The sequence below is a fragment of the Polyodon spathula genome, chromosome 3 (genome assembly GCF_017654505.1).
Source record: "Polyodon spathula isolate WHYD16114869_AA chromosome 3, ASM1765450v1, whole genome shotgun sequence".
NCBI lineage: Eukaryota > Metazoa > Chordata > Actinopteri > Acipenseriformes > Polyodontidae > Polyodon > Polyodon spathula.
In genome coordinates this window covers 11576782-11648870 of record NC_054536.1, presented here as the reverse complement: position 1 = coordinate 11648870, position 72089 = coordinate 11576782, and the positions used below count along the sequence as shown (strand labels likewise).

The 72089-nt window shown below is 36.9% G+C and overlaps 1 protein-coding gene and 1 pseudogene across 2 annotated transcripts in view; one reads left to right on the top strand and one right to left on the bottom strand.

Annotated features, from left to right (window-relative positions):
* Positions 1-20927, bottom strand: part of LOC121312722 (docking protein 6-like) — a 106955-nt gene extending 86028 nt beyond the window's left edge. For both annotated transcript variants that reach the window (XM_041244432.1, XM_041244433.1), the window contains exon 1: positions 20738-20927. In XM_041244432.1, the coding sequence (XP_041100366.1) occupies positions 20738-20803 (66 nt within the window). In that variant the 5' untranslated portion in view covers positions 20804-20927. The remainder of the gene's footprint in view (positions 1-20737) is intronic.
* A 44910-nt stretch (positions 20928-65837) lies between these two features.
* Positions 65838-67086, top strand: LOC121307772 (annotated as a pseudogene).
* Positions 67087-72089: the final 5003 nt, after the last annotated feature.

The window sequence follows — 72089 nt, the reverse complement described above, 5'->3', positions numbered from 1 at the left end:
GTTGCATTATACCACTCATACACATTAGCCTATAAGCCAAATGTATACTGTCAGTTTTTATTTAAGTTAGCCAGTGGTGCAGCTAATCGTGCACAATTACAAACCACCTGTACATTAATAGAATAGGTGTTTCCTATTGCTATACAGATGCTTGGAATGAGCTGGAGGGGTTAGCGACACATGTGTGCAGTAGATTGCTCCCAATGCATTGGGGAAACCAGAAATGTCATAGAAATTTGTTTTCAAGGCTTGTAAGTACACGTTCTTTGAAGGAAAAATAGTATTTGGGTGTTTGCCTTAAATGCATTGAGCACAAGTGCAACGCAGGAGAAAAAGCTGACTGGGAAATGCCAGCAACAGCTGCCACATTCCCCTGACAAGACACATAGGCAAAATACTGCAGGGTGGACAAAAATGTGATCATTGCAGGGATAGCATGGCTTCTCTGGGTGACAGGATCCAGGTCATCTTTTAAATCAGACAGCAGCTCAAGAATTATGTGGTTGCCAAGTCTGTACCTGCCCTTAATTTGATCATCATTAAAGTTGAAGAGGGTAATGTGGGTACGAAATACTCTTTCTCTTCTAATCCTACAAATCACTTGTTCACAGCGGCCATGGTTAGAGGACAGTGTTTTTCATACTGCCTCAATCCTAACATTCTAGGTGATGCAAAGCCTCTGGCCATATAGTAGCTGGGCAATTTTCAGTAGATAACGAGGAATTAATGAGTGTATTTAGTGTAAAGACATACAGTATTCTGATTCCAGTAGTTAATCACAAATGGTCAATGGATAGATATACAATATATTTTATAGTATGTGAATACACACGTGACATTGCTTGAAGAGAATTCTTCAAGTTTGCTCAAGTAGATATTCCCTTATACATTGCCTTCTAGTACTACCTGGCATGAGGCCCATCCATGTATAAAGTCTGCTTTCCTTGAACCACCTCAATATTTCAGAGCATAGGAACATTTTTGTTCCTGCCTACAATCTTTGTCCTGGCGCTATACATTCGCGTAGTGTACTGCAACACATAAAAGGTGTCTCAATCTATTTTTTTCAAAAGATTCTAATTCCTGCAATGGTATTCACCGTCTTCCATGTCAAATTTTAATTGACTCAGCTCATTTTCATTAGCACTGAGAACTCCCTGCTGACATTTTACATTTTGTTCAATTTATGGAATTCATAATGTCATCATGAAACCGCAGGCAGGTGCTTGTGGGATGATTCACATTGCCAGGGCATTTGTCAAAGTGCCTTTGTCCAAGTGAAATTCTACTGGGGACTCTCTTGAGAAATAATGCAATTACAGAACACTGAGTGATTTCAACATGCTTATCGCTGCAAAAGACCTGTGGCATGATGTAATTAAGAAAGCATTTAGATACTTTAAAGAAGATAAACAAGCAATGTGGCTTGGAAAATAAGAACAGAGTGGCTTCAAATGTATTTCAATTGAATGAGAGCTCAAGCAGAGACACAGATAGCTGGCAGAGACGTTATCAATGAAGGTCAGGGATGTGTAATGTTTGCTACTAATTCTATCAAGGGTGGCTGTCATAAACAACTGACAGCAAGCAAATGTGGCTATGTGACGGGTGGCTTTGTGGATGACGTCAGACCAGGAAATGAATGAAAATCAACAGCAGACTGGGGTATGAATGCGCTGCTTGTGCAGTTTAATTAATGTATAAAACATTTAAACAAAACAGAACAAAACACTTATACAAAACAAAAGACAAAACACAAAATAAAGCAAACACTAAATAAAACAAGTATTGTGCTGGTTGAAAGCCAGCACGAGTAGCAATTGCTTATGTTTTTATTTTTTACTGTCTTGCTTTCTCATTCTGAACACTCTACCCCTTTCTCACCCATGATCACCCCATTTATACACCTATGGCTGGAGCCTTAATTAATCATATAATCATTTATTCAATTCACGGCTCCAGCCAAATTCCCACGTTTTTGCAGGGAGGATTTTAACTGCTTCCCTGTCAACAATATTCCATACACACACAAACCCACATCCATGTGCTCACATACCAATATACATGAACTCCCCTGTGATACATAACCCAAACTTATACAAAATAAACCATAAATATACTCAGGGGTGGGGGTAACCCATCACAGGCTACCAGATAAGGTAGAGATGAAAAATGTGTAGTTGGTTGGTGCAAAAGGGTCATTTGAACACCCTGAATAAAATACATAGAACTCGCACCGAAGCTGTTCTGTTGAGTGGACAAGAAAGTTTGATGTTTTGCATTAAAAATATGCTTTAAAAAAAAAAAATCTTTTTAAAAAAATAAAAGACCCATAGATCTCCCAGAATCATGTCTGAAATATGTACTCTATGCCAGGTATACCATGGTGTGACACTTGGATTGCATTATTTTGACCGTATTTCAAAACCTATTAGACTAAAGCCCGTCTTCATCTGTGTAGAGATTAAGCATCCCGAAAATAAATGATTCATACCTTTTGTGTACATCCAAAAAACTTTTCATTTATTTTCATTTTTGCACACTGCAGTTATACCTCCTTTCAAACCTACAACTCCCAGAATTTGCTCCGATCATGTTTGTTTGTTTCATGTTGTCCTAATTAAACAAGCGATTGGTAAGACTGAATGAAAATAAGAATTTGCCCTTGTGTTTGTATTTGCATTTTGACATATTTTTCTGTTGTTTTGGTATAATTTTGTTTGTTTTCATATATTTGCTTAGATAGATATATTTTATAGATTTGCTAACACAATTGAACTGGAAGCTTTATTTTGGCAGATAAAACCACTTAAATGCTCATTATTTATTCATTTAGAGCCGCAGAAAATAGGTGGATATTTTTAAATGGATTAACAGGTGGAAAAATTATGCAGATTTTGCCATTTACACCGAAAATGAAACCCTTTTCGAAAATCAGGCCCTTAATATTTCCCCATGCCCTATTGATTCTAAGAACTACTGGATTACTTTTGCTCTAAAGTCTCTAATACAAAACCTGTTTTTAACAAAAAATGCCTGCTTCTGTCCAAGCAGTAACGCAGTGTTTCCCTGCTTCTATGTTTTCCTTCTTGATATTGGGCACAGATACAAACAGATGTATAACTTTTGTAAAAACACATATTAGTTCTGACTTTTGCTCAAGATGTGCTTGTTTTCTTGTTATACAAAAAAAGAAACTGAAGGTTTAATTGTAAACTTTGTTCTAAACTTTCGCAGCCAAATGACAAAGTGTACTCCCATAATGCCTCACGAATGACCTGTCAAAGTCTTGACAAGCTGTGAGACTGATATAAAGAACAATCATTTTGCTTTAATGACGAACTTAATATAAATGCTATACTGTACCAGCAGCTTAAAATGTAACCTACAAGAAAATGCCTGTCAGCTAAATTTAAATTAATATAGCAAAGTACAAAAAGGACATAAATTATTCATCCAATATGCATTATCGACCAGCAGTTTCAATCCCCCCCAAGACAAAACATGTTTTTTTTGTTGTTATTATTATTATTATTATTATTATTATTATTATTATTATTATTATTATTATTATTATTATTATTATTATTTCCCTTCCTCATGGAATGACATACCCAACAAATAATGGCAACCATCACAATAACACATCAAGCTGTGTTGCTAGCATAAATGAATCAGAAAAAAGGAAGAAGTCTGACTGATTTCGTTCAATTTAGCCCCAACATACAGCACTGTTTAATAAATTGACAGCACACATATTGCTAGCAAAATCAAGATTCTGAAAGAACACAGTAAGATAACTGAATAAAACACCAGATAAAAGGAAAATTAAAAAAACATCTTTAATGTGTTTTTACATGTTCTCAAAATTCACGTTATTTATACACATAAGTATAACATACACTAACAATACACTGAAAACTGTGGGGCAGTAGTAAGATTTAATCTATTCATGTCTTTGATTTTGGTCAGACCAATTTCTAAAACTACTTGATATTTCCACTTCCAAAATCCTAAAAGCTTCTAATCTGGATTTGATTCATTTTGCTCTGATGTCGTGGTTGTATAATCTTGCAGGGAGGAGGTATTATTCAGTTAATGCCTTGCTTTGCTTCAAATCCATTATTAAATGAACATTTCATAAACAGCATTACAGTCAGTATTTTTTTTTCTAATTATTCCTCTGAATCCTTTAAAAAAAAAAAAGAAACAGTATCTTAATTGAATGGAGGCTCCAAGTGACACTATTTAATTAATTTTAATACATTAGACTCCCTTTATAATGTCACCTGATGGGGTTAATATTAAACAGATAAAAAGGAGACGATGGCTTGGTTTACATGCACGTGAAAATCGACTCTACAGTCATGACTGTGTGAAGTTGTCACGCGAATACATCGTGAAACAGCAAAAGAACATCCTTTTGGCAGTGCGACTTTAATGGCAGGGTCAATCATTTTCTCACTGGAGCAGGAATCGTGCTTGTGACTCACAGGATTTCAGCAGTCAAGATCCCGTTCTTCTGACTTAATCTCACGTAATCTCCAGCAAAAAGGCTGTACAAAACATAGACATCCCCCATCACACACACACACAAAATGTACATTTATGGACTACTTCAACACTAACCGCTGAGGTTATACTCATACCTACAACCGCCGACAGCTGTCATTATCACAGTACATTTTAAACATCATCAATATAAAAATTGAAAGACAAGGATTTATTCAAAAGTTTTATTCAAGCACATCATATCAAACATCTGCACAGTCGAAACACCATTTTTAAATGAACAATTAAACATAAAGGGTTTATTTTCTAACTTACATATAAAGCACTACTTCAAAAAATGAAAAAAAATATAATAAAATAAACATTTCAAAAGAAACTAGTGTGGAAACAGGTTTATATACATAGAAAACTTTACAAACAAAAGTAGTTTTTAATCTAAAATGAAAGCAACATATGATTTCTCTTACGTGTGTGACACTGACGTGCAGCACAGAATCCGGGTTGAGCTGTAGCTTTGCAGTTTTCTGATCGAAATGTTTCTGCTGTGGCTAGTTTCAAGAAGAAATCTCCAATGATATTTTCCCCAGTCAATTCCTTATACAAAACGAAGGAACTGATGGCTGCCAGGTCCAGTAAAGATAACAACAGACTTGCATATATATAAAAAATAAAATATTGTAGGTCATATTCAAAATAAAAACATGTATTGTAAAAAGCAACTTAGTGTTGATGAAATTTAATACACACACACACACACACACACACACACACACACACACACACATAAATTCTAAGCAGTAAAACTGGTACTTGGTAGAAATTAGATTTTATATAATTGTGTGTGTGTGTGTGTGTATGTGTGCGCGTAATTCAGAATGTGTGAGAAATTTCTCTTGTTAAATGTTTTTATCTTCATGGCAACGTATGAAGCTCTCCTCACGATATTCACAGTCATTCTTTTCCTACTTAGTAAGCAGACACGGAAACACTCCCCTCCCCTAAATGACTATGAACTGAGTAATCTGCATTGGTATGGCCGATTTCTTTTCCTAAATCCGAACTGCATAGCAACACATTTCCTTAAAAATACAGCAAACATGTCGTGAGGAAAACTGTCATGACTTGTGTAAGTAAACACCTCCATTGATAGCTTTGTAAGAATTTATGAGAATTAAATTATGGCATTAGGCTCTTAGCAACCAAAGCACGAATCCAGGGAAATCAAACTAGAAACCATTTTTTAATTATTCAGTTTCAATGCTTTAAATGTTCTTGGGAAGAATATTGGATAAGTAATAGTATATATATATATATATATATATATATATATATATATATATATATATATATATATATATATATATATATATATATATATGATCATCAAAAGAAACGTATCACTATTATAATACATTTATTTTCGCAAAAAAAAAAAGGTATATAAATTATGGACATTGACAAAATGTTTTTGGTTTCTTTTTAATCAATCGATCATTCATCCTTGACCATGATATGCTTGAGTGACTATGTCTGAAGCATATGCACTTAATCACCTAATTAGTTAGACAGTTGATTGGACACTGGATATGGAGTGATTTCAGCTGTCGAATTGTAAGCTTGAATAAAAGCAATAAAGAAAATCACAGAAAAAAAGAACACTATGCCACGTCTGTCAAGAGAGCAGTACCTTCGTGCAATCTGCATTTTGGAGGCTGGACTAGGGCAGCATACTGTGGCTCACTGTCTTGTGTGCTCACAGCCATCAATTTCAAACCTGGTGAGATGGAATAACCAGACTCACTCTGTCGATGACAGGCCATGAACTGGAAGACCAAGAGTCACAACACCTGCCCAAGATCGACAGATCATTTTGCAGCATCTTCACGATGTCAATTGTTAATCAGTACAATAAAAGTCACTGCACCTGCTCTAAAACAGAGTTTGTCATTTTTAATCACATCCAGTGAATTCTATCTAAATATAAGCTATATGTTTCTTTTGATGCTCAAATATAAGTGATAAGTTGCTAGGCATCACTGAATTACATCACTGTGGAAATCTGGACAGTGTGAGAAACTGAAGATCTGACAGAAATTTGGTCACGCACCAAAATCCAAACTGAACTAGACAAAACTACCAAAAATTAAATGACTTTGTTTAATGCAGACATTAGGAGAACCATGAGGAATTGCATAAATGTTATTATCTCCTACTGTAGGCATTCATCCTGTATTAATTAAATTAAAGAAGTGCTCCCCCAATGCTTTCTTTCACAGCAATATGTAAGAATCTAAAACATGTTATATTAAAAACCAGAGCAATACATCAATAGCTGCCATCTTCCAATATGCCTGCAGGATATTGTAAATATCCGGTTCACACACCTTATAAACAAACCGAATTTGCTTGAAAACTGCACTGTGAACACAAACGAACTCGGTCCTGAAAAACATGGAAAAGACCAAAAAAAACAACAACTTTAGTTCGCATCCAAATGAACTCGGTCCCTTTGCTCGCAGGTACGTGTGAACAGCAAACATACTGATACATTGTTTCAAATGAAACGAACCAGACCAAGTCTGTTTGAAACAGATCCACATTATACAACACATTCCAGCATTTGTTTTCATTATTCGTTGCTCCATTATTTATTACGGGGTTATGTATCCAGTATACTTTTTAAAAAATGCATGTGTAACAAACGTTACAGTCAACTTCACAATTTCTTAAATTATTTATAACAGTGATAAACACTTAGTATTCTATACCTGATCATTCCAGTCCTCTGTAGACTAATTTGTATGCTGTGTTTCCTCTGAAAACTCCTTGTCTTGGTGTCAACCATTAAAAAGCAATTCAAGCTGCTAAATAGACAGAGACTTAAGACACTTCTTAACAGTAGAAATGTATTTCAGTAATTCTTTATGCATTCAACTGCTGAGTTTTAGAGTTGTCAGTCCGCTGTCATAGAAATTGAATATTTTTATTGCAGTGTGTTTTACATTGTGAGCATGTAACTGGTACATGTATGAAAACACACTGGTTTTCCATAATTAATAAGAAAAAATCTGAAAGATCTAGCCATTCCATACATATGTATAAGTATACAAGGTTTTTACAGCAACAGTACCAAAGTCTGACAACAGTGAAAACTATATAATAGTACTAAATGAAAGTAAATCATTTCAGTTCTTGCCACACAGTTCTATACGAAATTGAGGTTTTCACACATCACTGCATTGATATTTCAACACAAACCAAATGAATAATTTGTAACATGTTACGTGGATGAGTAGCCATTACAACTAAGCAAACTGAATGAACTATCTGATAGTGCCTATTTAACAGCCATTTGTTTTTAAAATAGTTACACAAACATTGAATAATATATTTACAATTACACATAGCTGCCACTATGGTATCAATAACTTTTAAACACAAAATCATGATTTCCGTTAGAGTAGGTGTTAAAACTTCATGCTGATATTGGACTCAGCTCTCGCCAAGATAAGCATCAACTAAGACATAGCTTCTTTTACTGTAAACTAATGTGATCCATCTGCATTTCCTTCCACCTGATGATGTACACATCCTTCTGCCTGGTATTGATGGTTCCAGGGATCAACCTATTTTGTCTCACTGGTGCATCACCACACACTGGCTACAATGCTGGTTCCACGGATCAACCACAGTGTGGCCTCCCTAGCGAATCAGCATGGGTCTTCAAATGGGCACCCTGGTGTTTCATCAACTATCCCACGACACCTTAAGAGGGCTCAACAGTGATTCTGGCATGCCAGCATCACCCCCCTGCACCCCCCACTCAGCTAAGCCCTACTTACTTACCTTCCTTTACATCTACGTTTTTCTACAGTGCTTGAGGTCCCCAACCAGAATCTTTTCATCTCAACCAGAGCCAGTTGCTGCTCCTCTATGCTGCTTCAGATAAAATTTTCACTATGCATCGCAACTCTTGAACACTGAGTCCGATGTCTCTAAAAAACCGGGTTGAGGAGTGTGCCAAAAAACCTCGACAACCCACCACCATTGGGTAAACCTGGACTCTCCATCCTTGCTGTTCCGCTTCAGCAGCTAGTTGAGCGTACCTAAGTTTCTTCCATTCTTCAAGGTAAATTCAAGGAATTTACCTTGCATTACAGAGATGCTCGTTGACTTAGTGGGCTTGAATTGTATTCATGCCCATTCAATGTTACCGATTAGTTTGCCCGATTAGTGCAGGCTGCTGTTTTAGTTATGATTGTCATGTCATCCATGTATGCTCTAATTGGAGGCAGTCGCATTCCAGAAGCCATAGTGGAAGCCAGTGGAGAAATGCTGCATCCTGACATTATTCCAACTTCTAGGCATTGCCATGTAGTGGTGAATTCTGAAGTTGAAAAACAAAATTGCAAATATGATTGTTTGTTTCTAAAATTATGTATAGCCCCTACAAGTTTACAGGTACAAAATACCATGGTAGAAGTAAGTGTACAGGTACATTTTCAACGGTGATTAAAGTGAGGATTGTATAGGAGGCAGTGTGGTCCAGTGGTTAAAATCGAGGGCTTGTAACCACAAGGTTACCAGTTCAAATCCCACCGCTGCCACTAACTCACTCACTGTGTGATCCTGAGCAAGTTACTTAATCTCCTTGTGCTCCATCCTGCGGATGAGATGTTAAATCAATGTCCTATTGTAATTGACTCTGCATGCATTTATAAAGTGCCTTTCATGGTGGTCCACTATGAAAGGTGCTATATAAAGATTTTATTATTTGCTATCATGTAAGACAAGCCAGTGACTTATCGCAAAATAAAACAGTTTCATGAATACATAAACCTTTTGGCTTTAGTAACAAATTAGGCTTATCAAGAACCTTTCCTTTGGAGGAATATGTCAGATCTGGGCTACATTCAGTGGACCTTATTCTGAATTATTCTGAGGCTGTCCTAATAATAAGGTATATAATTACATACAAAGAATTGCAGAGTAGAACTGCAAGTTACAAACTGTTCTTCGAGGGTCAATATCAGAAAGGTAGTATCTTCTGAATCAAGAAATAACAGTCTTGTTTCAGAAGTTTAAAAAGACAAAAAAAAACAAAAACAATTAGAACTGTGTTTTGAAGAGATTTTGAATTTGGTTACTGCCCAAGTGCTATTCTGGTTGAAAAGCTCTGGATTAAGCAATCAAAACACTTCTCAAAAAGCAATAAATCACAAAGCTTCCCAGCTTTTACATGAAGATTATTGAACTCTGCTGTTCTTTTAAGCAATCTTTTAATCATGGAACCACGTTATTTTAAACTGCAATCCTGCACCTTTGCTACAGAACTGAAACATGGACAAAAAAGAGAAGCTAGCAAAAATTAGTACCAGCGCATACCATTTAACTTTTTGAACCCCAGTGCCTTTCTTCTGATTCTGTTTCACTCCAATCAATCTTTACCTTCCTGACAAAGATAATAGTTAATGGTTGCATTTGTCCCTCTCCAAGATAAAAGGTTTTTTGATAATTAAGCCTGATGGGAATCAAAGATGTGAAATGTCCAACAACAGCCTCAAGAGATATATTTCTGGAACACCTTGCATCACCTGTTTTTGTATGACATTTTTCAGTATAAAATCAGAATCAGTATAGTAAATGCAATTCATTAGTATAAAAAGGCAAATATATCAATGCCAAAAAGAGAAATACTTCATTAACCCTTTGTGGTCCATTTAGTCAGTGTCTGTCAGGTGCGTCAGGTCCAATTTATTTTCACACGTGCTGTTTTTTTTTTACGTGTGCTGTTTAAAAGTTTTTTTTTCTTCAATAATGTGCTCCAAGTCATTATTTTATTACTATAACATCTCAAAAAGCTCTGCAAATGTCTGTGGTATTCTGTGAGTGCTGGATGCGGAAGCAGCTATCATGTCTGTTTATGTCCATTTTATCTCTATTGTGATGCACTGTGTGTATTGCTCAAATCTGGCCTTTTTTTGGCTTCTCTCAGCTCCTATTGGTCTCAGTTTTTCCAAAGAAAAAAACACTAGAGACCTGGTCTTGACTTCTTTTTGATGATATCGGACAGGATCCGACACTGGACCGTAAAGGAAACAATTGTAATGTATATATACAGCTCTGGAAAAAATTAAGAGACCACTGCAAATTTTTCTTAAATCAGCATCTCTACATGTATGGCAGCCATTCCATTCCAGTGTCTGTTGAATTCCAACACAGGCACACCTCATTCTGCTGAATGAGGTACTGATTAGGGGATCACCTGAACCAAATCTTATTTAATGAGGAAAAGTATAAAAACCACTCCTGTTAAAACCTACTATCCTCTTGCAACAGGACCAGCTGGATGGCAAAACAGTGCTAGTAGTACCTCAAAAGTAACTGGAATCAAAAAAGAACTATTGACCATGCCCAAAGAGTTGAAAAGGAAAGTTTTGAGTGAGGAAAAGAAGGGTTCAATTCTGGCTTTACTGGCGGAGGGATACAGTGAGCGTCAGGTTGCTTCCATCCTTAAAATTTCAAAGACTGCGGTTCATAAGAACAAGGTCAAGCAGTACACATTGGGGACAACAAAGCTACAGACCGGCAGAAGGCGAAAAGACTCTCCATTGACCGGGATGACCGCCAACTCATTTGAATGTCACTCAGCAACCGTAGGATGACATCAAGTGACCTACAAAAAGAATGGCAAACGGCAGCTGGGGTGAAGTGCACGGCGAGGACGGTTCGAAACAGGCTCCTAGGGGCAGGGCTGAAGTCGTGCAAAGCTAGAAAAAAGCCCTTCATCAATGAGAAGCAAAGAAGAGCGCGGCTGAGGTTTGCAAAAGACCATAAGGATTGGACCGTAGAGGACTGGAGTAAGGTTGTCTTCTTTGATGAGTCCAATTTTCAGCTTTGCCCAACACCTGGTCATCTAATGGTTAGACGGAGACCTGAAGTGGCCTACAAGCCACAGTGTCTCACACCCACTGTGAAATGTGGTGGAGGATCGGTGATGATCTGGGGGTGCTTCAGCAAGGCTGGAATCGGGCAGATTTGTCTTTGTGAAGGACGCATGAATCAAGCCAAGTACAAGGTTGTCCTGGAAGAAAACTTGCTTCCTTCTGCTCTGACAATGTTCCCCAACTCTGAGGATTGGTTTTTCCAGCAGGACAATGCTCCATGCCACACAGCCAGGTCAATCAAAGTGTGGATGGAGGACCACCAGATCGACCCTGTCATGGCCAGCCCAATCTCCAGACCTGAACCCCATTGAAAACCTCTGGAATGTGATCAAGAGGAAGATGGATGGTCACAAGCCATCAAACAAAGCCGAGCTGCTTGAATTTTTGCACCAGGAGTGGCATAAAGTCACCCAACATCAATGTGAAAGACTGGTGGAGAGCATGCCAAGACGCATGAAAGCTGTGATTGAAAATCAGGGTTATTCCACCAAATATTGATTTCTGAACTCTTCCTAAGTTAAAACATTAGTATTGTGTTGTTTAAAAATGAATATGAACTTATTTTCTTTGCATTATTCGAGGTCTGACAACACTGCATCTTTTTTGTTATTTTGACCAGTTGTCATTTTCTGCAAATAAATGCTCTAAATGACAATATTTTTATTTGGAATTTGGGAGAAATGTTGTCAGTAGTTTATAGAATAAAACAAAAATGTTCATTTTACCCAAACACATACCTATAAATAGTAAAACCAGAGAAACTGATAATTTTGCAGTGGTCTCTTAATTTTTTCCAGAGCTGTGTGTGTATATATATATATATATATATATATATATATATATATATATATATATATATATATATATAATGTGTGTGTGTGTGTGTGTGTGTATATATATATATATATATATATATATATATATATATATATATATATATATATATATATATATTATACATACACACAGTTGTAATCAAAAGTTTTCATAGCCCTATGGAAATGTATAATTTGTAAAAAATTCTCAAACAAATAATTATAGGAAAAATCTTTTGTAGCAGAAGTTTTGCTTTTATGAGGAAAAAGTTACAAGAAATATAAAATTAACCTGGGTTGAATTAAACTATGCAAACATTTGCAAATCTTCCTGAAAGTTTGTGATCTTTTTTCTTTTGTTGGTCTTGTAACAGGCCATTTCCTTACCAACCAGCTGAATGACTTATTTTCCATTGACAGTAAACACATCAACAACAGATAACTTGTAATAAAGGGATCAGACATATAAGAAGGAAGCAATTTTCTATTCCGGTTTTATTTTGTCAAAACTTCATAGTGACTCGTTTTGCCACTCCGTAATCCCTTAATTTTTATGGTGGTAATTAAACCGTTATTTAAAAAAACATAACAAAACAGTTTCTCAATCCCAACAAGCATGCAATTTTATGAAGACCTGCGGTTTTTCTAATAAAGGGCCTATAGTGTTCCCGTAAATGTCTGTATTGAGAGTTACAGCAGAGGCTCCTCCTACTCTGACTTGGCAGGAATAACTACTGTGAGGGAGGCGAAAGTTCACTTAGCAAAATGATTTTTTCTTTTTTGTGGCCACATTAAAATAAGACACAATCAAAGAAATGGATTTGCCATCATATTTGTGACCTTTATACTGTAGAAGCATGTGAAATCAATACAGTGGAAAGGGAGCAATATCGCATAATTTCTCAAGACAAGGTTGTAAAAAAAATACAGGAAAACCAAAAATGGCAAAGGCCATAAAAAAATATGTTGGGTAAAGAAAGAGACAAAGTCAATTTACAGTCCAAGTGTAGCTATATGTATGTCAGTATCCCTTGAATTTAAGAGAGGTACAGGAAGGATGTTTAAACATACTAATTATCTCAAAAAAACCTTGCCATGGACAACTATCTCATAAAACATCACCTTCACAAGTAACCTGGAGGTAGATAACATCTAAATCCTCTGCACAGCCTTAGCCAAGGCGGGATAAATGTTGTTATTAAAACAAAAATCAATGCGCTGCACAAGGTGAAATTTGTGGCTTCTCTAAGGGAGCCCCTTGTAGGGGCATGGAATTTTAAAGTGGTATAAGAACACATTCCTTTAAGAGTTGTTGAACCCACATTACGTAACACGGGTTATTTTTTAAAAGACTGCTTCAGAGTTTATCTATACAGCACGTTTGAAGATTTGCGTTCAAAAAACAATCAAAAAACACGTAAGTGGACTATAAAGTAGGCATTATACCATACTAAAGTACACCAGATACAACTGTAGATTATATAAGTGTAAACTACACAAAACACGTTTAAGAAAATACATTGATGTTTGCACTTTTATTGTGTTTTTATGATTTAAAGAGACAGTGTCTAATCCTGCCCCTCAACATACAAGCATTACCTATCAGCAAATTTGGGGGTCTCAACCAAATCCCTATTGGAAGTAATGGTGAGATACCTTCTACAATCCAAAGCCTGGCAATTATGGAATCCGGCATGCTTTGTAAGTCTTGTCTATAAAACCAGTGTAAACCTTTCTGTGCAGAAGAAACGTTTACAACGTAAAGTTGCCGAGCATCATCATTGTAGGGAAAAAGTTTCAAACATCAAATTTACTTACTGATGTGCATAAAACACGTAGGTAAGCAGCTTTATTCTTATATTTTTGTAGTTTTAGTTTACAGAAAAAAAAACAATGCATACAAGTTGCAGTATAAAAATATATAAACACGTAAATACATTTGCATATCTACAAAAATAAATTAATTCAGCAGTAATCATTTCATCAAGCCCTTTGTAGTCTCTGCACTGAATACAATTTAAAAAAGTGTGTGTGTGTAAAAATATATATTATGATATATATATAATAATATATTATAGATATATATAATATATATACATATATAGTACTATAATATATACATAATTAACAAAATAATTTTAGAAACACAATAACAAAACTACAGGGTGTGCAGTAGGTATAAAATTACCACACTTCCTGGGTGGTTGAAGGCTCTTGGCTTCGCCTCATGGCCCACAACACACCCAGGGTGTGCAGTCGTTTTCAGCTTCTGCATACCCTGTTGTATCCTTGCTTACATACTGCAAATCACATCCAGAATGAGACAAACACATTTAAATTGTGCCACCACAAAGAGGACTGACAGAACAGAATCAACAATGGTCCAAAAAGAAATGAACATTCCAGATTTCAGATCTTGACCTAACCCTCTAGTTATTGAAATAAAAACAAATACTGGTTCTATACCACATTACTTGTAATACATTTCATATGATATATTCAGTAATCACTATAGTACTACATATATATATATATATATATATATATATATATATATATATATATATATATATATATATATATATATATATACACATAAACAAAGTCACCAATTGTTTTTCATCATTTTCTCCCCAAATTTGGAATAAGCAATTATTTTTAGGCTCAGCTCACTGATACCACCACGCACTGACTCAGGAGTGGCGAAGACGAACACATGCATTCCTCCAAAGCCTGTGCCATTAACCAACTGTTTCTTTTACACAATGTAGGCCCACCATGCAGCCACCTCAGAGCTACAGCGTGGGAGGATAACACAGCTCTGGACAGCTTATCTTGCATTTATATAGCACCATTCATGTGTTCACATCACAGAGCACATCCATAAAAAGAGATAGTTCTAACAGTTAAAGGCAGCTCTGAACAGATGGGTTTTCAGTAGCTGACTGTGGCAGGGTGTGGGGAATTCACTGACACAGGAGAAAGTTTATTTGAAACACCACAGGGGTGCACCATTTTACTTATTTCAGCAGATGGCGCTGATGTGCTGCTGCCCAAATACCGACAACAGTGGGTAAAGCTTGCAAGTTACCAGCAATAGTAGGAGGTGACACAGTCTGCATTGCACTCAAAGGTGCTGCAAATAATAATACATAAACACAAGGCAAAAGCAAAAAGGTTGAGGCTGCATATCGGATTTCATCTGGGAGGGCATTAGGGACATAACAGCAGAAAGCTCTCGAATCAAATGTTTTGAGAAAGCTTGGAGCATAAGGTACAATTAGGTCAGACAGATAGTTTGGGGTCAGATCATGCAATGATTTATACACCAGTAAAATAATTTTATAGTCAATCTCAAACCTTCTAAAAATGAAACCTAGAGGCAGCATGTAAATTGAGAAAAGTATTGGGTCCAGAACAGAGCCCTGAGGGACCCCCTGATCAAAATGGTGGAGTTAGATCGTAACTCACCCAGGCTGAACTTAACTGAGATTTGTAGAACTGGATTACTAATTTTCTTTACCCGTCTCTCTTTGTTTGGTTTCTCCTCTTACATGACAGTTTCTCATCTTAGAGGATAAACAAAGACCACATTATTTAGTTAATGAAAAGTTTGAAATGCCTGCACAATTTGTCTTGCAATTTTACAGGTCAATTTTAAAGAGACGATCTATAGAAAAACAGCTGGCGCTTATTAGTGGTAATACCCCTTCCAGGCCTCTCATAATTTTCAGATAGAAAAAATGAATTCATTAGTTATATCTTTAAGGTAACAGGCTGAGCTGAGATGGCTGACTCTGCCCAGCACCACACAGACATTACAGTAATAATGGTCTGATTTCACTCACATCCAGTCATCAGAGACCTGGCATAACAATGGTAAAAACTAATCAGAACTCTTATTAAAACTCATCTTAAATCTATACCGTACATTATTGCCTCTTTACGCTGTAGGACATTTCAGAAATGTCCAATTGATTACTTTTATACCAATGTAGTATGGGTTTTTACAACTAGCGTAGATTCAGCAGAACTAAATAGATCAAAGTAAGCTTATTTAGATAATACTAAGAAAATAGCTGAAAATAACAAACAAATACAAACTGGTTTACTTTTTACACTATTTTTCTCTTTTTACATCCCTGTTTACAAAAACCACCTATTAGATAAAACACTTCTGTGTTTATGATACCAATGTCTGTTTGTTTTGTTTTTTTATTAAAATAATGGTGGCTAGTTTTCACCCACATCAAGCAAGAAAACATCACTGTGAATAGTTGTACTTGGAAATGGCTATTTGTTTCCCAATTCACGGTGTAAAATGTACAAAGTCAAGTAGAAAGATGTTTCGGTGACTGCCTTTATCAGAGAACTGTATAGCCAAAACATTTGTGTAATAAAATGTATTGTTTTACTTTATAATGTATTGTTTTATAATTATAATGTACTTTAAAACACACTACACTTACTGCATCTCCTAATACTGCCTTACACATATTACTTTATTACTTTTCCATCCTTTTGAAGACATTCAGCTTGGTATTCAAATGATTTTCTACTGTATATGCAGGTGATAAATGTATAGGTATAAGTATTTTAAAAGACGCCTACCTTGGTGCCAACCCTAATAATTATTTGCTGCCCAGAACAAAGGAAAACAAGAAAGAATTTGCATGACAAAATGCCCTTAATGTTAAAATGCAATTAAGAGTGGAATGTCTCAGATGTTTAAACTATTTAATGGGATTGACTAATTAATAGATGCCTTTTGAAACAAAAGGTCACAATTTGTGCAATGATATCATACACAAGCCAATACAAGGGAGCATATTATATGCTGCTTGCTTTAAATAACTAAAATGCACCAAACACAAGATTCAATTACAATCTAATTTCTTTCAAATAAAGGTTGCCTGTGTCAAACATAACAGCTCTCAAGTGAGCTTTGTCTTTCATGTGCTATTATAGACACAAACCGCATCACAGAAGTGATAATGTGAGTTCCTAGAACAGACAATCGAATCTCTAGAGGTTTGAGACAGTGTGGTTTTGCAATTGCATATTTTCATTAGAATCTGTAGGCAAGCTAAACCTTCTGCATGTGTAATACTGTTTGATGAGGCTTCAAATACATAATAATACAACTGAAGCAGCCATATTAATTGAAAAGGTTAGTTCTTCACTAATGCAAGCCTGGTTTAGAATCTAATTAACTTGGTCCTGAGTGGACAAAACACCATAAGAAAGAGAGAAGGTCAGCTGATTGATCTTAATACTTTGTCAAGGTGGGTCTGAAAGGATTCCAATGATGCAACGCCCCCAACATAGCTAGGTAACTCATTCCATACCGTCACCAGAGTGGCGCCTAATTGTGCTAATTACTGTACTGCGCTGAAAGTATGGGATATAGTTAACTTTGTAAACTCCTTTTAACCCTTTACAGGCTTTAATCAAGTCCCCCTAATTATTTGTTCTAGACAAAATAAATTCAATTCCCTCAACCTTTCATCACAGCTCATTCCTTTAGGCCTGGGATTAGCCAGTTGCTCTTCATTGGTCATCGTTGGTACTAGCAGGTCAATGATTGGATGGGTATGTACTGAATTGCATCTTCAGAGTTACTCCAGAGCACATCTGATGTATGCACTAGGACTACAGTCTAAGTGCTGCAAATTCAGAACTAAAATTTATTTTAAAAGTTCCTAATGTCAGCCTCTTAATTACACTAGAGTACAGGAAGTATGGATCATCAGTTTGATTTATTTAGATTTGAGTAGGGCTTGTATTAATTATATAGTGAAAAAAAAGCAATATATAATTGACCTTATTCTCATGGTGTAATGTCACTGTGATTACCAATCTGTCAAATTCGTTTCCAAACTGCAGCAACCCGAATATATAATGTTATCTATCTATCTGATGCACTTTCACTTAATAACTCAATGAAATGTAATATCCTCTAAAGTAACAACATAACTTTGCTTGGCTCAGAGTCATTCAAAATTGCCTTTCTGTATAATAAATTTTACAGTTGCATAACTGCAGCAGAAGGGGGAGGGGAGGGGGCTGCCAAAGAGTCCCACATTAAATTAGATTCAAACAACAATCCCTTGGCTACTAGCCCTTTGTTCTATGCACTATGGCACACTGCCTTATTAGACACATTTACTATAATTTTACCAACTATACACCGATACCCAAATACAACACACAATAAGTTAACAGCAAGAAAGGCTTAAGTATCATAGGGTTCATGCCTGTCTTCGATGGTTCAAATACATTTGCATTGCAACAATAGTAGTACTGTACATACACAACACTTTATATTAAATGGATTTGTGTTTCCAGCCTGATATAAATCGCACATATTGAAAGACTAGCATTAATGCTTACTGGATGGGAAAGTTCCCATCTCTACCTGTCTATTCTGTGGTGTGAGTTCATCCTCCCTCTTGCCTAAGGCAAGAGACAGTACAGTGTGAAATCTTACCTGCAGTCTTATAAACAGAGAATTCCCTGAGGTGTCATATTTCATTACAGCTTTGATCATGATTATTCTTAATGATTTTATTATTAACAGCAGTAACAGTGTAAATACTATGTTAATCAATCAGTAATTACTGACTCATACAACACAAAGCACAAGTTTGCATCACCAGACCCCAATAAACAAACAAAAGACAACTGCAAATTATACTTTTTTTTTTTTTTACAATATATGCAACATTATTAGTCCAGATGGATATGTTTGAATTGTGTAATGATATTAATTCCTTAATTATGCAGTATTTCCTTTTGTATCTGTGTTACAAATCACTTATCATGATAGCACAAGAACTTTGACAGAGATCCAAGGACATTATGCTGTATTGAAACAAAGTCTATATCAACAAGCCAAGGTCGAAAGCCATCACAAATGTGAGTAATGTATCATTCCATATACAGTAGTTAACTATTCCAATGGTCTGGCTCTAGATAATTAATCTATATACGGTATATTATAAGCTGGTATTGAGTATGAAGGATAATATACAGTTAATATATAAATAGGCAGGTAAATAATATATTTTTATTCCTGCATATTTCATTCAAATGCATTGTAGAGTGTTACTGTAAATCTGGTATATATAACTGAGTTCAAATTAACATGTCTTTTACATCATATTAGCCATTTTTGACAGCTCCTTTTGTGTTTTTGAATTTTTATTAGACCACTCTCCTTGAACCACAATCTCGATTGTTTAGTGCATTGGTGTGGTACACTCTTGGGCTTCTGGGACAACAGCCTACTTTCTGTATTTAGCCGTTTCATTGTTTTGAATTCTCTACTTTACATTCATTTTCCAGCCATGTATGAATATTGTTGATTATCAAAAATTAAGCTCAGAATTTATTTTAAAAGGATCTTATGAAAGAGAAGCTACAGTAGTTTGACGATATACAAAAATCACACACTGAATGCTAATTAAAACCAAGCCAAGCATTTTGTGTATTATAATAAGGTGAATGTTATAATGAGGGTCATAATAAGTATTGATGTAGCTGGAAGCCTGACTACAACAGTATACCCAGCCCTGTATCATACAACCAAATTATGGGAATGGACTATATTTTTTCCAGTTTTTTCACCTGCAGGACTGCATTACGCATCACTGCATTAAACACAATCCACAAACACTCAAAACGCTTGCCATCTAGCTAAATAACTATTTCAAGTGCCTCGCTTCTATTGAACCTGCCTCACATAATAATTTACAACACAACACAGTGCAGCAGTTTTATGCAGCCTCTGCGGCAATTAGTTAATTACATTTCAAAGCCACTGTTTTAATGCACTGATGGGCTTGTGCTTCTTTCAGTTTCTTGAAGTAAATGTATTGCTAGACCTTAACTGCAGGTCTGACTGTATCACAGGCAGCATTTCCACTTGGGTGAATACACACACAAGCAGTTTTAATTTCGGAACTTTTAGCCATACCAATCTTTGGATACAGCTAACTGAACTTGCCGTTTACATACGATATGCTTCAGGCCAATAACATGTTTCATTGACCTGGATGGAATATGGCAAAGTGGTATCAAAATGCACACTCCTGAAACAGTACACAGGAGCCGCATACAGTACATTACTATCTTTATATTGCAATGCTTAGTACATAGCTTCAATTGGGCCCTAATATACATTATAACTACATTTATAGATCTTAAATGCCATACCAAACCATACATTTTCAATATATTAATAAACCTTTTTGTTTAATATTTTTCAAGATGAAATGTCTAAAATCACAATGACAAAAACAACACAGAACAAAAGATTGTTCCTCTAAAAAGTTTACCCATTCTTCAATTCCTATCTAGTTCTCAGCACACCGCAGGACAGTGTACCACAGAGCAATTACAATCTTTTTAATCCAACTGTTTAAGCAAATACTTGCCACACTGACAACAAGTGCTACTCACCCCCAGCTTTCTGCTGCGGATTTTCACATATCCTTGCTTCACTATATCATTAAAGTTGGAGGCCATAGTCAGTGCTATCCTTCACTGCCAAGATAAGTCCTCTTTTTCTGCTGAGTTTTTCTTAAGCCACTCTGGCACTCCAGCCCTCAGAATGCTTGCTCAAGTGTCACTGCCTGGGCAACCGCCTCCAAGGGCTCATTCCATCTGAATAGAGGGAGATAGAGTTTGTCAGCTGATTTAATTCAGTTGGAGTTCAGCTTCCTGGATCACACCATCCTTTATTCACAACAGGGGTGGAATCTAGACAGGTCCTTCTACATTCATTCATTCACCATTCTGCTATATGTGAGGAATCATTTTGTGTTTTTTTCTCTGAACTGTGGCTGTTAATTGATGCTGGCTTAAAGGCATAGTCTCACTTCTGGAAATACAACATATACGTAAAATGTCACAGTAATATCAATATGAATTATATTTGATTTAAACATGCTGTTGTATTTAATTAAAATTGATTTTATTTCCCTCACACACTGTAATTGTTTTAAGGAATGATTCACCTGTAATAAACAAAGATGTCTAATGGGGGCTTATGTGAAAATAGGCAAAATATAGGCATTTTTAAATGCTCAAACACAATTAGCTTGCTTGAAGCATCACATAAATGAAATGAGCTCAAAAATCTGATGTTAGCATTCACCCTACTTAATTATTATTATTATTATTATTATTATTATTATTATTATTATTATTATTATTATTATTTTGATTTTCAATGAATATTGAAATTATAAGATATTTCAAATGGTTTTGTTAATTATTTCTGTTTTGTTCAGTTTAGGTCTTGTTTATGTACTGAAAACATAAAATAATAATAATTCTTACAAGGCTGGTGTTTGATGCCAGTTAGTGCCTAATTAAATCCAATAAGAAATGCAAAGAGCAGTATATTGATTAGCTAGTATTAATCATACAAGGTAGTGGTGATCTATACCAAATGCAGTTTTGAGTACTTCGAGGGAGCTCTCTTTACACATTGAAGTTAACCGATAATGTCCCAGTACTGGGAAAAGGCTCCTCTCTGATGTTGATGCAACCCCCTCTATATCAACGAGCATGCTTCAGATGGCAGTTGATGTCATGGGGAATCCTGTCACATTCTTCAGCTGGCGCAACACCAGTCTATTTGATGTTATGTGGAGGGTTACAGTGCTATCGGACACAACTTTTTAGAAGGCGTTCTTGCTGGTCAGTCCATAACCGTATTCTGCTGCTCAAGATAATTCATCCTAGCAATATATTATTTTTGCCATATTTATTTTGCCAATGTTAATTACTTAATTAGTATTTATGCTCTAAATGAGGCCAAAGGGAAGATTATTAAAATTACCAACTAAAAATAGCTAAGATATATGACCTGAAACTGACAATCAGGTAAACAAAAAGATGTTAATATCTGGTTAAATGAATGAATCCTTTTCAGCAACAGATGGAAGTTAAATTTGAAATGTTTCATCAGAAAAATTTAAACTAGTACTGCTAGGGCTATTTGTAGTCTATTCTTTATTCAACTAGTGTGTACAAACTATCCCCAATGATCTCCATACCAACAACAAAAGAGCTTTATTTCCACTCATTTACTAGCGCCACTGTTAGCAAAAATCCCATTACAATGAACAGTGTGATAAATGATTTACCATTGTTTTGAAAGGCACATCTTGTTCTGTGAAGCCTGCTCTAAATAATGAAAAATGTTAATTGTGTCTCCATATGCTCATGTAGAAAGAAAATCGATAAATGCTTAAAGAACAATCAATTTCCAAAGAAAAAAAAAAAAAAAACACTTATTATACAAAAGGCAGATTCTTGTTTTTCATATAAGTAAAATTATAAATAGCTACATAGGTAAGCAAAAATAAGGAAAATGCCTGTATAAAAAAATCTAACAAAATTTAAGCCCTGAAACAATAACACATTTTGTTTGATGAACAATCATTTTAATTGTTATTTAAAAGTTTTACATGAATAGAATGAGATACAATCTAAACAAAACTATTTTATATACTGTACATACTGTAGCTATAAATACTGTAGATGTTTGTAAGCATTACGTACCAGTATACACCATTAAAGTAATTATTTAACACATGACAACTCTAAAATCTTGGTTTTGTAAGATGCAAACATATAACTACCACAAGGACTACTCATTTCTATTTGGCCCCTTTTTCAACCTCATCCCCTGAATCTAACTCTGAACAAATATGTGTCTTTCACATTTTTTATTTAATTTTAAGAATCACAACCAGTATTTGAAGACTTAAATTCCTGTTCACAGATGTACTGTGGTTGTTTATGGCAATCCTCGTTAGTAAAATTACCACAACGCTGAGCGTTCATGGACTATTCTTTGTATATAACAAATATACTGTGTGGAAAAGAAAGCATGTTTAAACAGTTTAAACCAAAATTAAACAGTTGATTTTAGAGAATTACTTTCCTTGCTTAGATCAAACTCTACATACGAGAATGTTCAGTTGAATTCCTACCTGGGGTTATCTAGCCATGTATAATCAATCAGCTACAGGGAACCAAATGAGCACTGATGGGCCAAAACATTTCATGTGTATAGAGTGATTCCTGTGAGATTCAGCACATTACCTTCTCTCAGCCTAGCCTCTTTGCATTCACCTGGGTATGGAGTTCATATGCAGGGGTCGGCATGTTGGGATTTTCCAGTTTTCCCATAACATGTCTCCCTACAATGCTTATTAAGATCTCCGTTATAATTCTCACTCTCCAATCTAGTTCTCATAACTCTATAGTTTGACGTTAAGGATCTGTGTTAATGTGTTTTATTTATTTATTTATTTACAATTTGGCCTTGCTTGGCCAAACATGCAGAAAATATAATGTTGATTAAATATTTCTAATAATGAGATTAAACATCCTATAAAGGCAGGAAGTATGTAATCATGCTGGATTATATTGATGATGTTTACCCATGAAAAATGATTAACGTGTTAATCCAGATATACTGACGTTGGTTCGTACTTAATATCATATGAACAGATGGCTCAGGTATTAAGGGGGAATGGAATTAATAAAAACAATGTACAATGTTGAAACGCATAATACTAAAAGTAGAGCTTCTGTACCGGATGGCTTAAACAATAAAAATAGCACTAATTTTGAATCCACAATTAATATAAATGGATTAACAACTTTATATCTGTTCAGTTGAGGTACTAACACATCTGATACATGGTGCTAGATATTAACCATCAACACGCTAATGTTACGGAATGGCTATTTCCAGGTCCACTATGAATCATTAATGAAAATAAGACATGTTTAGCAGATTTGTTAACTAGTCTGATGTTTTATTTAAGAGAGTTAATACTCATATGCAAATCTGAATGTGCTGAACACATTCCCTGGTGTTTTGTCCTTACCTTTTTGCTTGTCATGTCACAGCTTTTTACAGAATTGTAGCATGTACTTTTCTTTAAATAAAATCAGAAACAAATACAAGTGTTTTAATCCATCAATGCAGTTTAAGATGTAGGGAAAGCTTTACACACTTGGTTTTATATAATGGAACTCAATTAAGCTATTATAGAGACCAATCAACTAATTCAATTAACACTCCAAACTACAGAATATAACTAATAAAATCGAATCAAAACATATAAAGAAATAATAATACATATATAAATTGAATAAAAGGATACATACCTGTGAACACATATAATAAAACAACTGGGGACTTAAATCAAAATCAACAGAAGTATGTTTCAAATAAACTAGATCAGTGGTTCACAGCCTTTTTCAATGTAGAGACCACCTTTTTTCACAACAGTATTTTTAAACTCATTTTATGTGTATATGTATAAGTACATATAGAAAGTGAAGTATTTATATAACGTACCTAACTTAATGAGACCCTCATTCTTTGCTACCAGTTTTGCTACCATTTTGCGCATTGAAAGTTGCTGATGGCAAAGTTTCTGTTCTTTTGTTTAAAAAAGTCCTGTGTTTTTTTTTTTGTTTGTTTTGTTTTTTTGTTTTTTTGTTTTTTTCACATTGTCAGTGCTTGGTAGAGAAATAGCGTCTCAATTTTGCAAGCTTAAGAGCTTCACTTGACAAAACCTCCTGATAAATAACACACAGTGGCTTTGGGTGGTCCTCGGATCCAGTAAATGTACCACTGCTAAATATTCTGGATTGTATTTATGACACGGAGGCTTTCTTTTCTTAAAGGAGCTTCGTCATTTCCTGTTTTGGTTATATATGATAGAATCAAGAACAGATTGTACACATATTTCCAGAGGTAGTGTTAAGAAAATTTCCTTTAGAGATATAGGGGCAGATATATTAAGATGGCCCAGTCACAGTGCAAACATACTTAATACGCATTTTCTTTGCGACAATTTGTAAAGTATACATTTTGACGTATATACTAAGAGAAAATATGTTAATGAAAAGAGCCGCAATATACAAATTTAAATATATGTTGCATCTTCTTAGCGAGATCTCTAGAATACATTACGAGAAGCGTGCGATATCGTGTTTTTGTTAAATGTAAATGTCATCTGTACAATCAGTGCATTCTGTTTCGTCTTCATTTTATCTATTTCAATACTGTAACATACATAAGAACATAAGAACATAAGAAAGTTTGCAAACGAGAGGAGGCCATTCGGCCCATCTTGCTCGTTTGGTTGTTAGTAGCTTATTGATCCCAGAATCTCATCAAGCAGCTTCTTGAAGGATCCCAGGGTGTCAGCTTCAACAACATTACTGGGGAGATGATTCCAGACCCTCACAATTCTCTATGTAAAAAAGTGCCTCCTATTTTCTGTTCTGAATGCCCGTTTGTCTAATCTCCATTTGTGACCCCTGGTCCTTGTTTCTTTTTTCAGGCTGAAAAAGTCCCTTGGGTCGACACTGTCAATACCTTTTAGAATTTTGCATGCTTGAATTAGGTCGCCACGTATTCTTCTTTGTTCAAGACTGAACAGATTCAATTCTTTTAGCCTGTCTGCATATGACATGCCTTTTAAGCCCGGAATAATTCTGGTCGCTCTTCTTTGCACTCTTTCTAGAGCAGCAATATCTTTTTTATAGCGAGGTGGCAAGAACTGCACACAATATTCAAGATGAGGTCTCACTAGTGCATTGTACAGTTTTAACATTACTTCCCTTGATTTAAATTCAACACTTTTCACAATGTATCCGAGCATCATGTTAGCCTTTTTTATAGCTTCCCCACATTGTCTAGATGAAGACATTTCTGAGTCAACAAAAACTCCTAGGTCTTTTTCATAGATTCCTTCTCCAATTTCAGTATCTCCCATATGATATTTATAATATACATTTTTATTTCCTGTGTGCAGTACCTTACACTTTTCTCTATTAAATGTCATTTGCCATGTGTCTGCCCAGTTCTGAATCTTGTCTAGATCATTTTGAATGACCTTTGCTGCTACAACAGTGTTTGCCACTCCTCCTACTTTTGTGTCATCTGCAAATTTAACAAGTTTGCTTACTATACCAGAATCTAAATCATTAATGTAGATTAGGAATAGCAGAGGACCTAATACTGATCCCTGTGGTACACCACTGGTTACCACACTCCATTCTGAGGTTTCTCCTCTAATCAGTACTTTCTGTTTTCTACATGTTAACCACTCCCTAATCCATGTACATGTGTTTCCTTGAATCCCAACTGTGTTCAGTTTGAGAATTAATCTTTTGTGCGGGACTTTGTCAAAAGCTTTCTGGAAATCTAAATAAACCATGTCATATGCTTTGCAATTATCCATTATCGATGTTGCATCCTCAAAAAAATCAAGCAAGTTAGTTAGACACAATCTCCCTTTCCTAAAACCATGTTGACTGTCTCCCAGGACCCTGTTACCATATAGGTAATTTTCCATTTTGGATCTTATTATAGTTTCCATAAGTTTGCATATAATAGAAGTCAGGCTTACTGGTCTGTAGTTACCTGGTTCAGTTTTGTTTCCCTTTTTGTGGATCGGTATTACGTTTGCAATTTTCCAGTCTGTCGGTACCACCCCTGTTTCAAGAGACTGCTGCATGATCTTGGTTAGCGGTTTGTAAATTACTTCTTTCATTTCTTTGAGTACTACTGGGAGGATCTCATCCAGCCCAGGGGATTTGTTTATTTTAAGAGCTCCTAGTCCCTTTAACACTTCTGCCTCAGTTATGCTAAAGTTATTTAAAACTGGATAGGAACTGGATGACATGTGGGGCATGTTGTCAGTATCTTCCTTTGTAAAAACTTGTGAAAAGTAATCATTTAATATATTTGCTATTTTTTTTTCTTCATCTACGATTTTGCCATTTGTATCTCTTAAACATTTAGTCTCCTCTTTGAATGTTCTCTTGCTGTTGTAATATTGGAAAAACATTTTGGAATTGGTTTTAGCTCCCTTAGCAATGTTCATTTCTATTTCTCTCTTGGCCTTTCTAACTTCCTTTTTGACTTGCATTTGCAGTTCTGTGTACTCTTTCTGCGTACTTTCTTTTTGTTTCTTTTTTAATGCTCTATAAAGTGCCTTTTTTCGCTGAATATTTTTTTTTTATTGATCTATTAAACCATTTTGGCAATTTCGTTTTACATTTAGATTTGTCTACTTTAGGGATGTAATTGTTTTGTGCCTCTAGTACTACATTTTTGAAGAACAACCATCCTTCTTTTGTGGGTGTTTTCTCTATTTTACTCCAATCTACTTCTGTTAGTCTCTGTTTCATACCTTCATAGTTTGCTTTTCTAAAATTGTAAACCTTAGCTTTAGTCTTTACTTTTGGGGTTTTAAAAAACACTTCAAATGAGACCATGTTGTGGTCTGAGTTTGCCAGTGGTTCTCTGACCTCTGTTTTAGTTATTCTGTCTTCGTTATTTAAAAAGACTAAATCAAGGCATGCCTCTCCTCTAGTCGGTACCTTGACAAATTGTGTTAGGAAGCAGTCATTTGTCATTTCCACCATTTCTATTTCATCCTTCGTGCTACCCACCGGGTTTTCCCATTTTATATGGGGGAAGTTGAAATCCCCCATTAGTATGGCTTCTTCTTTGCTACACGCATTTCTAATGTCATTGTATAATTGTATAATTGTATTGATTATTTTGCTCACCGTCTGAATCTGGCGGTCTATAGCATGCTCCTATTATTATGCCCTTTGAATGTTTGTCCGTTATTCTGACCCATATTGATTCGGCTTTATTTTCTTTGTCCAGGTTTAGCACCTGGGCTTCAAGACTGTTTCTTATGTATAGCGCTACCCCTCCTCCTCTTCTGTCCTGCCTGTCTTTCCTATACAGTATATACCCACAAATATTATATTCGTCCCCATCACTCTCAGACAACCAAGTTTCAGTAACACCTATCACATCATAATTACTTGTTAGTGCAGTAGCTTCAAGTTCTAGAATTTTGTTTCTGATACTTCTAGCACATACACACATACACACAAACACACACACACACACATACACACACACATATATGAAGGGCAGTTTAATCCCATCAGATTCTGTGACGCTTGAATCACTGCTGAGCCCTCTTGAGGTGTCGTGGGCTAGTCAACGAAACACAGAGGATGGAAGGTGCCCACTTGAAGACCCAGAGATGTACCCTACTTAGCTCAATCCAGACGGTTGTCATGCTGATGCGCTGGGGAGACTGCACTTGGTTGATCCACGGAGCCAGCACAACAGCCGTTGTGTGTGCTGATGCGCTGGGGAGGCAAAATGAGCTGATCCCTGGAGCCAGCATTAACACCAGACAGAAAGATATCTACATCATCAGATGGAAATCAACGCAAATGGATGGAGACTCAGATGGATCACATTACTTTACTGCAAAGCTATGTCTTAACTGGTGCTTAGTTGGTGCGAGAGCAGAGTTCAAATCAGCATGAAGTTCAACATCTACTCTCATGTAATGGAAATCATGAAGATCTGGATACATCCAGCGACTATTGTGAATAGTGCAGCTGGCAACAAGGGAAAGACCTTGTGACAGCATGGAGAGACAGATGACAGGAGGAAAGAGACCCCAATGGGGCTGGCAAAGGTTATCTACCCTTGTCGGCAGTATCCAGCTCTATGTTTTCAAAGGTAAACAGGATGCTGGAGACACCCGCCCAAGGCTTCTAAGAAATTAAAGAGGAAAATACCCCTAGAGTCTGCGTGAGTGAGGGAGGAAGATGACTCAACGTTGGATAACATGGTTAACGACTTAGGAAAGGAAATGGATATGAGAATGGAGAGTACTTCACAAAAGACTAGTTCAAGATCTGCAGTTAGCAAAGACATGGAATTCCAGGTTTGTATCTGTGGCTGGCGCAAGGTGACAACAGTCAGGGGTGTGAAGATTCATCAAGGGAGAATGAAATGCTTGAGGGAGAAGGGACAAGGGCCTCGCATTGAACAGTACTTCTTACAAAGTCAGTCAAGTCAGTTGAATTAAATCCAGTGACAGGAAGCAAACCACAGTTCACAGGATATCAGGGTCATAAAAGATAAGCTTGCAACATTGCGCAGAGCTGAGCTCCTACGGAAACACTGCAAAAAGAAAGAGCGTGCGAGAACTAACTTTTATAAAGATCCATTCAAATTTGTAAAGATATTCACCAGTGAGAAAAATGGCACACTAAAATCATCTGTTTGAGCTGGAGAGATATTTGGAGGAAACACATACAGATTCAAAAAGGCAGGAGCCTATGTCAATTCCTTCAGATATTCCACCTATCAATTCACCCGAATACCAAATGGAGGACTGCGCACCTAAGTTGTAAGAAGTAGAGTAAGCTGTGAAAAAAGCAAGGGCATCATCATCTCCAGGGCCTAATGGAGTTCCATACATAGTGTACAAGAGTGCTTCTGGAATTCTATGAATCCTGTGGAAATTGATGAAAGTGGCATGGGAAAAACAGGTTGTACCAAGAGCATGGCACTGAAAACAATGCAAATGGATGGAGATGCAGATGGATTACATTTCTTAGTTGGTGCTTATCTTGGCAAGAGGTAAGTTCAAATCAGCATGAAGTTCAACATCTACTCTCATGTAATGGAAATCAAACAATAATTATAGTGGGGCCCCAACCTTCACCCCCAAAAAGCTTTTCATAATCATACAGTAGCCCCTCGCAAAACCGAACATGTTTGTCCGATCCGACATAAGGCGGTGTCGGGTTTAAAAACAGATCACCGTTCTAGTGTATAAATCATTGTGCTGAAATAACACTAATGTGTTTTGGGTAGGCTACACATTACATTATGTAAAAAACAGTATACATAGTGTTCCGTGTTTTCAGTTTTTATCATAAAATAGGGATAAAATCGGTTAAAAAAAAGTTTTTAGTTGAAACATCAGTAAAAAATTGGGGGGAAAATATCTCAGTATGCACACTTTACATGTGAAATATGATGCGTAGCAGTTCTGGTTTCTGATTAATAATGTCCCTGTCATATATGGTGAAGCAGAATCTATGCAAGTCAAAGTCACATTTTCCCAAGTTAACTGGTACTTTGCAAACGTTTGGGCAATCATTGTGCTGACGGAAATAGTATCTACAGAAGGTATGAACGTGACATCAGCACAAAGCAAGCCAGGTTTATACGCCTTGAAATCATAAAAAGAAAAGAAGACTGGCAGAACTTGGTGGTGCAAGCCATCGGGAGACGCGTCAAAAACCACACTGGACATTTCCATCAATGAGTTCCACATAAGTTTACAAACTGAAGCATTACCATTTTCAGTAGTGTCTGTGATTGCTTCTGGTGTGCACTATGCTTTCGCAGCGAATTTGTCGTGTCGCCCCAGTAAAAATCGTGTTGCGTCTGGTGTGTGCGGGCCTTAAGATTGTCGGTGTTAGGCAGCTTTTTAGCTGATGGACAGACAGTACTGTCACACAAAGTCATACCTGTCTGCATTAAACTGTCCAGCAAAGCACAGTGCTCTGACAAACTCATTAACACAGTAATTCTGCAATCTCTTTGTATTGGCACATGTAAAAGCTTCAGAAATGGATTGCTTGTGTCTCTCAGTTCACTTTATTGTTTTAGTTTAATGTGTTGCTTATTTTTCAGTATGTTCTTTTATTGTCAGTGCGGACATGTATCTCAGCGCTTTAGTATTTGCAGCGCTATGCATCATCTGCCTCACCTGACCCACTTCTGCTATTTTTGCTTTTTGTATACTTTGAAATATTTGTTTTCTTTTGAATATTGACAAAATGATTTACATTTTCTCCCTACTCCTCATCCACTAAAAATATTATATTTTAGTGCAAGTATTTCAATTTAGTTTTTGATCAAGCTAGTAGTTACTAAGCCCAGCAATTGCCACAATAATCATACTTTGACTGTCCAACATAATCAGATGATAATGTGTTTGTGAAGTGACAGAGAACCACGTTTCAACATTATTTGATCCTCTGATGTCTAAACGTCTGCTGTATCCTAGGATACAGTGTAGGTCTGCTTATTACAATGTCAGTCAAAGTGAAACAGCATTTTAATCAAAATATTATGTATTTCCTAGAAAATAATACGTGAAAATATTGAAGAATAGACAAAAAAAAAAAATCAGTAAAAACTGACGACCAGTTACTTTACTTTAGCCTACTGGTAACTCAAAATAAATCACGCAGCTGCATTGTACACACAAAACAGGTGGGTGGGGGTGGTTGAGATGCAGACAACATTCAAATCCTATAAAGATGTATAATGTGGTTAAAGCTGTATGTTGTGTTGCTTACTAATACATACTGTAGTAGTACATGTCATTGTGTAGAAAGGGGAAAGCTGCTTAACCGTAACTGAATTCTTGGGAGTTGTTTGCGGACCACCCGAATTTTACTCAAGGACTGCGGCCCACAAGTTGTGAACCACTGAACTAGGCCAAGCCACTTCTTAACTTATTAGACATGCATCTTTACAATTTCTGTAAAGATTTGTTATGTTGTTAGTTTATTTACTGCTCACCATGAAACGTGTCTGATGTTTATTTAAACTAACAACCTTCAAGGATGAGTGATTATGAAATGGGTTGGGATGCTGTGTCAGCTGTGGCATCACATTTGAGTTTAAATCCCCTACTTTGAAACTTGCTAATGATTTGAAAATCTTGCTCCTGTTCTATTGTCAAGAGAAATGACAGTGAAGCAGAAAGCTTGGCTTGCCTCTAATTTCAAACTATGCAGGGATGCTGTGGTTGTCCATCATAACACAATTGCGCATTTAAACTGCTGTTGAAAAGGCTTGGGTTTAGAGCTATAGCAAATAAGGATTAGGCTGGGTTTGAAGCGCTAAGGTAAACTTTTGAGAACATGCAAACGTCTGTGTAAAGTCTAAATCCAAGAATTACAATGTGGCAGCTCAATGGCAGAGCACAACTGGAACATATTTTGTTTATGAATCAATTAGTATTAGACAAAACACTCAGGGCCATTCTCACAAAGCACTTAGCACCATGCTACATAAACACTTGTTTTTCTATTACTACCAATTTGTATATTTTTTGACTATTTGATGAAAATGGTAGGTTGTAATTCATCAATATGAGATTCATTTCAAGCTCAATATTAGTTTCAGTGAATTTCCAGATATATGCAATTGTTGTGTGATTAACCCCATTACAAGAGGTTAATGAATAATAAAATCACAAATGAACCAAATTGAATAATTGTCTCCTGGATGTGGCGGATATTTATAACTTATTGATTATCTACAGTAAATGGGTGGAGAAGGGGTGGAGGAACAAAACATTTTTTAATTTTTTTTTAACAGATTGCTTTCCCAATCAGCTTGAATGACATATACCTGCACCTTATGTGACGGCAGTGAAAAGTATCAGAAGAAGAATACCAATTAACAATGCTGTGCTGAAATTAGTATACGTGTTCTTCAACCAAGCAAGTAAACAAAGCATAGCGAGCTCGGGAGACATCGTCCAGCTTGCAATACATTTTTGTTATTTGGAAATATGCTGTATAGCCCACATGGAATTTATGCAATAACAAGTGACTGACTGACTTGATGCATCTGATCTGGCAGCTGATGCAAGTTGGCACAAAACTGTGCTCTTGTCTACACCTAGCGGAGAGCCACGTTCCCTACACTTGCCAGGGTCACCATTAATATGTTGACTTTGCCACACAGTACTGCAGAATTAGACGTTCCCTTTCAATTCGAAAGACAGCCATTACCGAATGGTAAGAGCCTCTCTGACCATCAATCACTGAGCATATGTACAAAAGCTGCCCTATCAGGGCCCTGCTGTGAGGGGGAAGTCCCTCCCACCTCCTGTTGAAGAGGGATGTCCTCACAGTAGCACATCGCCATTTTCTCTGTCATCTCACTGAGACAGGTTGTGGATAGCTTTTGCTTCTACTACCGAATTAAAAAAATCGAATCCACGGTAAAATCACGCTTTGAGCATGTCTAAAGAGTGCTCTCGGTATATTCTCGCGTCAGTTTCTGACTAGAGCTGGTTTCGACCTTAAGAGATTAGCGAGCGGCCATTGCTCTTTTCACTACAGGAGCTGTTGTAGTGCTCGCTGCGTGGTCCTCTATGCCGACTGAATTGGTTGCATACCCCTGCATCGACCGCGGTTTTTCCCACCGATCGTGAGGTTGAGATAAAAACACCTACCCGGTCCTGATTGACTTGGCACCGGTGTAAACATCTTCGGTGCTGCCTACAGCTCATCCCTGACCGTGCCTACCATTGGCACCGACCTTAGAACAGGTCCACTTGGCACTGACTGTCTCGGCATCGACAACGCTTTTCTCGGTGCCGTATTCGGCACCGGTGAACCTCTTTGAGGCCATCTACATCCTGGCACCAATTGCGCTACACATCAGCACCAACCTCTCGGCACCGACCGCGCTCTTTCGACGGCGATCCCGGTACCGATTGATTCGGCACCGGGGAAAAGCTTCAAGGCTGTCTACAGTCCGGCACCGACCGAACTACCTGTCGGCATCGATCTCGGCAACGATTGACTCGGCACCGACCAAACACGTCTCGACGCCGACCTTGGAACCGACAGCACTCGAATTGATCCCGGCACCGACTGATTCGGCACCAGTGAATTGTTTTAAAAGCGTCTGCAGGCTGCTCATTGAGCGCAGCAGTTTAAAAAAAAAAAAAAAAAAAAACCCTGCAAAGCATGTCGGTCCAGTCGACTGGTTGGGAACAGGAGGGAAAGGGAAACTGCTTCTTTCAGCAGAAAGGGCACCCACAGCATGCCCTCCCCTTATGCCAGGACTTCCTGGATTTGGTGTGCTCCTCCTGGGGCAACCTAGAGTCTGCAACCTCAGCCTCCAGAACAGCAGAGTTTCTGCTTTTGACTGCAGGAGCCCAAGAAGCAGGTCTAGGCGCATTCCCCACTATCAGGGACACGGTCATGGTGTTGGTGCAAGGTTCCACCTTCACCAAGGGGGATAAGGACCCAACCTGCCCGTCAAAGCCTGGCAGGACAACGGATGCGAAGGCATACGCGAAGGCATACACTTCAGTAGCGCTGACTGTACGAGCAGCGAATGCAATGGCCATACTGGTACTAGTTTGTGGAGAGGCTGCAGGACAGAGCCAAAGAGACAGACACAGGGGAGCTCCAGGCGGTGGCTAAGGCAATGACTGACGTAATAGGGGAGTTAGGTCAGGCATCAGGGAGGTCGCTGGCGGCATTTGTGGCTGACGCAAGCCAAGGTCGTGGAGACCAAGAAGGTGGCGCTGCTGGATGCCCCAATTACACCGGGGCAGACTTTTGGGGCGACAATTGATATGAAACTTGAAGGGTCCCACAAGGCCTCAGAGGTCGCCTCAAAGTTTTCGCGCCTTACAGCTTACAGTCAGTGCCCAAGGTAGCATGTGCAGCCTGTTGGGGTAAAAGGGTCTGCAAGCAAGCAGAGGCAGAGGCAGAGGCACGGACAGCGGCAGGGGACCACCGCAGGACAGGGGTAACCGGTTCTCCAGCTGGAGACTGAGGTTGGGGCCTAAGAAAGACTTGCCCCTTCCCAAGCCCAAGGGAGACCACCCCTGAGAGGCCCCGATTGCCACCAAACCCCCCCACAACCGGACTGACCAACATCAATGACCCATGGCAAGGCTGCACCCAGGACTCCTGGGTGCTATTGACAATGAGACATGGATACATTCTACAATTCCGCATAGGTACGCAACCCTTCAAGGGTGTGCTCCTCACCACCGTCGAACCAGCGAGTGCGATACTCATTCAACAGGAGATCGCCAATCTTTGAAGGAAGAATACTGTACGCTTGGTAAGTCCAAGCGATGCCCTTAGCGGCTTTTACTCCAGGTACTTCCTGGTGCCCAAAAAGGATGGTGGTTTCAGACCAATTATGGACATCAGGGTCCTCAACTTGTTCCTCAAACAGAGGAAGTTCAACATGTTGATAGAATATATCTGCATTTCGCCTTTCAAGGCAACGCGTACGAATTCTGCGTGCTGCCATTTGGCCTCTCGCTGGCACCCCACACATTTTCAAAGTGCATGGATGCAGCACTGGCTCCACTCAGGCTACGGGGTATTTGGATCCTAAACTATCTGGACAATTGGTTGGTTTGCGCGCAGTCAAAAGCACGCGCAGAGTCGCACACAAAACAGGTCATAGATCATGTGGCAAAGTTAGGGCTCTCAATACATCAACAGAAGAGCAACTTCGTACCGTCTCAGTCCACAGTGTTCCTGGGGATTAAACTGAACTCTGTGAGCATGCTTGCCTCACTGTCGGAAGACAGGATTCGGTCGTTGGAGACCACACTCTCCCTATTCAGAGAGGACACTCTCCTAAAGGTCAGAATATATCAAAGGTTGTTGGGGCTGATGGCAGCTACCTCAAAAATCCTTCCATTAGGGCTGCTGAGAATGCGCAAGCTTCAAGCCTGTGTGAATACACCAGGTCCGAGATTGGTACCAGCTGGTATGAGTGTCCAGACAATGCCAAAAGACACTGGAATGGTGGCTCCGTCCCGGCAATCTGCGCCTCGGATCTCCCCTCGGATCCCCTCACAGAAGGGAAGTGATCACTACAGACGCCTCCAGCCTGGGCTGGGGAGCGGTCTGGAATGGGAGAGGAATAAGAGGTCAGTGGAAGGGACATTGGCAGCAAGCGCACATAAATGTGCAAGAGCTGCAACCAGTGAGCCTGGCGGTAACCCATTTTCGCCAGCAATTAGTGCACAAACATGTCAATAAAACAACCTGTATGTCAATAAAAATAAAATGACAAAGTTGGCAACCCTGATTTGACATCACAACAATATAGAAGATCATGTCTTGTGTTTGTTTTTTTGTAATTGGATAATAATCAACATGGTACTCTTGTCCGTGACATTACTGTTGAAAAGGTGTCATTCTAATTGTGTATATGATTTTCAGGACTGTTCAGTTTACAGAATATATGGCAAGCCAAATGATCATTTAGATATATCTCAAATTAATTTATAGATATCTCTAAATATTTAGAGCTGTCTAAATCATTTTAAGATATCTAAAATGTATTCAGAGATATCTCAAAATGATTTCCAGATATCTTTAAATTGAGCTTTAAATGAGATATGTAAAATGCATTTAAATCATTTTAAGATATTATGTATACTGTATAAAGTACAATAATTATTCTTTATTTGTATTGTTTTAGTGTGTGGAACATAAACTGATATGAGGAATGCTTGCAGTATAGCATTGTAGACAACTCTGCTGTTGAGAAACTGCTTGTGCCCTGAGCTATGAAGAAATGCAGAGATTATAACAAGTCCTTGGGTATTCCTTCTTGGTGATTAGTTTGAAGAAGAACAGTTAACATGCCTAAACAAATTATATTCATAATATTCGGCAATAATTTTTCAAGTAGCAACCGTTAACCTGAAAGCAACACACAGTATAATAAAAGCATTCAATCCTTTATACAGCTGTTTCAGCAGCTGGATATTATCCCATATATCCAGAATCATAAAACAAAGGGGTCCATCCAGTGACCGGCAAGTGCCGCAGAGCAATTAGTGTGTCTGAAATGTCCCAGGATGCCGTTGAGAGATGAGCTAATGACAGAACAACTGATGCACTCTCAATCCCTACTCACACTTGACCCTTTCCTGTGACAAACACGTTCATTCCCATGCCAATGTTTGTTTCGACAACTCATTTACGGACATTAAACCACAGGAGTAGCACTTTGTGTTTGGCTGTCAAAGAGGTGCCAATCACTGCTTTCCTTTGTTTGGGCTATTCAGTGGTAATTGGTTCCAACATTGTTGATGGAGAGATTTCAAACTGAATCTTTGTCATATCCCAGCATAAATGTATATTTGTACATGCCATTCTACATGGTTTTAAGTAGGAAATAACTTTTTCTTAAAGCTGCTTTGTTTCTAAATATTCTTAAAACACAAATGAAAAGTCTATTGTACATAGCATGTTCAGCTACTATATAGCAGACATTCTTGTATTTGGACCAAAATAGACCACTTGGATTAACCTAAATTAAATGTGCTTTAATGTGAGGTTTGTGTTTAAAAGTTAAACAATATTCATTCAGCAGAAGCACCAGTAATGATACATTATGAATCTTTAACAAATACAAAAAAAGAAGCAAATACCTCTGAAAAGGACAATTGTCCATTTTGTATCTTGTTACCTTGTTTACTTTGTCAAAACCATAGATCTCTGTACAATGAAACCTCCGTCGATTTGATAATTTATTATTTTGGTGTGGTGTTGCCATGTTTGCAGTAAATTGTTCACTATATTTTTTTTGTTTAAGTACAAGTTACTATGTAAAGACAATTCACCAATTCACAAGCTGCTACTTCACACTTTGTATAGGGCAGTAGTCTCATACACAAAAAAACACACAAAACAATCACTGTTTCATTTTATGATTTTCATTACATGAGAGTAGATGTTAAAACTTCATACTGATTTGAACTTGGCTCTCACCAAGATAAGCACCAACTAAGATGTAGCTTTACAGTACTAATGTGCATCTGCATCTCCATCCATTTGCGTTTCTTTCCATCTGATGATGTAGATATCCTTCTGCCTAGTGTTGATGGCTGAAGTGTAATACTGGCTCCAGGGATTAGCTAATTTTGCCTCCTCAACGCATCAGCACACACAACGGCTGCGATGCTGGCTCTGGGGATCAACCTGGTGCGGTCTCCCCAGAGCATCAGCATGACAACCGCCTGGATTGAGCTAAGTAGGGTATATCTCTGGGGTCTTCAAATGGGCACCTTCCATTCACGTTTTGTTGACTAACCCACGAAACCTCAAGAGGGCTCAACAGTGATTCTGGCATCCCAGCATCACCACCCTCCGTCCCCCACTCAACTCAGCCCAGCTTACATACCCGTAAATCAGCGTTGCTTTCTTTCCATTGTGCTTGAGATCCCCATCCAGAATCTTTCTGTCTCAACCACAGCCAGTTGCTGCTCCTTTCTGCTGCTTCAGATAAGTTCATAAAAATGAAAATGTTTGGGAACAGTCAATTCATTTAAAACCTGAACTCATTGTTAGGTAACTATGATGAATACTGATAAGAAAATCTTTAAAAAGTAAACACTCAGACTATATCTTTATGAACTATATTGGTGGCTTTCAGAGGTTACTGCATTCCATTATACTTTTAATAACTCATTTTTAGAAAAAAGGTAATCTTTTTTTCTATTATTTTTTAAAGATTTCATTATTATATCTATTCAGCAAAGAGACACAAAGTAAATGTGATGTTTTAGATGTTTAGACTGGGGTCTAAAAAGTGATTTTTAAAAAACATCCCATAATTCCCTTGACATATCCTTTTTTTTCCTATTAGGATAATAACACCATATAATGTAACACTAGGTAGACTAACAATCATAACATCATAATCATACAAAAAAAAAAATACCTCCAGTACATACTGTAGAATAGCCTTCCAATGGTAAATTATTTTGAGTGCAGGCCAGTCGCTCATTTTAAGTAAACACATTTAATACTGAATAGCAACACTGACAATATAAAATCAGCCATCATGAGGTTAGGATTTACTGATGTCTGAGTTTGTTGCTATATACTGTAACAATGCACGCATGTAGGTTTGTGCTGTGGTGTATTCTAGATCTTTTGAATGTTTGGAGAAAGAGGAAACAATATTACAGGGAATATAGATCTTAAACAGTGCCACTCTGGCCAAAAAGTAGTCCTAGACAATTTGATCATGTGTACAACGGTGAATTCATAAATAAACAGCTTTTTATATGCACATATAGATAGGTGAATATGGTCCACAGGCACATTACATTCCTATACATCTGTAAGTCTAACCTTAGACTTCTTAGTGCATCAGGCGTAGCTCACATTGATTTCTAAAGCAAACAATCAGGTAAGGTCACTTGGTGGTGAATCCTAATTAAATGCATTGAGAAATAGGTGGCTGTGTTTGTTACTGCTGAGGTTTACCTCACTCTATATCTGTGTCAGTGGTAAATGTTTTACAAAGATTATGCATATGATGGGAATAACACATTGTCATTGGTATTGAACAAGATATCTCTCTTTAATAAAGTGCTCCGGTATTTAGGATTTAGATGAGGCACCAGGATCCGCTGTCAAAACTACTCACTGAAGGGCAACATAATTGGCACCCATGTTATTGAGAATGAGTTTGCTTAGGGAACTGCAATTGATGCCTGTATTGCAAGTGTGAATGAGTGTGGATGTAGTTGTAATGCGTAGTCTTGCAGGTTTGGAGGTGTGTTCATTGTGTGGTGAGAAAGGCTGAATAACTGCAGGAACATAATAGCAGGAGTGAATAAAATCATTAAATTAGTGCTAGATAACATTGCAGGTTTTTTTTTTTTCACAGTGCTCTCCTTGGCCTCAAACTGACTTTTAATACTGCACACCTTTTGTTTTTAAACTTGCTGTGCGCAAAATGATACCCTGTTCCCTTGGTCCAGTGCATTGACATGATGTAATGACATGCCCTTTGCTATAATATATATTATTCATACTGTATTCGTTCCAGGGATCCTGCATATGTAAATGCTTTTTGCAGGTAAACATCTGATGAGATGTCAGCATGGAATATCCACACTCTAATTGGCTTGCCTGTAGGTGCTTGTGTACTTTTGAGTTGGGAGCAAAGGTTACAAATTGAACAACAGATGGCAAGTGGCTAAAGTAATTAAGTGTTGAGAATTCAATCCCTCTTCACACCTGCTGATTTTAATGTTTAATAAGTCATTTTACCCCTGGGCGCACATATTCAATAAATGCGCCTTTGTAGCTGTACTGATACATGCTTTGTGACATGACTTTGCCTACAATATGTTTACAACAACAAAAGAGTAAAAATGTTGTTACTCATATTCTGAACATTTATGTAAAACAAAAAGCATCAGCTTCTGTTTCGAACCAGCTGTTGATATCATTGGAGTTCTTCTTCCACCTTGGTGTATCCATGTCCCTCCTCACATTCCCAGTACATGAAGCAGTATTCCACAGTGGCTGTGTCGTCATTGTGCCAGCCTCCACCTTCCTCTCAGCTGTGCCAGTCTCCGCCTCCCCCTGGACACTGCCCATCCCTGAAAGCTCTGTTAGTGGAGGGGAGGGGGGCCTTCTGCTCTTGCACAGATCCCGCTCCTCTGACACCAATGTAGCGTGTTCTCTAGAAATAAAACACACCAAAAGCCATAGCTCTATTTTTAGGCATGTTAGTGCTTTAATAATTCTGCTCAAAGCAAATGAGCCACCCATAATTTGCTTGAACACAGGCTGCACAGGAGCACTCCCACATGCCGAACAATCTGCTAATTTGAGGTGCTCAGCATCACCATCTGTTGGTTTGTCACAATGCTTTTACAGCAGGCCTTTGTGGTGTTTTTAGAACTAGGAAATTCTCTGCACTTTGTGGCAGGGGGAAAGCCCTGTGTGTAAATAATGTTATTTGTGAATGTAAGTTTGGCAGGGATGGGGTTACATCCATCCCTTCCAATCAAATGGAGATTATGGCCATTCCCAGGCTAGGTAATTCCATGCTAATTTGAGAATGGCCACACGTGTATAAAGGGAGGATAAATGGGTGGGGTTTTAAGGAGAGAAGCCAGTGAGGCGTGGCTCAGCCTGGCATTAGTAAGTCTTTGTATTGTGTATATATACACATACAAATACTCTCCTTTGTTGTGTTTTTTTTTTGCTTTCTCTTCATTTTGGTCCTCATGTCCTATTTGTTTGTTTCTTTATTCTTTTGTTGTTCTTTATGCATCAGTAATGCTGTGAACGCAGTGTGGGAGAATTATCCATGAGCACTCCATGAGCACTTTACAAAAGCTTCCAGAGATTCGAGTGAGAGAACGAAGTATGGTGAACTGAATAGTGCACTCAGATCGTCTCCCTTTGTTCACAATTTGGGAGTTATGTTTGATGCTTTGGTTGAATTAAGTGATCTTTCTCGCCACTTTCAATGACGTGAGACAACCCTTCCTGAAGCAAACAAATTGTTAGCTCGACAAATCAAAGTTTTTGAGTCAATGGTGAACACTCCTGGACCTTAGACAGAGGAAGCAAACAAAGCCTGCCTCCAGTTAGATTTTAAGGGGGTTGAGTTGAAAGAGTGAAGTAAAGTTGTGCAAATTAACGCAAGTCAGTTTTACAGGAGTTTGGCAGAGAATCTTAAAATAGACTTGCGACAACAACTTCGTCAGATGTCAGTACCAAGGCACTGGAAATCCCATCAAAAGGAATGCGATAAAAATGTAATTGAACAAAATGCTCTATCCTGAATCCTGGCCCAAGGAAGAAGAGCTAGATATTCAGTATGGCAACAAGGAAGTGAGACCCTTATGCCAACATTTTAAAATGGACGTAGTGGAGAGTATAAGAGGATTTTGTGAATACGAGGAGTGGAAAAGTGCCTTAGAAACGCTATTGAAAGGGATTAGAACCATTGCAATTAAGACAAGTGAATGTGAGCATGCTTTCATTAAAAAAATACTGGTTGAAAATAACTTGCACTAGGAGGCAGTTCCATTATTGCCACATCAATGACATCAGCTGTTATTTAGTGCTGATACAAAAGGAGAAACATTCAAATTTAATACCTGTGTGTAGAAATAAACTGCATTGATTGGCTACAAATCAGTAAATTGGAATTACCTATCACATATCTTATTAGGCTTCTTTAAATCCCTGTATATTTTCTGCCTATCACATGTCTTATTAGGCTTCATTAAAGCCCTATATATATTTTTGCCTATCACATGCCTTATTACGCTTCATCACATCTATTGAATAAGAAATACTAAACAAATACACAATTAGTCCAAATGTATTTTATTAGCCACCGAAAGCAGCCAATCAATACTTTGCATTTACAAAAGCAACCAGTCCTGAACCTGCCACAACTGCATCAACCAATCCACAGCCTGTCAGCTGGAGCCCAGCATCATTCAGCAGCATCATACCGAGACAGGCAGTTCAGTAAAATTTCTCCATTCAGGTATCTGGCACTATATGTGACTCTCACAAGCAAAAAGTAATTTGTTGAATAAAGTTACTTGTTTTTTTTTCCTTCTCTGTATATGATCCTTTATGAACAATTTCTGGACTAATTTCCTAAAATGTTTCTCAAGAAAATAATGAGAAATATTGTTTTCTTGTAGCAATAGTGTCCTCTCAATGAAGCCTCTACCACGTGGCAGTAGACCTTAACTGTCAATAGTGCCCTTGCCTTGGGCTGGGGACGCATAACTCCTGTTGCAGTCAACTGCTATACGGCAGAGCCTTCTTCGATCAGCACTATCACTTAATTATCACCCTAAAGTGCCAAGCTGTTCTTCATGTTTTGTGGAGTATCTCACAAAATAATGTTAACCACTGCTGAACAATAGCAGCTGTTTAATGATAAAAAAAGTTATATGCAGGAATTTATAGAGGTAATTTAATTACAAAGAAAATAACCCCCTTTAGGAAATATAGATTCACAAACAGACAACATAAAATGCTTTGAAGTTACAATTTTTAACACACCATACAAATTTACACTACATAACATATTTCAATTTAGAAAAGAAATGCATCATGCATACATTTGCATATTTTTCTACTTATACATTTGCATTTTAATAGACTCTACAGGGTATTAGGGGTAAATTATCAGACACATTTCATTAAAAACTTTTGCAATGCTAATTCAATTTGTATGCTTATGTTTGGTACTAGAACTATAATAAAGTGAGTTGATTACAGTTATTTTAATAGACCAAAGTTTCTTTTAAAATACAACTACAAAGTAAAAAGTGTCTCATTAGAAACAATGCTGCAGCTCAATTTCTTGATTTTTGTGCAGCTATGGCAATTTTATTTAGCTAAAGCTCTTTTCTATATGAGTATTTGCTGTGCATTCAGAAATTACCTAATTGAAATTAAACACATGCATAAATAACCTTGTCCCTATCTAAGTGCTGGAAAACATACTAGTCGCAGAGCACGGACATTTCTTTACTGCATGTTATTTCTTTATAAATCTGATTTATGGTTGCAGCAGTGTACCGCAGATTCAGAAACTACAGCTATGGCCAAAAGTTTTAGATCACCTAGAATTGTAGGATAATAGTAGTGCAGTAGTTCATGTTAGATTCCAAAATGTCACGTTTTGCAATTTTACAGTTTTTCCTTAAGTATATGGAAAACACAAAGCGGTATGTAACTCAATATATTAATGTAACATTATTCAGCAGGTTTCATTCAACTTTATGAAGCAAAATAGAATTAACTAATAGGTTGATGCAAACCTTTTGGCCATAACTGTAAATCCAAAGCTTTGTGTCAAGTGACAATGACTTTGTTGTTCCCAAACATGTCCATTAAACTCTGCCTTGTTGTTGAATTCTTTTTTTTTTTTGTGATCAACCAAAGATCCTACCAAAGTTTTCATACACTGAGTTGTATGTGTGGTATGCGCAACCATTGCTGATAGTGTAACATGAGCAGTTCAGTGTGCTGATATGCAAATAAATCCTGTTTGCCTGTGGGGCTTATCAAATTTTCCACCTCCGTCTCGATCTCCTGCCTGTCACTCAGCATTGAATGCATGCATCCATGTGACAGACGACTACTCTATCACAAGCATTAATATCCTGTATCTTTCTAAACAAGGGATGGATTTAGGGGATCTCTGTAATAACAGCTAAATATCAAAACAATAATTGTGTGAATATAGTCATTGTTACAGCTGTGTTTAATGGTATTTAAAACAGGATTCATTTATCCACCATTTTACATATCCGCCCTTGCTCTGGTCCCACCACAGTCAGATATGTGACAGATTACTGTATCTGTATTTGTATTGTTAAGTGAGCCAATTCATTATCCCTGGGGTAAAACATAAGAGAGCTTTAAAGGCAGAATAACTAGGGTTTCCAAAATAAAAAGTTTAAACAGATGAAAGCACACCACCTGAAATCAACTTTTACAAGTGTGGACATCATTCTATGAATATATCTCACACTGTCAGTTACAAATACTGAAGAAAAATTGTCATTTTCACAAGCTTATGGTCACAAGCATATGCGCCGGGTTTATAACATTTTTGGTGCGGGTCAGGGGGCAGATTATGCTAGACTTGGGGTTAGGAGAAAAAAAGGGAAATAATCTCTTTAAAAGTCTTGTTTTTAAACAAAAAAAGTGCGATTTTCAGTAAACCCAAGCGAAGCTTGAGTGAGTTGTTTGATTCTTCTGCACTTTGTTGTTTATTTTCCATATTCAATGGGGATTCATCATTTATTCTATTTGTATCACAGGACTAATATTTAATAATTACAAGACGATACAGAGTTGATTTAATTGTATTCTATTGTCCTGCAATTTAGAACATTAAAACAAAAACATTTTCTCTGCTTCTTATGCAATGTAAACAGTGAACATTCTCTTTGTTACTGCTCTGGTCGCTGGCTGTGAAAACACAAACAAATTAAACTGCCTTTAATGCCTGAAAGAGCCCGGAGATTTAAATCACTCACAGTCTGATCGAGTATAAACTGTTCAGTTTGCAAAGAGGAGTTCTTAGTTAAGGAGATTTTGTGTATTTCATTGTTAGGTTCTTTTGAACGTGCAGAGCTGCCAAGTGATTCAGTCGATCTTGGCTCATAATGGTTTGGAAGTAATATTTTAGTCTTGGTAGGCAGACTAACACAATCTCCTAATATTGAAAACAAAAATAAAATACACAAACATAATACTCAAAACAATGTATATTGAATATGGAAATGACAAAAGAAAGTGGACCCTGACACAATCTGACCCTTTCTGATTTCGTCACTTTGTGCGAGAACCGGTGGGCTGTGAGACCTGAAAGGCTTGAGCGAATTGCTAAGGCTCAGAACTTTCACTTTTAACAAAGGAAAAATAAAGCTGATTTCCCTGTCAAACTAATCTGATGTGAAACGTTTCTCGCAGATTTTACCATTATGAGGTGGAATTTTAAAAACATATCTATCTGTCTATCTATCTATATTTTTAATATATATATATATATATATATATATATATATATATATATATATATATACAGATATCGTGTTCCCATCAAAAGGTACTTAAAATTATTATAACAGCGTGAGCTTAAACATTAGTGATGCTGGGCCTGCTTTCCAAAATATTGGAGAAGCTCGGTCTTCACAAGCCCATATAACCAGGAACTTATCATCACTAACGTTAAAAAAAACAATGGTAATTCATTGCAACAAAACTATGGTATGATAACAACGGGTTAGGGGGAAAGTTTGTACACTACAGCCATTATAACAGAGGCATGTTCTACCAAGGCCTTGCAGCTGAGGCAGTGAAAGTATGGAGTGCCAAGTACCCACATGTGTAATAGATGGTCTGCCTCTCCTGTTGTGGATTGTAAGTCAATAAAATAAATTATACCAAATAGCTAAATGTGTGTTTGCACTGTACTGTTAACATACATGTTAACATGTATGTTTGCAGATTTTAAACAGCAACATGGCAGTGTTTTTGATTGCATTTATAATTATTCATGAACTGTTTGGTGCTCGTAACTGGATGTATGTATGAAAGACATAAACAGCATGTGTTAATTGATACAGCAAAATACATGGCAAAAGGTTTCATTGAGATCTGCATATCAATTACATTAAATGTAATTAAGTACACTTTGTAAAATAAAGGTATTTGTAAAACATCTGACAGGAAAGATAGAAGTGTTTTTATTAATTTTGACTCATCAGTGTTTTCCCTGCATTATAAGACAGGCACACAGAGTGCTTCTCTTACGGTTTTCTTTACCAGGCGGGTCTGGATATAACTGAAGATGTGTCCTTTCACTGTAGTGATTAGCCAATCAGCCATGATTGGTATGGTTATCTTAGAAAGCAGCAAGTGGAGCTACAGTTACTTTGAGGACATGCTATAATTTGAAATAATTCACAGCATAAAAGTGACTCCCTTTTTATACTTTTGTTTTAACAAGTTGTTTAGACATCCACAAATTGTGCAAAGTGTTACCACTTGTTATATGAATAATACATTTCATAACAGATACACCCACAGGCCATATTAAAGAGAAACTTTAATTTGTACTCCCCAATAGTTGCACACTCTCGGAGCTGCAATATTGCTATTTATGACATGCAAATTCAATTTTCTTTTAGGATGTCCTTCAAAAAAGGACATCCTATCCACCCTACTCTAAGCAGGGCTTAGAGTAGGGTGGATAGCACACAGTACTTTCTTCTGGAATTTTGGTATTTGTATTTAGTTGGGTTTTTTTTCGGGGGGGGGTTGTATTTGTATAACACTATGTCTGGGTTTTTGTTTTGTTACCCTCCTATATTTTAATATGAATTAGGTAATTTGCATTTGGAAGGAGAATTTCTCTCCTTAAAAGAAAACTACATGGAAACCCGAATTGCCAGAAAGGTCAGTCAATGTGTCCTCGGCTCACTGCACACCAGCGGCCCCTGTGGTCTGGCCGGGCGCCTGCAGGCTTGCCTGTAAGCTGCCCAGAGCTCCGTTGTCCCCTGACGGGGTAGCTCTGAGGTGGCTGCATGGTGGGCCTGCAGTGAAAAGAAGCGAACGGCTGACGGCACATGTTTCAGAGGACGCGTGTGTCTGTCTTCGTCAGCGTTGGGGTGGTAGCGGTGAGCTGAGCCTAAAAATAATTGGCTATACCAAATTGGGGAGAAAATTATAATAAACAATTGCCGATTACTAAATTAAAAAAAAAAAAAAATAAATCAGTGCTGATTGAATCAACTTGAACCCTAACCCTAATAACCCATCTTCCCATGTAAGCGCTTTCACACTCTGGATTGTATTTGGCAGCATGGACGATTGGTAAACCAAGTTATAATTCCAAAACCAGTAATTAACAGATACATAAAATGATTTACATATATTGCATAATAGAACAACATATTATGCCTACATTTTGGTTGGTGGAATCTACAGAGAAAGGGTAGCTACAGTATACAGTTATCTCATTTAAACGAGGTGTAAAATAATTTAATGAAAACAAAAGCAGGTGTTTTATAAAATGGAGGATAAGTCATGAACAACTATGCCATAAAGAACTGCTTTTATAGACAGGGCACAATGACTTCAAATGCACAACGCTGTGGTTTTTTAATTACTTATCTTGTTTATCCCAGTGATTTATACATGTACATTCAGCATGCATGGAAACGATCATGCCGAAAGCAGGTTTACTTGTAAGCTTAAGGAGCCTCACGTCGGCCTGACATGAACATTAGCACTTCCTTGTGATTAGCTCAGGAGTGACATTTGCAGTGTAGAAAAAAAAAACAAACCCTTCAGAAATATTCTGCCTACTCCTTAACCTTGCTAAAAGGACATTAGAGGAACATTATGGTCATGGTGCAGAACTCCCATTGGAATTCTGGTACCATATTTGTGATTTACTGAAAGCTGTTTAATGGAAAATGGTTTGAGGCCCTTTTTGTCCTTTCCCTTAAAGTTAACCAAGTCAGAGAACATGGCTTGTGGTGTACACTATTAAAGACCATCAATTCATGTTATCCTCGTCCTTGTTAGCCTTACCTAATGCATGTGTCATTGCCAATAGTAATTGTGGGCTACGACTTCTGTGGAGGTTTATGATGCATGAAATTGTGACTTTGAAATAACTGCTTCCTAGTTCAGTGTATATGCAGTTTCTGTGTCAAAGTGTAACATTACATAGTGTTGTAAAATGAACAATCACTGATGGAAAGACAGTAAAATTATGCAAGCTGATATTTTCTGCTATAAGGCACAGACAACAGGCAGGACAACTAGTATTTGCTTTATGTTTCTGACGTATATTGGCAGAGGTCTGAGAGTACTGTAGTTGCAGCAGCAGGCACTGTCGAAGCAAACTGTTGCTGCACCCTTTGAGGAACAGTTAGGTCATCCATCCATAAACATTTGACACACAACAGTGTGAAATTTAGAAATAATAAAAGAAACTTAATGCATTTAACAAAGCGGTGATTCAGACAGGGAGTTCGCTTTTAAGCTAGATTAAAATTGTAAACATCAAGCATATTAGGCACCCCATTTACAATCCTGTCCCTCTGCCGTGGCTTCCCTACAGGCAGCCTCTCCACTATCAGCAAACTCAATTATGGTAAGAGATAAGAGGCCAAAGGCCAAATATTTAATGAAAATATGTATAACAAAGTATTTCTTGTCTAAGCTTTAATAAATATTTTTCTCTATCATAGTCAGTTTCCTGATTGAAATTTAATGACAAGCATTTTGACCAGAAGTGTTTCTTAATGTTTTCAAACTTCATCTATTACATAAATAGGTGTAAAGCTTAGCCATGGCCTTGATATTTCACAATACAATGATGCTTCCACTGTCCGTTTTTCACACCTCTTCCTCATTTGGTGTAGATTCTTCAGGAACATCTTTCCATTGGGTGCCACTGTAACAGCATGGCATATCAGCCCATTAAACTGAATGGAAAGGCAATGGCTGGACGCAAACTGGTAACCTCAAGGTTTCAAGATGTCTGACCATTGCACTAAACAGCAAGCTGTGTAGTAGGTAAGTATGTGTATTAATAACTCATCATCCACTAGGAGGAGATCCTTTGCAGTCAACACACTGCCTCATTGGTGCTGTCTCTGCAGCCCCATTCTTTCGCTTACAATCCCACAATTGCAGTGTGTGTTACAGGCATATAGAAAGCCATGTTTCTAAATGTAGCCATATACCATTCAAATCTCTTTCCCACCTTTCAGTATCGACTCCATCAGCACAAGCCTGAGCTGGTTTGTGTTCTGTTGGAGTGTATGAAAGATATATATTTTAACTAACTGAAAGCCAAATGGGGTGTACAACTAACCCAAACATGCCGAGCAAGATAGTTCCAATCTGTGCCAAACATGGATGTGCACAGCATCGGTGTAAAGGTTATCCACTACTATTACACATGTATAGCATAACCTCTGGACCTTATAGGGAACAGTTAAATTTTAATTTGAATCATGCTGATGAAAAGTTAAAAATATATTCTCTCACCAGGGTATTTCCTTCATAGAAATACAAAAAAAATCCAATGACAAATGTTTTGACTGGACAGCTTCTCACTTGCACTCACTCACACACTCATACTAAAACCATGTACCACTTATTACAGCTTTTACTTTTCCTATATCCCCATTCTATTATTCTTGCCTCACAGTCCCGATCTGCTACCGGTGACAATGTTTGTAGAATTAGTTGCAAATGGAGCTTTCTGAATTGCAGTGTTTGCAATTACCCCACATCAGCCTTGCAATTAAATGATGCAGACTGCAGATGGTTAGACAAAATAGCGAACAGCCGTTTAACAATAAATAACCCACAAGACTGCTCAACAAGACAAAAAATGTATTTCACAACTGTGTATTTTCTAAAAAAGCAATTTGTTTTTATTATCATGAATAGCACTATAAATAAACAAGAGACTGCATTTTAATTATTGAACAGAGAAGGAACACATGAATGGTTTTTGTGACGTACCAGTAAGTGTTTAGAAATCTGAAACAAAAACACATTGGAAATGTGAAAAAACATCACATTATCAAAAGTGCCCAACCATTTAAAGAAGAGATATCAAAAACACAAGCCAAGTTTCAAAAAACCACTGGGACAACCCATCCAGCACAAAGCAAATAGGCACAACTGTAAAACCGATGGGGACCAATGTTGCCCCAACTGTTTCTACTAACTTGGCTTGTGTTTTTTAGGCACAATAAAAGCAGATCAAAACACAAGCCAAGTTAGTATATATATACTTTCAAAATTTTCACCTTTTTTTTGCCTTAAAGCCTGGAATTAAAATGCATTAAAATATTTTTTTTTCATTTATGTACACATCCAACCCCACAACATCCAAGTGAACAATATATTCTAGAAATAGCTTGGTTGGATAAGTGTCCACCCCCCTTGTAACAGCAATCCTCAATTAGCTTGGGTGTAACCAATCGCCTTCAAAATCACACACTAAGTTAAGTGGCCACCTGTGTTAAATTGTACTGATTCACATGATTTCAGGATAAATTCAGCAGTTCCTGTAGGTTCCCTCTTCTGGGTAGTGCATTTTAAAGCAAAGGCAACCATGAGCACCAAGGTGCTTTCAAGACAAAGTTGTAGAAAGGCACAGATCAGGGGATGGGTATAAAAAAATATCAAAGGCCTTGAATATCCCTTGGAGCATGGTCAAGATGATTATTAAGAGGTGGAAGGTGTATGGACCTCCAAACTGGATGACAGAGCAAGAAGGAGACTGATCAGAGAGACTACCAAGAGGCCAATGGCAACTTCACAAGGGCTATAGGCTTTTATGGCCAAGACTGGTCAAAATGTGCATGTGACAATAATATCCCAAACACTCCACAAATCTGGCCTGTATGGTAGGGTGGCAAGAAGGAAGACATTACTTAAGAAAGCCCACCTTGAATCCCATTTGAAGTATGTAAAAAAAAAAAAAAAAAAACACTGTTTCTGTAGACATGTGGCAAAAAGTTTTGTGGTCTGACGACCACAAAATTGAACTTTTTGGCCTAAATGCAAAGCGTTATGTTTGGCGCAAACCCAACACAGTGCATCATCCATAGAAAACCATCCCTACTGTGAAGCATGGTGGTGGCAGCATCAAGCTATGGGGATGTTTCTCATCGGCAAGGACTGGGGCATTTGTCAGGATAGAAGATACAATGAATGGAGCAAAGTTCAGAGAAGTCCTTGAGGAAAACCTACTGATCTAGGCAAGAAAGCTGAAAATGGGACGAAAATTCACCTTCTACCCAAGAAACTTGACACAGCTTGAACAGTTTTGTAAAGAAGAATGGTCAAATATTGCCAAATCTAAGTGAACAGAGTTGGTAGAGACCTATCCCAACAGACTCACAGCTGTAATTGCTGTCAAAGGTGCGTCCAGCAAGTATTAGCTCAGAGGGGTGGAGACTTATCCAATTATTATCTTTCAGTTTTGTATTTTTAATAATATAATTTTTTTCCCCTTAACAGTGTGGAATATGTTGTGTAGATAAGTGGAAAAAAATTAATTTAAATGCATGAAACTCTGAGGCACTGACACGACAAAATGTTAAAAAAAGATCAAGGGGGTGTAGGCTTTCTATAGGCACTGTATATACAGTACCCTTGGTTTTATATATATATATATATATATATATATATATATATACACAGTACCCTAGGTTTGTGGAATAGTGGTGCACAATGATTTGTTATTCTATTATTGGTTACATTACCAATAACCTTTATTCACAATATGCAATAGATGTCTTATTGGATTAGGACCCTTTGCTGCGGTTGTTTTCATTTCAAAAGCTCTATAAATACCTGCACCCTTCATGTATTAATTAGCTGGGATTTGCTGTGGAAGCTATGATGTTGAAAAGAACACTTTCATGTCCCCAGCTGGGTGTATTTGTATTGTGCCCTTTGATCCTCATCCTGGAAGCTGAGGTGAGAGGAGTAACAGGCGGAAAATGACCTGGCAGTTAACTCTTATACCCAGAAATGTACTTCATTCGAGATTTTTACAACAACACCAGCAACACACACACAAAGGTCTCTGATACTGATTCTGAGCACACTGTGGCAGCGCTTAAACTACCTATTATTTAATTTAAATATCAAATAGTCTTTGTCAGCCATGTTAAATGTCTCTAACTATATAAATTAATTAAAACAAACTCTTGCCTTTGAACAACTTTATTGGCTTTATATACACTATTTGTACCAACTGCAGTAAAAGCTTACCGATACCTATGTGACATACTAAAATATTCATTTAATGAACAAACCTTTCAGACTATAATAAGAGATGAAGATAATTAGTAAAGAAGCAAGTAAAAAAGTTTACATTAGAAGAAACCTCTACTAGATATACAGCAAGAAGTAAACACAGCCATAAAACTGTCAGTGGTTATAACGTTATGTACTTATGAATTTAAACTATCTCCTACTAAATGGTTTAATTAATATATAATTAATTTGCAGTAAACATCAACTACTACATGTACAGTATGACACTGGCTATGTTTACAAAGACTTTTGTACATTTTCTTCCAAATGTGGTAAGACCAAAATAGGGGGTTTCCTCGCCACTGGCTCGATAAACACCTTACTGTACACCATGTTTTGGAGACAACTCGAAATGTTTTTCCTACAGTAACTGCAACTGCTTACTATAACATAGATGGAGGTCATCTAACCCCACAATGTTGTGATATTTCACCAAATCACAACAACTGGAGTACCATCATTTGATTATTAAATATATCATCATTACTTACTAACATATTAATCAGGCACTTCTTCTCAAGAGTGTAAGTGTCTAATTAGTGTGTTAGTAAGTAATGATGATAAATAGGGAGTCAAGCAAGGACGCCGTAGCCTTTCTAAAAGGGGGTGAGGGAGTCAAGTCCGGGGCGGGGGTTGGTTTGAACTCGAATTTGTTTCCCTATAACAAAATAGTTAACATTACAGTCGTCACCACTTTATTGGGACGCCTAGGGAGAAGAAAAAATACCCTGAATAAGCGACTGTCCAAGTGAAACAACTCTAATGCCAACTTTCTTCATAACTTGAAATATCGGTACCTATTTTTAGACCATCAAATGCTGTGAAATAAGCAATTTCTTCCATGAAACAAATAAAACTCTACTTATAATAAACACACACAAGTATATTTAAAAAATACAAGCATTGAGTACAGACGTGCAGTCTCCCAAAACGTAAAGTCTGGGTTGTTTGTTAACGGGCTATCTACTCTGCTACTGAACCACACAACAACGATACCTAATAAGAACGATTTACCCACGTTTGTACGTTTGCATGGGGCAGGGCCCAGAGGGATAATTCCTTAAAGCGACAGTAGCCTAATGTAAAACTTTGACAGGGGTGCGGTGCGAGCGAGCATCCAAATTCAAGACTAAGGGAAGCAATATGCGGGGCATGGGTGCACAAAAATTGACTTAACCGCGAACCGAATCTGAAGATCATCTGAAAACACAACGTAACTCAAGCAGTGAGCAGCAGCGTCATAGTGCGCCTTACTCTTCTGTAGTACCACATTAGCTGGGCAGTACGCAACAGGGTACCATCGTATTTGATGTATTCAGAATAAAATAACACGTCAAATAGCAACCTTAATGTTCTACATTTGTTTAATTCTTACAAATAATAACATTAATAAATTACATTTTTCAAAAACAAACAAAAAACAATGTTTTTTTTTTTATTTATTTATTTTTTTTAATTTTATTTTAATATTTGTACTATGCAAAATAATAATATACAATTACCGGCATTTACAAATGTAACTTTACCTTACCAAACAGGGTACCACTCTTTGTAAATAAGGTAGTAAAGTATGATTAAATGATATTAAATGAAACTAATAGACAAAAAAAAAAAAAATAAAGTCTGTTATATTAAATAATTTACTGGTATGTCATATTAAAAAGTGTTATTATTAAAACAGCGTGATTTATGTCTGTAGTACATTAGTGAAATATTTGTTCTCGTAAAATGTACCTTTTAATAAAGATTATGGCAATATTCTTTAAGCTTAAAACAGTTTGCTATATTTTACAATGTTATGTTAACCAATTTAAAACAAAAACAGTGATATACAGGGTGTTCAACGATTAAAGTTCACAGACAGAAAATGCCAACTGGCGCCGTGAAAACTCCCTTTAATTTCAGAAATCCGTGCATGTGCAGTGGAGGCGATATCTACCTTTTTCGCCGTCTACCAATTTCCTGTGACAATGGCTCACGATCGCATGTATCATACAGCTGTGTTGGTTTAAAATTGTTATATTTGGTAACGTTGCAATATACTCATAACAACAGAAAAATATAAATTGCTGACAGCAGTTAAACATGTATAAACATCCAGCTTATAGTATCAATTTATTTTACCCATTAATAAGAGCTGATGGAAATGACAGTGTAGTTTAAAAGGCAGAAATCAAGCTGTGTGTTATATCTTTAGGCAAGGATTTCTTTCAAATGCTAGCAAAGCATTTCACAGAAGCATACTAATGTAAATAAAGTGGTAAATAATGTTCAGACACAAAATCTTCTCTATAGAAGGACTTCATGCATATCGATTAGTTGGCTAAAGCTACACTCCTAGTGGGATCTTCTCTGTGCAAATGTTATGCAACCATTTACAAACAGTGCATGTCAGCAGAATGTTAGCAGAAACATTAGGGTTCCAAAGTTTTATTCACATTTGCATTAAATTCCGCTTTACTGGCCAAATGAAAAGCTGTTTAATAACCAATGGGAAAACAGCAACCCAGTGCCAGCATTGACAACAGTGTAACTCTGTAACTGCTGTTGTATTCAGTTGTGTTTATGTGTTTGGGATGTTAGCATTGAAGAGAAAAAAAGACATTTGCTTTTTTTTTTAATTTAGTGTAGCTTTTATACTGTACAGAAGCTTTAGATCAGAAAATAATTATTTAACTTGCCACACAAGGTCTTCAAGTTCACCTTTACTTTAATTTGTAAATTTGTAGTCTTAGTTTCCTTACCGTAAAGTTGGCTACTATGTTACAGTGTGTGCAAATGGTAGAACTATCTTTTATCTAACACATCTACAATTAACCATACATTGAATATTTTCACAATTAATCTGAATCCTTAGTTGGACCAATGGGCTTCGTTCTTGGTCACTGGTACTTTAAGAAAGGCAAAAAAAAAAAAAAAAAAAAAAAAAAAGAAAGAACTGACAGCGTCAATCATCGTTGACAAAATTTATATATATTCCTGTAGGTCCAGACTGATACAGCAGACATTTTGAAAAGAGCTTTGAAACAGATTTTAAAGTTCTAGGTGTAAAACGCTGTCAGGATTGTCTGTTAACAATGAAAATAATAATTACAGGTATGTTATTTAAACAGTTGTAGCAACACATGGGGAAATGTAACGCTATATTTTTTGGAACCCCACTACTAACTCTTTAACCGAAAGGTCAAAAGTCAAAGTTTTTCCATAATCCTTCTTAGTCTACCTATGTGGCAATGAGCCTCCATACAGTAACCTACTTAGTTTGTGAGGTATGGAAAGTCGTTAAAGTGGGGGCAGTATACGCCGGTATGCATACCGGTAAGAAAAAAACTGACGGCATGGCATGACAGCAAAAGCAAAATAAATCTTGGAGAAAAAAAAAGTATATAAATGTTATACTGCTAGAAAAATACCTTACCCAGACCTCTTTAGTTTCGAACAAAAAAATGTTGACTTTAGTGTCTCTACATAGCACGAATATGTTTCACCTCAGGACTGCCCTTATTCTCCACAAATTTTATGCAGGACTTGTGTGTTGAAAATTGTACCAGCCAAATCCTACTAATACATCTTGTGTTGAATTTCGTCTGTTTTATTTTTGTGTAATAATTTTATGACGCCGAAATGAAAACAGCATTAGAAATAGGCACCTGGAGGAGTTGAGATCGACTATCAATACTGCTGTACCGTAAACAATTTCCGAGGCTTGTTGTAAAATGCCTAAATCAAGGCACATTTATATCTGGAGCGATGAAATCGGTCAAGGAGAACTTCAGAGTTCAAAATAAAAAGCCATAATGTTCATTCTAAGAAGCTCTATGTCTTTGTGGGCAATACAGTGCAATGTGGGATAAAGTCATATTAAGTCCTACAGTCCACTACGCTGCTAGGAACTATAACTAAATTATTTTAATAATGTTTGTATGCATTACATAAGAACATAAGAACGTTTACGAACGAGAGGAGGCCATTCGGCCCATCATGCTCGTTTTGTTTCTTAGTAACTTATTGATCCCAAGATCTCATCAGGCAGCTTCTTGAAGGATTCCAGCCTGTCAGTTTCAACAACATTACTGGGGAGTTGGTTCCATACCCTCACAATTCTCTGTGTAAAAAAGTGCCTCCTATTTTCTGTTCTGAATACCCCTTTATCTAATCTCCATTTGTGACCCCTGGTCCTTGTTCCTTTTTTCAGGTCGTAAAAGCCCTTGGGTCGACATTGTCAATACCTTTTAGAACAGTTCTGAATTCTGCCTAGATCATTTTGAATGACCTTTGCTGCTGCAACGGTGTTTGCCACTATTTTTATGTTGTCTGCAAAGAACAAGTTTGCTTACTATACTGGAATCTAAGTCATTGATATAGAAAGCAGAGGACCTAATACTGATCTACCTGTGGTACACCACTGGTTACCTCGCTCCATTTTGAGGTTTCTCCTCTAATCAGTACCTTCTGTTTTCTACATGTTAACCACTCCCTAATCCATGTGCATGCATTTCCCTGAATCCCTACTGTGTTCAGTTTGAGAATTAATCTTTTGTGCAAGACTTTGTCAAAAGCTTTCTGGAAATCTAAATAAGCCATGTCATATGCTTTGCAATTATCCACTGTCAATGTTGCATCCTCAAAAAAATCAAGCAGGTTAGTTAGATACGATCTCCCTTTCTAAAAACCACGCTGATTGTCTCCAAGGATACTGTTACCATATAGGTAATTTTACATTTTGGATCTTATTATAGTTTCCATAAGTTTACATATAATAGAAGTCAAGCTTATTGGTCTGTAGTTATCTGGTTTGGTTTTGTTTCCTTTTTTGTGGATCGGTATTACGTTTGCAATTCTCCAGTCTGTTGGTACAACCCCTGTGTCAAGAGACTGTTGCATGATGTTGGTTGGCAGTTTGTAAATAACTTCATTCATTTCTTTGAGTACTACTGGGAGGATCTCATCCGGCCCAGGGGATTTGTTTATTTTAAGAGCTCCTAGTCCCTTTAACACTTCTGCCTCTGTTATGCTAAAGTTAATTAAAACTGGGTAGGGACAGGTTGACATGTGGGACATGTTGCCTGTATCCTCCTTTGTAAAAACTTGTGAAAAGTATTTTTTTTTTTCTCTTCGTCTATGATTTTGCCATTTTACCTCCCCCTTAAATGTTCTCTTGCTGTTATAATATTTGAAAAACTTTTTGGAATTGATTTTAGCCTCCTCAACTGCTCAATTTTATCTCTCTAATGGTCTTTCTAACTTCATTTTTATTTGTGTTTGCAGTTCCAAGTACTTTCTGTGCACTTGGTTCTTGGTCTCTTAAACACCCTGTAAAGTGTCTTTTTTCTCTGGATATTTTTTTTTATTGATCTATTAAACCAGTGGTGCACAGCTCATGTCATGGAGGGCCGGTGTCCCTCCTGGTTAGTGTTGTAACCATACTCTAAATTGGTTAATTGGAACAATTAAGCTCCTAATAAGGTCCAATAAAGCACTTTAGGGTGAAGTTGGAATAAAAACCTGCAGGGACACTGGCCCGCCAGGACTGAGTTGTGCACCACTGTATTAAACCATTTTGGCAATTTTGTTTTAGATGTAGATTTGTCTACTTTTGGGATGTAATTATTTTGCGCCTCTGGTACTACATTTGTTCTGTGGATGTTTTCTCTATTTTATTCCACTCTACCTCTGTTATTCTCTGTTTCATACCTTCATAGTTTGCCTTTCTAAAATTGTAAACCTTAGTTTAGCTTACATTTGCTTTTTGGGTTACAAGAAACACTTCAAATGAGACCATGTTGTGGTTTGAGTTTGCCAATGGTTCTCTGACCTCTGTTTTATATATTTCTTCTATGTTATTCAGAAAGGCATTCCTCCCCTCTAGTCGGTGCCTTGATAAATTGTGTTAGGAAGCAGTCATTTAAACCAATTCAGTTTCATCTGTTGTGCTCCCCACTGGGTTTTCCCATTTTATATAGTGGAACCCCCATTAACATGGCTTCTCCTTTGCGGAATGCATTTCTAATGTCATTGAATAACAAATTATTTTGCTTGGTGTCTGAATTTGGCACTCTTTAGCATGCCCCTATTATTATGGTCTTTGAATTTTTGTCCATTATTCTGACCCATAGTGATTCTGCATTGTTTTTTCTTACAGATTTAACACCTGGGCTTCAAGACTATTTTTGAAGCATAGCACTACCCCTCCAACTCTTCTGTCTTGCCAGTCTTTCCTATACAGTATATACCCACTAATATTATATTCTTCTCCATTACTCTCAGATCAACCAAGTTTATGTAACACCTATCATATCATAGTTGTTAGTGCAGTAGCTTCATGTTCTAACATTTTGTTTGTAACACTTCTAGTATTTAGATAAATACATTTAATGGCTATCTTACCTGAGTTGTTGACCTTGTTTTGATGTGGTCTCCCTTCTGTTTTTTTGTTGATTTCTCCCCCAGACTAAACATGAAACTACATTTTAGTGTAGATACTTTGTACCGGATTAATTAAACTGTTTTTGAGTATGGTTCTCAAGATCGGTTATGCTGCATGGACAGGGCCAAGACTGAGCAATCAGAGAGTGACAATTCCGACAGTTTGGACAACACAGATACATCAGACCTAAAAAGAAGCTAGCACCAAGCCCAAACTAAATCAGCAAACTTCTCATCAGCCAGGATCTTCAGAGTCTAAACAAGAGCAAAGAAACTCCTCCACAAGTATTAGTTCTGTTGATTACCCTGATTGTTTGAGTAAACAACAATGTCTGGAATACAAATAGAAATATAAATAGCTGTTTTTTTTTTTCCCAAAAGGTACTCATCGTTCATCAAACTCGGGCCTTGAATGTTATTTCACAGTTCAGGTTAAATATACCATACACAACAATGACTTTGAGAAGACAAATTGGTCTTTAACAATGTTTCCATTGTTTTGTGTATGAACTCACACAGTTCCAGTCAGATTGGACAGCCATCATTGGACTATGGACTAGTACAGTGACTAGAAAGGTCCTTGGATGGGAGGACCTGTAAGTATAAGTCTGGTTTGGACATCTCGAAAGACCCCAAACATTCTTCAGCTTTTTATGTGGGGTTTATGTCAAGAATTACCTTGTAGTTCAAGCTTTGTTGGGGGTGTGCTGTTGGCTAGTACTGTAGGTGGCGTAGCTAGGACAGGTAAATAAGGAGGAGTGATATGGATTGATGGATGACGTGGAGAAAATCTGTACCACAGTGCCCAATAGATTAAGTGGTACAGATACTGTAGTTTTTATAGTCTTGAACAGAAAACCCAGAACACTAGTAATACATTTCGACAAGCATTTTGACAAGATGTGTTTGTCAAATTGTTTTTTTTTTTTCTTTTTTTTTTTTTAATTATAACAACTGTCTAAATGTTTAAAGTTGTGGCTAAGTAAAAGGTTATTTCCTGAAAAACTAAATCATACAGAGACATTCTGTTTACATAAACATACACAATTTTCCATATTCCCCGTTTTGACTCACAGACACACGTTCAACACATTTAGACCAGTATTTTAAAAATTATGGTATCCTCAAAAAATATGACTTTACTAAGTAATTACTTTTAAATGAATTTCAATAAACGGTTATTCTCACATCAGACTGACAATCTAATCTACATAAAACCATTCAAGCTGACGTATATTTTAATACACTTACTGTGCAAGAGATTGATCACACAGTTTATGCACTCTGGCAATTGTTTTTCAATACTGTTAGGTTCAAATCAATGCAGTGTCATCAGCAATAACTCCTTCAGTTAGTCTATCAATTCTTTACCTGACACGAATATGCAACACTTTCACTATGGGATTAATGGCAAAAATGGTCACCCAAAAAACTAGATAAAAATGCAGCTGTATGAAAGTAGAACCAGAACAAGACTCTTAAAATGTAATGGAGGGAGAGCTACAGATTTACTATAATTTTTGTGAAAGATTATCCTATATAGTTCATCCTGCCCCCACTAATATGTGTGGCCTTGACCTCCCCAGGGGATGAGTTTCCAAATATTGGCATATATTTTTGTTCCAATTGAAATGGTTAAAGTTTTCCATTAATTTTTCGTTCCGAGTCAAATTTATACCCAAAAGTAGATTTGAGTTTTGCCTTTGGTATGTAACCCTTCATTTTCTGTTCTCTCCAACTATCTCCACGTGATACCGTTTGTGATGACTTGCATAATTTCCCAAGTATTAGTTACTTAAGATTTTAACCCTGTGACACCCAGACGAAAAAAGAAAATTAAAAAAAATACACTGTATCTGCAATCAACTCTTTAGTTGATTAATCAAAACAGCCCTAGCAGTAACACAAACTAGATACCAAGTTATAAAGACTTAATTTATTAACCTGACAGTTTTTATTTTATTTTATTTTATTTATTTCACTGATAGTTATTGTATATCCTTGAGGCAGCATTACATCTAATTTGCTAACTGTGCTCTATACTGCAGGACCTGTAAAATAATCTTTTTTTTTTGTCTTTCATGTCTGATTTTTTATTTGATTTTTTTTTAAAGTGTTGTTTGTCCTTAAAAGTTTCATTCCCTGCCAATTTTGAAAGGTAACACAGGTCATGACACTGTACTCTAGTGCATTTTAAACACCCCAATTAAGATATCTGGTTTGTAAAGCACAGCTTATGTGAAGTTGTACTTCTGGCACATTTAATTCACAGGGGGGAAAAAAATGAAACCAGAACCATAGGGATTTGCAGAGAAATATATTGGCTGTATTACAAAATTTGGTGGTAAGTCGCAAAGCCCATGTTTCTTTAGTGATGTTTTGCATTAATATTCTTCTGGATTACTTAGGGGTATTTTATCTTTTTGAAATATGAAGTTGATGTGCTGTTAAAGGTTCAAGTATATTGTAAACTGCTCGTTTTTTAGTAACGCAGAGTCAGGACTTCATTTATAGGCAACAACAGAGACAGACTACAACTATTCTTTGATTTCCTTTGCATGTGGCTTCTCAAGGTCACAGAGGATATTACTAAAGCACCTCTCAAGAAAAATAATAATACTGGATATTATTACACTACCGGGTCAAAAGTTTTAGAACACCTCCATTTTTCCAGTTTTTATTGAAATTTACTCAGTTTAATGTCTCAATGTCTTCTTTTGTTAATTGCCTTTTTCTAGCCATTATGATAGCAATATACTACTTCCTGCAGTACAATACTGTCCAAATAATGCTTAAGAGGGTGTAGTAACACAGTCTGTTCCAACACTGCTTTTATACAGACAGAGGGTTCGTAAGTACTCAACAAAAGTTGGGACACCTGTAAGAATTGTTAGCATCAACTTTCAAGGCTTAATTTACTTCCATTGCTGCAGAACAGCTGTAAGTTGTTAACCCATTACTTGTTCCCTGAAAATGGCCTTTTTGTATAACTCTGAAATGTACATTATTTTTCAGTTTTTGGTAACCTAAACTTATTTTTTTAAACGTCTGCCAGTTTACCGCTTACCTTTGTACCATTTCAGGTTATTCACTGGACTTGAACTGCTTAAATTTCAATAAAAACTGGAAAAACGGGGGTGTTCTAAAACTTTTGACCAGTAGTGTATATTGCAGAGGCAGTGCAGAAATTTACTGGCAGACATACACTAATATATAATAGTGGAGAACAACTTAGGTGAAGCATTTGTAGCAGGTTTCACCACACTCAGGATTCCTTAATAAAACATATTGTTATCCATAAATTGATAATCATCAGGGTGGTGTGGGTGGGGTGGGCAACGTGTTCATTTTTTTCTATTATTAGTAACTGGTACAGACCAGTCTGTTCTTTGGCATGGGTAATGACCCTGGAGAGTCATGTGTTAAGCTTGTCCTGGACTGCTTATTTGTCTAGTTAATAAATCTGCGCATCAGCGCTTCACTCGTAGTACTGTGTGTGTCTGTATTTCCTGGTCTGACGTCACCACAAATACATGTTTTTCTTTATTTTTTTTCTTTACCTGCCATGGCTTCCAGCCTCCTGGCCAGCATTAGAACACCAGCAAGTACTACTGGCAGTCACTAACCACCCAGGTGCGCTCCGCAAAATGTTTCCAAAGCAGCCCAATAATACAAATGAAAATAAACCTGCAAGGTCTTTTTATTAGCAGAGTCCTAACCAATTAGGCCGAAATATATGTTTAGGAAATCAGATGTAAAGGTGCTTTTTCGGAGGAGCACAGACTACAGTATTGACTACTATAGTACCTAACCCATAAGTTGCTGCACTGCTTACCACAGGGCTTTTCATATGGATTTGCAATTTAAATCATTCTAACAATAGTGAATAGTAATATACATGCTTCCAGTTCTGTATCAATCTATGCTGTTGGATTTGCTCAACCAAATTGGTCTATATTCTATGTCTAGTTGGATTTCAATGTAATGAAGCATGAAATTATTTTGGCTCCCAGAGTACATTTATTCCCACCATGCATTGTCATTTATTACAGTGGAGAAACAGAAGGTATGGCGTGACTGAGTTATCTGTGAAAGAAAGGAAGCTGTCACACAAAACAAAATATAAAACCAACAACCGTCATATGCATACGGGTGAAATAATGGTACATCATATCTGGAAGAACAAAACACACTACTGTATCAGCAACTGAGTAATGGAACAGTGCTGCTGTACAGTGCTGTGAACTTATTAAAACATAATCTCCTAAATTATACCTCTTCCTATTACAGAAGACAGTTAAAATGCAAAAAAAAAAAAAAAAAAAAAAAAAACATCTGACAATGCATCAGAAAAGTTGAGTGTAAATTTGTTTTCAGAGACCTGTACACGCTCAGGCAAATCATTAATTTTTTTCTGCCACAGCAGTCGCTTTCCAGTCAAGCTTTATTTTGAGGTATTACAACAACTAGCTTACCAACATGTTAACAGCATTTGTGTAGTGTCAACATTTTTTTTTTTTTTTTATTATTTACTTTTTTTTTTTTTAATTCACTTAACACAAAAAGTAATCCTTAATCATGGCTACAACCCTCAGTTGTCTAATATTAACATGAATGGCAAACAGCTCACAGTTAATAGGCTCCAGTCAAACAGGAAAGGCTAGTGGGTACATTTGAATTGGTTGAATTGTTAGCTTTTCATAACAATATATTAAATGAATGGCAGCCAATTCAACCAAACCAACAGTAAAGTAAAGGACCTTCTCTATGGTAGGTTACTTTAATGTTCACTGAAGTTCTATGTTACACTAAGGCAAAAATCAGCATACTGTATGTGTGGTCAGGTAAGTGCTGTACTTTTTTTTCTCTCAACTGCCATTCAACTTTTCTTTCTGAAATCTGGTGAATAAAATAATTAAAATTCTACAAGTTATCCTGAAATATCAGAGCGATCATTGTATGTGTGTGTTATGGCTTAATTTAAATGTAAAGCCTGTTCTGGTTTTTCTGTTTCAGATGATAAGGTCAGTAATTTGTCACTGAGTTGTCTTACTACTTTCATTTTTGTGACAGTTGCTTTTTATGCTCGTTGATGTGCCGCTCATTCATTTTTAACTTTGTATTTTGAACTGATAATATCAAAAGAATGATGATAAAAATGTCAGTTACAGTGATATTAATAAAGTAATTTCCTATCTAACCTATACCATTTATCAACAAGTGTCATGTATTTTTTTCTTTAACATAAAGTTGCTATGTATTTCAAATCTGCAGGGACAGACGAGTCCATTTAATCCTTGAAAATAAATTGTTTGTTGTGGAAGCTCAGCTAGAAAGCCCATCAGTTCCAAATCAGCAAGTCTAGCTGAAAGCTCTGAATGCTGTAAAAATCCTCTACAGGTTTTTTTGTTTATTTCAGATAAAAGTCAATGTTGTGTCTTTCCACGAACTTAAAGTGTCTAAGCCTACCCTCGAGTAGGTCACATTGAGGACAGTCAAGAAAGTCTAACGTTGTTCCAGAAGTGACAACCACAACAAAATAAGTAGGTCTTAATTTTGAGGAAATAGGGTAAAATACTAATTTAGAGAAAATGTGCTTTATGCAGTGCCCTCCCCATCATGATATGATTTTGAAGGGAGTTTGAGCTGGGGGCTGGCGGAATTCCATTAGCACTGACGAAAGAAGAAAAAGAAGGCGGCAAAAGCTGCTAGCAAATCAGGAACAACTGACATTCCCTTTAAGAAAATGACAGTCCCAATGAATGCCTTTGCTAGGATCTTGAAGAAAAAGCTGCTCTCTATTGCCTTAGCACCATTTATGAATTCAGTATTTAGTAGTATTTATGTGCATTCATTGAACATTTTTTGCACATGTGACATCCGTGTTTCGTTATATTCATAAATATATATGTATATATTTTTTTTCTAAGGATGGATTTACACAAGCAATTTAAGCATTTTTTTTCTTGGCAACTCAAAATAACAATTAAAATTGACCGTGTTTCACTAATTGACAACTCAAGTTGCTAGAATAGATTGCTGCTCTGTTTTCAGTAATTCAGTTGACATTCTTTCTATGTGCTATGTGTGTTTAGCCAATCATATTGCATTTTCTAATCACTTGATTGCACTCTCAGTTTTGCTAATTAGACTAAATAGAAAGTAGGGCTACAGACAAGTGTTCGCATGAGAAAACTTTGCAATTGGGTTACATAGAAACATTCCTAATTTTAGAAAAACACTAGAACTGGTACCTAGTGATCTCATGTAAGCTGCCAGATATAATTGGGTCAGAGAGAACACAAAATGAGTATGTAAATATATACAATTTAAAGACTAAAACATAAGAGGATTTAACAGAATAATTTAAGAAAGTAATATACCATTATTTTCAGATGTTTCAAGTGACTTCCTAATGGTTAATGCTTTCATCAGATAATTAGTCTAGGGGTATATGTCCTATTTCTTTTTTTCTAAAGTAATGAATGGTAAATCCCAATCCATTTCTTATGCTCTCAATCCATGTCTTATTCACTTGCACTATATTTTTAACAGATCTTTTTGTATCCAGTCAACAAATAAAAAAAATACTGGGTGATCTCTCAATAGATAAGGATTAGAATTAACCACTACTAATAACAATACAAGACATGGATTCATAGTTCATGATATTAGACAAGTGAAATAAATTGGGCAAAGGGTAGGGGGTAGTCAGTGTGATATAAACTTCAATATATATATACACACACACAGTATTCCGTCGAATGTAAGACATGCTCGAATTTAAGATACAACTCAAATTTCCCACCCTCAATTTGAGGAAAAAATAAAGCGTCCAATTAAATATGCATTTACAACCCCAATTATGCATATAGAGGCAGTTTGTGTCCGCCTGCTGTCAGACAGAGCGTTATAGTTATGTGTTGCTTCTCATTTCCAGTTGTAATTACTCAAACCTGTTTTTCTCCCAATTTGTGCTTGGTGATTTTAATACCTGCATCACTATCCTGTATTCGAATTAAACACGCAAGCTATTTTTGAAAAGCAAAACATGGTTAAAAAAGTTTGTCTTAAATTTGAAGGAATACGGTATGTGGCTTACCATTCACTGCAGTTGATCTGAAAGGCATCTTAAACCTGAGATCAAAGATACCACTGAATACAGAGAGCACAGGGGAAGTAGGATTGTAGTATTTTATTAGGAGCGCTGGCTTGCTTTCAGACTCCTATAATATATACACATATTTTGTTCTCTGTTTTGTAGTAATATAATAAGAGAATGAGCATTCAGTCTATTAGAAGGGGTCTCTCTTGCCCCTTTAAGGACCTCATCTGCACTGGGATTTTGGAGTCACTCTCAGCCTGGAATGATTTGGGAGCTGAGGCCTATAAGCTTGTGGAACTGATCCCGCCTGCTACCACATTGTCAACGGTGCCAGAGGTCACATAACCCTTCCCTACAGTGGATGTTCAAGATCATGCTCGCAACACCATAGGGGCTGACATTCTTGCCGTGGGGATAACAGGTGTGCTGGGTAACTTTCTGGTGATTGATGCTTTTTGCAGGAGTAAGATCTCCAGCGAATATGTTCATTATAAATCTGGCAATAACTGTCACCCAGGCACCCATCTTCTTCATCACCAGTCTCCACAAGCAATGCATATTCGTAGAAAAGGGCAGTGAGGTCTATGCATTTTGTGGTGCGCTCTTTGGGACCTGGTCTATGATCACATTGACGATTGCAGTGGATCGTTACATTGTAATCACACAACCACTTGCATCCATCGGTGTGATGACACGGAAGGTAGTGTTGTTTACCCTTACTGGGGTCTGGCTCTATTCACTTACCCGGCGTCTGCCACCATTCTTTGGATGGAGTACCTATGTTCCTGAAGGTTTACTAAAGTCTTGTACTTGTGACTATATAACCTTTACACCTTCGGTGTGTGCCTACACCATGCTGCTGTTTACCTTTATATTCTTCATCCCGTTGATCCTTATCATATACTGCTACTTTCTTTTCAGGGCCGTTCGAGCCACCAGCAAGGCAGTTCAGAAAATTGGTTCAGACAACAAGGAGTCCCAGAAACAGCGGATAAAGAATGACTGGAAAATGGCACAATTTGATTTGATTGTTATACTACTCTACGTAATCTCCTGGTCACCCTACTCTACTGTAGCACGCCCTGCTTTTGCTGGTTATGCTTACATCCTGACTCCCTACATTAACTAAATCCCTGCTATCACTGCCAATGCATCTGCCCTCTATAACCCAATCAATTCTGCCATCACCCATCCAAAACACAGGATGGTGATCTCCAACTATAGCCTTTGCACTGGGTGCTCCTGGTGGTTCCCCAAAAAGACATGTTCATCTGGTAGCTGCTCGATACGCCTCTCCACTGTCATCTGCCAGTCTTCTGACCTGAGCACTGCAAACCCCTATCTCTCCACAGTTGGCAGGTATCCATCGAGGCTGGAAAGGATGAGGCTGAGGTTGCATAGGTCAAAGCCAAATCCAAACTGAAAGCAATCTTTTGAGAAGGACTCTAGTAATGCCACTGATATCGCTGATTGAAATTAACCAATTAGAGAGTAGTTCTCTTTTTGTTACCGGGACCTAATTTGCATGCTTTGGTTACATTCTGTTGTCTCATTATTAGTGACATTGGAAACATCTTGTGCCATCTGTGTCATTCCAGTATAGACTGCTTTTTTATTATTTTATTTTTATATTTTTAAATAACATAGGTACATTTTGATAAGGTGTAATTGAACTGTGATGTGTATTACTTTAACATTTTATTTTATAAGTCCAATTAAAGACACTTGACTGTGTCTTGTGTGTCACAACGCACCTCACAAGGAACAGATGCAATCCACGCTTTCTTGTGTGTTATTGCTTACATAACCCCAGCACCTCCATTAACAGAAACTGTAAAATGTAACTGTTTTACTGGACTAAACAGACCAATATTAAACCATTTATTCCCAAAGTGGGGGGTAGCAAATTTATGCAAACATGTCATACCCTCTTGATAATGAAAGTTAAGACATCCTTACCATTTCATGGCTGTTTTAAAATCAATTGCGTTTTAAAATTTAAATTTAGACTGACACATAAAGGGGTCTTCAGTGCTTTGTATATGTTAGATCCTGTGAAATTGGAGATCATCTGTCAAATACATTGGAATAACTTATGTCGAGATGTTCAGATAATTTATCTTGTGGACTGTCTGAGAGCTTCAGGGTTGAAAAAAACCAAAAACACCTTATGCTAAATGAACTTGGTATTCATGAAAGGCAACATCTGATGTCTTTGATAAAAAAAACATTTTTTTTTTCCTTCTAACTACTGCATAAAGATTTGGCATTCTTTAGTCAGTGTGTGCTAATTTACAGTACACACATCATCACACCTATCTCTTTAGTCTTTAATCTATTTAACAGAGTATATAGGTATCCATCTGTATCCAGTTTAACTTGAGTTAAATGAACAACAACCGATTGTTTACCAGATGCAACTGTGATCAGCTAAGAGCTCAGAAAGCACGTTTTTTGGTTTTAAAAGATAATAAAAGGTCATAACTGATAATGCTTCTTTAAAAAAAAAAAAAAAAAAAAAAAAAAAAAAATGTTATTGTGGTTTCAACGAAGGAGCTCAAAGGAGAACTGTGAGATTGAGCTATTTTTTGGTAGTATTTAAATAATATAATTTTGTTGGATACTCTCTAGCCCTCCCTGTATTCATTCACTAACTGAGTCAGAGCATGTCAGTAAAAGCTGTTGGGGGGATGAACAATGTAATTTACTTTTCTGGTCCATTGAGTACTTTTTTATATTAGGCTTTTTTGTAAGATTACAACAATATAAACATAAAACATTAAATACTATATCATTGTCATGTGTCTATACTGAAAATAGCATTCCCAGAAAATGCATTACCTTACAAAAAACCAATGTATTTAAGTACAAAAATGTGAGTTCACTTGTTCTGGGGTTATTTTTATTGCAGGCAGTGTAGTGGAATATCTTGTGGGTGACTCACACATTTCCTTGCATAAGATGCAGGCATATAAATAATATCCTACATTAAGCCCTGAGAAACGAGGTTAGTAATTGTACATATTAGCACCAGTGGATTATATCAGACATCTGTGAAAATTAATTAAGACTGTGTCACTGTATATTAATCTTGGCTTTCATGCAACCATTTATAAAAAAAAATAAAAAAATAAAAAAATTGTATGTGCTGCTAAGAATAAAATGTAGCCCAAGTAGTCACATTTATCCATAATATTTGAACTGAAAGGTACATTTGGGCATGTTTTTTTTTGGGTTATGACTTTCAAAAATCTGATTCTCTGGAATGCACTAATTGCTCAAGGCCACTCCTGAGGCTTGTTAGGGTTACTCATCCTCATCCAAGGTTCTGAAGTGAATGTTTTGTTTTCCACAACAGCAGTGCACAGTAGCCAAGTGACTGCTTAGACAGCTTTCTGGGTCTTCCTGGGTTTGTCAATTACAGATGATGTTTCTCTGGACTTGTTGATTATGCTTTGAATACCACACCTTGAAAATCGAGTGATGTAAGCTATTTCACTCAATGTTTTTCCTTCTTTATGCAAATCAAGGTTGTTATAATAGTAGAAAAAACAAATGGAGGCTTTGAGTAAATTGTTGATGCAATGCATCAGAGTAGAAAAATGCAGAATAGAAACTTTCTTTCTAACGATGAAAATGTAGTACGTCTGGCAAGGGTCTGAAAAAAATGTAACCCTACAGTCTCAAATATTTTTAAAGCATTTTAAAGACAGTGTGGTGAAATTTGTAATAAAAAGCTTGGCTGTGGGGTGGCATCTTTGACACAGGGATTAATAAGAAATTGCCAGAGCGTTTTATAATTAATTTATTGGTCATAATTAGTCCAATTAAGTAATTTAGGACACAGTTGGATCAAAAACCAGGGGGGACACCAGCCCTTCAGGACGAGGATTGGACATCCCTGAGTTAAGGGAAGTCTGACCATTGCAAATTTAAAATATTGTATTGTGTCTGCACTACCACCCGCTGGTAGCTAATCATAAATGTAGAATTGTGCTGAATTTGCATGGGTTACATAAACTGGTGCTCAGATAGCACACTGATTCATAGTGATTACAATTTACAAATAATGCTACTGCTATGGTAGTAATGCTAAAAGCATGCTTATACATAATTTTCTTTAATCTGTTGACTTTATTTGAAAATAAAGCCCTCCAGAACTAGAAAACAGCTTTGACATTTTGAGACAATATTTTTAACACTGATCTACAGTAAATGCCCTGTCTATTCCAGAAATTGAAATAACAAAATGCTGGAGGCTACAAAACGTAGCTTAGCAACAGCTTACATTTCCATGTTTCAGTATATTCATTTGGTTTTGCTTAGTTATTCTGAAATGCTTCTGAGAATATTTTCACACATTGTCTTTTTAGATAATCATCCTCACAAACTGCTGCTGAAAGGTAATGCATATTTGTTGGAGTTTGTTGTTAGTATGTCCAGAATGATACCAACATACTTTCAAAAGTTATTTGTACCCCATTTACAATAGCCACTTTTAAGCCAGGTTTAGTTTTTTTTTTGTGTGTCTGTGTAACCACAGTCATCCCAGGTCTAGCCATCTCAAAAGAGGCCTGCACCAGAGGGGGGCTCTGCGATAACTTTGGTCTGATTTTTGCTCCACTGCGAACATATTGGTCCCTGAGTCGCCACGTACACTCGTAGGCAATGCCCCTATTATCAGCGTCAAACAGACACAGACAACAGCAACAGGAACCTTGGATTTTTACTCGGACAATAAAACCAAAAAATACCTTTGACAGAACTCTAGGACAGAAACAGATGCAGAAGACTCCAAAACAAAAACATACTTTTATATTTGTGCTATAATGTGAAAAGACATTTAAAGTCTACAATTTATGTGGGATAAATGTGAAAAAAGCCTAGTTGCCACAAAACTTTGTCAGAAATATTATTTTTTCACATATCTACAAACCTAACCTGTGATCGTATTTTGATGTGTATCAATATGAGGAAATGTTTGGTTTTGTGGGTACCTCTATCTAGAATTAAACACAGTGCAGTAAAGTCAGTAAAATACACGTTTTCCTTCACAAGGTGAATACAATAAGAAGTAACATGATTTTAGACCACATCATAGCGCTTGTTTACATGCATCAGGGCACTAACAATTATATACTGTCATTTGAAAAATAAAGCTGCAATCTTGTGATAGTTTATTTAATTTACACGTATAGGCTTTATTTTTTAGTGTGTCATGGTAAGTGTCGTAATGTGAATATGGGCATGTTGTTTTAGTCACCATTTTCTCTCCCGGTGACACTGTGGTTACCGAACGGTTGTTAAAGGCAACAGGTGACACTCCCTGAACTGTTGTTAAACTCACCGATGATCCACCAGACAGTGGGCTTGAAAGCTGGTGAGATTCACCAAAACAACATGGATGCCACCATGAAGACTATCAATGTGGTGTGTTGGGAGACCAAATTAAACATTTTATTTGAGTCTGACAGCAAATTGTTTAGAAATGGTAAATAATAGAAGTCCTACTGAAACCCATTAATTTATTAACTGTTCTCTTCCATTTATGTAGTCAAATCCAAAAGCAAAGGCATTTCAATTGAAGTTGATGGAGTTTGTAAAGCAGACACTGTCACAGCAATAAAGCCATAAAAATGAGTTCTGCTTAGCATAATAAGAAATATATATAAAAAAAAAAAAAAAAAAAAAAAAAAAAAAAAACGTCAAAACGTTTGCATGAATTTACTATTAGTATCTACTACTATTGTAGCATATTGGGCTACAAACACTTTCTAAAAGGCAGTCTGGTAGCAGGCGTTACTCAAATGAGAATTTGTTCTCAAGGGCTTTACTTGATTACAGAAAAAGGATGATTTATTGATTGGTATTTCAGGTGAATGTCTAGTAATTACCAAGGATCCTAGTTTTTCGCAATTAAAAAAAAAAAAAAAAACGCCTTTGTTCTGCGTCGCCCCCCCCCCCCCCCCCCCCCCCCCTCCCGTGCCATCAATCATTAATATAAACAGACCTACCATTATACTTTAAAAATTACAAATACGTCTTTGTACTAATGATACAAACCAAAAAATTGTATTTATATTAGTTTATCTCCAGGTAGTCCATGTCACCTGGATGTCTACTGCCAAGCTAATAATCGTTTTCGGCATTTTTAAACAGATTGAGTAATACAAACGCACTGGATATTGGAGTAAACAGTAGCTACTTTTCAGCACGAACGTGACACCAGCTGACAGTGTGCCTCGTTCACCAGAAGCAGTTTTATTGAACAAGTACTAAATTGAAAGCAAAAGTGTTGCTAATATCAGATACGTGTATTGATCTGGTTATCAAACAACCAAAAAATGCCTTGCATGTTTTTTGCAAATGTAAAAAAATATCTGAAAGCATAGACAATCCGTGTTTTTTTCCGCGTTATTTTGCAGC